The following is a 61372-nucleotide window of genomic DNA, read 5'->3' as shown; positions in this document are numbered from 1 at the left end:
AAGCCAGTTAATAAAGTGAAGAGTAAGCAGAAGCAGGTGGATTTCTGAGTTCGAGGTCAGCCTGGTCTACAGAGTGAGTCCCAAGACAGCCAGGGCTACACAGAGAAACCCTGTCTTGAAAGAACCAAAATAAATAAATAAATAAATAAATAAATAAATAAATAAATAAATAAAGTGAAAAGTAATCAAAGAAGATATCTAGTGTCAAGCTTTGGTTTCTACATGCAAGGCCCAGACACATGGAAATGTTCTCAATCATGCCCACATACATGAGCCTATACATACATATACCATACCATACCCATACAGAAGAACAAAAGGAGTGTCAGAATCACTGCAAGGACATGAGCAGCAATTAGCATTATCTAGAGTTGATTACATTGTGTCCAATGTTTCAAATGTCTATACAAGTCATGATTGCACATTGTTACTCCACATACAAGCTGAGTCTTCCTGTAAGTATTCCAACTATTAGACTTTTGGTCAGAAAATCCAACAATTGCAGATTGTTCAATGTTTGCCAGGAAATCCTTACTTAATGAAAGGGCACTTCTGCATTTACCTGGTTTTTACTAAACGCAGAAATCTATTCTGTTAAACTGGGTTGCAGACACAAAGGAAAACCATTTCCAACTCCTCCAGTCAGGTGAAAAAAGCCACTGGCCCTTTGTCTAGGGGTCTACAGCAAGGGTTCTGGAGCCAGAGCCTCACACAATGCTCCCGCTTGCCTCGCTGCTGGAAGCTAGAGTCTCTCAATGGAAGTAATCATTTTTAATAATGCAGATCATCACAAGAGCTCGTGGGAAATCACTCTAATATTACCCTTGGACTTTTTTGTAGAAATATAGTGAGGGGAAATTGTCCCGATGATGCTCAAGGGTTAGAAAAATATGGAAAAACCAACTCAGTTCAAATAATTTATTGTCTCTGCCATGCTTTCTGCATAGCATAGCTTAAACTGTCATTTCTTGAAAGGCTATTTATACAGTCTGAAGTTCCAAAGGATTCCTGGATTTGCGTTCTTCTACTCTTTCTAAATGATGCATAATAAGGTACTCTACAGAGGTCTTTTGTAATGAATGTGGGACTGTTTAGTTTGGGCCCTTTCAAAGGGATGGAAGAACAGTAACCGGCTGTTTGAAATTTCATCTTATAGAAACTATACCCTGCCACTACCTGAATTTGTTAGCATCTTTAAAACAAACCCTTTCCCAGACAAAACCAAATCAATCTTTGTATTCTTGACATTCATTATAAAGGGCAATGAAGTGTATAAATAGAAACCTCAAGAAACAGAGAGCAGTTTCTCTACAGGGGCATCCTGGAGGAGATATGCTGACTGATGCTGGTGGTGTTTTTCTCTTAAAAGTGGCCAAGTTTTTCTTGGCATCTTTGGCATGATGATAATGTGTACTTTCTAGTGGGGGCATGGCAGTGTGGAGATTCGAGTTGCAGTTATCCAGACTTAGGTCACATTGGGTGTTCTGACAAAGCCAAGCTCTACATTCTCTAAGATCCCACCAATGTCATCCTGACAGGAAGTACAGGTGAGACGGCCATTTCTTCATTGTTTGCAGAAGCATCTACAATGGAATGTAGGCATAGAGTGTGAGAGACACATAAGGTGAGAAAGAGTACATATTTACCAGACATTAAAACACAGCTTTATCAAAAATCAGGGAATTGCTTCCATGTTAACTTTTTACTGATTTGTAATTTTTTCCTTTTATTGAAACTAGATACTTTTGTCATACAATATATCCTGATTATATTTCCCCTCCATCTTTTCCTCACAGTCACTCCAACCTCCACAACCTATCTGAATTCACTCCTGTTTTGTCCCTCGTTAGAAAAGAACAGGCTTCTTAATTATAACAGACAAACATAACAAAATAAAATATAATAAGATAAAGTAAAAATCATCACATTGCAAATGGACAAGGCAACCCAGCAGGAGGAAAAGAGCCCCTAGAGCAGGCATGAGAATCAGAGATCCACTCATTCACACATTCAGGAGTCCCATAAAAATATTAAGCTGAAAGCTATGATACACAGAGGATCTGTGCAAACCCATGTAGGCCCTGTGCTTGCTGCTACAGTTTCTGTGAGCTCATATGACCCATGCTTAGTGATTTAGAAGGCTAGGTTTTCCTGTATTCTCCTTCCCCTCTGGCTCTTACTCTCTCTTTGCCTCTTCTTCCACATGGTTCTCTGAGCTCTCAGGGGAGGAAGTTGATGAAAACATCCTATTTAAAGCTATATGTTCCAAGGTCTCTCTCTCTCTTTCTCTCTCTCTCTCTCTCTCTCTCTCTCTCTCTCTCTCTCTCTCTCTCTCTCTCTCTCTCTCTCTCTCTCTCTCTCTCTCTCTCATGTCTGGTTGTGGGTCTCTATATTAGTTCCCATCTTCGGCAAAAGGAGTTTCTCTGTTGACGACTGAAAAGGTCCTGATCTGTGAATATAGCAGAATATTTTAGACCAGCAGTGTTTTCTTTTACTCTAAGTGTCAGGGATGTCTAGTCTCTGGTTCTTAGTCACCCAAGCAGTGTAGGGTAAAGGCTCCAACTCACAGAGTGGGTGGGCCTTTAATCAAATCAGATGTTGGTTGGATACCCTTACAAGGTCTACGCCACTCTTGCAATAGCATATCTTGGTGGGAGGACAGATTTTAGGTCAAAGGTTTAATGGCTGGGTTGGTGTTTACAGTTCTCCTGTGGTAGCCTAAAGAGTAATTTTCTGTACTAAGGACACGAAACTGTAGGGGTGAAGGCTCCATGTAGGCTCTACTTCTCCATGTTCAGAGAGTTGCATGGGTGTTGTTCTTGACAAATGAGCCCTGTTGTTAGTTTGTAGAGAGCAAGCCTTTGTCTTAACAACAGTCTGAGTTGTTTAGGGATTTCCATGGGACCCCCTTGGCTGACAACTCAACTAAATGTAAGCCAGGCCAACTACCAAAAGCCTTATTTGGTGACAGAGGTGGCTAGTTGAGACTCCATGTCACTCATTGTTCATTAGAATTGCCTTCACATATTTTAGGGAGTTTCCACTAGGTTTCCATATCTTCCCTCAAATACCCTCTATGTCAACTGTCTCTCTCCACTTTCCCTTCCTTAACAAGATCACTCCTCCTCTGCACCTGATGATCCTCCTCCTCTGCGTCCACCTGAAAAACTACTTTGTTTCTGCCTCCAAGAAGGATCCCCACTAATCCCTTCCTCTATGTCTGATCTCTCTGGTTCTCCAGATTATAATTTGCTTATGATTTATTTAATGACTAATATCAACATATAACTAAGTACATAGTATATTTATCCTTCTGATTTTGTGTTAGCATACTCGAGATGATATTTTTTCTAGGACCTTCTATTTGACTAAAATCTATGATGTCATTTTTATACTTCATTGTGTAAATATGCCACATTTTCTTTATCCATTCTTCAGTTGGGAATTCTAAGTTATTTCTAGTTTCTGGTTATTATGAATAGAAGTGCAATGAACACAGTTGAGCAAGTGTTTTTGTGGTAGGATAGAGCATCTTTTGGGTATATGCCCAAGAGTGGTATAGCTGGATCTTGAAATTGATTGGTAGTTTTCTGAAAAACTGCTGCACTGATTAACATAGCAGCTATAAGTTCACACTCCCACCAGCAATGGAGGTGTGTTCCTCTTAATTCACTTCCTTTCTATTTATAGCTGTCACTTTTGTAATTGATCTTAGCCATTCTGACAGGTGTAAGATACTGTAAGAAGAGTATAAGTAATTTTGATTTTCAAATACAGCAAAGGATGCCAAACATTAAGTGTTTCTTGCCCATGTGAGTTTCCTCTATTGAGAATTCTCTCTTTATATCAGTATACCATTTGTAATGGCTATTTCTGGTTATCAACTTGACTACATTCTGGAATGAACTACAGTGGAGAAATGGAAGGCACGTCAGATCTTGAGGCTGGAAGGCACAAGCTTCTGACCAGGATCTTGACTTGGAATGACTCACACTTTTGATCAAGATCTTGAGGCATAGTGGCCATGAAAAGCTTAGGCCCATGCAAGGTAGTATAAACCTTTAATCCCAGGATATAGAGGCAAACAGATTCCAGAGTTCAAGGCCAGCCAGGTACAGAGCAAGTTCTAAATCCAGGCATGATAGTACACACCTTTAATCTGGGCCATACTTTTTGCTGGAGGCCTACATAAGAACAATGGAGGAAGGAAGGAAGGTTCACCCTTCTTCACCTGCTTGTACTTGCCAGTACATCTGTTGGAACCTACCTTTTCAGGATTCCAGCTTATACAGAAGGCCAGCTGAAACATGTAAGCTCGTGGGACTGAGAAACTTCTAGACTCTTGGACTTCCCATCCACAGCTGCACATTGTTGGGTTAGTTGGAGTGCAGACTGTAACTCATTCTAATAAATTCCCTTAATATCTAGAGACAATCCATAAGTTCTGTGACTCTAGAGAACCCTGGCTAATACACCATTCTATTTTGATTTTTAAAAATGTTTATTGTTTTCTCACATATTCCATCCTGACTACAGTCTCTCTCCTCTACCTCACCTCTCCCACAGATCCACTTCTCCTCCCATATCCCCTCAGAAAAGAGCAGGTTCCCAGGGACATCAACCCCACATGCAGGTATCTGTACTATTGGAGTTCTGTTCCATGACCCTGGGATGTCTTTTCATCTCCTGATATTTCTTCTTCAATTTCTTTCTTCAAAACTTGGTATTTTTATTACCCAAGTCTTTCATTTGCTTGTTTAGAGTTACCTGAGATATTTTTATATTATTTGAGGCTATTGTGAAAGATGTTGTTTCCCTGGTTTCTCTCTTAGTCAATTTGTCATTTTTATATAAGAAGGCTACTAATTTTTTTTTGTAGTTAATTTCCAAATGCTTTGCCGAAAGTTTCTGTCAACTGTAGGAGTTCATTGGTAAAATTTTAGGGTCGTTTATGTATACTATCATTTATACTATCTATCATCAGCAAATAGCCATACTTTGGTTTCATCTTTTTCTAACCCTTTACCTATAGTTAATATCCATCTTTGATGTTGAGGTATGCAATAGAAAGATGTGTCCTATTTTCACATTCATTCTGTTATTCTGTAGTCTTTTATTTGGTAAATGTGACTATTTGGTAAATGTGACTATATTAGGAGATATTAATGATGAATGATTGATAATTCCTTTTATTTTGTTGTTGTTGGTGGTGGTGGTGGTGGTGGCAGTGGTGCTGGTTCTGGTGGGTGTTTTGTCTTCCTTTCCTTTGATTTTGCTGGTCTGAGATTATTATTCCCTGTAATTTCATGGATTTAGTTAACCTCCTTATGTTAGAGTTTTCCTACTAGCACCTTCAGCAAGGCTGAACTTGTAGATATATATTGTTTTGACTTGGCTTTATCATGGAATATCTTATTTCTTCATCTATGGTGACTGAGATTTTTGCTGGATATAGTAGTTTGAGTAGCATCTGTTGTTTCTTAGACTCTACAGCACATCTGTCCAAGTCCTTCTGGCTTTAGGATCTGCCTTTATATGTTACCTGTTCTTTTTCACTTACAGCTTTAAATATTGTTTCTTTCCTCTGTATGTTCAGTGTTTTGACTATTATGTGCAAAAGGGACTTTCTTTCTGCTCCAATCTATTTGGTTCTATATGCTTCTTGTACCTTTACAGGCACCTACTTCTTTGAAGGTTTGAGCAGGTAAACTGAAAACAGATTTGTTCATTAATTATGAAGTATAATTCTAGGCTCTTGATTCCAACTGTTCGTGCTTGCATGTGCATGCACCAAGCATGTGACAAGATGACAAAGTAAGTGTTCTTTCGCTGTTAACTTTGCCTGGCACACTCAGTGTGTTTCTTCACTTTGTTTTGTTTTATTCTGTTTTGTTTCCTATGAGATTTTATCACTGAGAATTTTATTCTTGTCTCTGAAATGCAGAATTATTTTACTATAATTATTTGCAATTTACTATATGTCCTAGATTTCTCAAGGGGTGCTGAAGATTAATGCAGCCTCTATTTGTGGGCTCTGCAATATGATTAATGACCTAGCTGGCAATTAATTGCCTTGAATGTTAATGTCTACTGGTTAGTGTGATCTTCAAAGCCAGCTGAAGACCTCAAAGATGACAAGAGACAGTGAGGAACAGTTAGACTCTTTCTATTAATGTTTGTGTGCATGGTTTGTTAAAAACAGATGAAGTTGCAGATGAGTCCTCTGGACAGGAGCCTCAATGTTCCCACCAACTGATGGCAGCAGAAAGGCATCTTGGTGTTAGTCGTGTTTAACTCATCCATTGATGAAAGCATGATGTCTGTTCTATTCTCACTTGGGTTGCAAGTTTGGTCTTCATATCTCTAATTGTTGGGCCTGGGTAGTCCCAAAGCTCCATGGCTCGACTGTTCCCACAGTGCAGCCAAATCACCCAGGATGTCCTGGTTACGATCACGTTACCATAAATGAATGCACTGGGAAACTCTCAAACTAGATGTCTGGGAACAAAGGCAAGGTTTCACACAGACGAAAACTGGTAGAAAATATATGCCAGCATAATATGTATACACAGCAGCTGACCTGTGTTGTGTACTCAATGCTTCATCCGAGTGTACTGAGGGCATGCCTTATGCTGGACCCTGAAGGAGACACAGGGAAGACCCACTGTACCATGGCTGTACTGCCTCATGGAGTCTACAGGATGATCAGGAGACAAATAAAAATATAACACTCTACTGTGCCAGATGAAAGGGGGAGGGGTCAGCAAAGGTCTCTACAAAGAAGTGACATTTAATGAAAACCTGAATGGCGGGCTGAAGGTGGGGGAGGGGGTTAAGAGAGCAATCGGCAGGAAAGTCACACCAGACAAGATGGTAAACACAAACAGGCAGCTAGGGCCAAACTTAGAGTGCATGTCTGTGTTTTCCAGATCATTGAAAGCAGAACCCGAAAGACATTTTGTCCAGACAAGGGTAGGAGTTGTGATTTTAGAAACTTGAGTGAAGTTTTCACCAGTTTTGTGAGAATTGGGGATGATGGCCAGAACCCAATTCACCCTCTAGAAGACACAGGTGTGGAAGAAGGGAGGCAATATGTTGGGTTGAAAGGCACCAGTCTGTCTGTCCTCCTGCAGGGGAGATGAACTCCTGATTCCCTGTGACTATCCTTATCGTAAATAAAGATGCATTATATACCTAATATAATAAAAACCCATTGTTTTCTATTAAAAAAACAGATGAAGTTAGGATGAAGGTCAACCTTACAAAAAAGTAAACCAAGTTTAAGAAAGTTATCTCCTCCCAGAATATAGCATCCTGCCTCCCTACCCTCTGCTCTCCTCCCTTTCCTCGGGCATGGTTGCTCTCCTCTCCTTCTCCTGGCATGGCAGATATCCCTCTCGCTCTTTCTCTCTGTCCCACTGGGGAATCCTAAAAGTCCCACCTCTGTCTTCATTGCTCACCCATTGGCTGTCTTTATTGGCATCTTTATTTACCAATTGAGAACGCTTTCTCCTCTATAACTTCCTAAACAACCACTTACTTAAAGGGAATGTGTGAGCATACAAAGGCTTTGGTTTTGAAGATCGATGGTTTGGACTCACTGTAGACTCAGGAGTTAAATGCTTAGCTAGTAATTGTTGGTAGGTGCAAAAATATTTTTCAAGTATATAACATAGTTTTCATATAAAGACCTGACTCAATCATAGAAAGAATGCAGAATAAAAAACTGTTTCTCTAGTTCTAGTGAATGTTTAGTGTTTTCTTGTATCAGATGCTTTGGTTTTCTATCTTCATTTTATATGAGAGGATATATTTATTCCACAGAAAGCATGATCTGTAATCAATTACACTTAATAAGTTAACTCAATTGTGAATGATATGGTACAAATGAAGATTAAAGCTAATTTAGGGCAGCATTTTTACTACTGTATAAATTAGCATTGGAAGCTCTAGAAGGAGCTGTGTTTTTGATTAAGATTTGGATTAGACTGTAGAGTTTCAGTAAGATCAATTTTATTAAACTGAATCATAGCTATAACGGCTGAAAGATAAGAGAATGCATTAAAGCAAGATAGAATATGAAAAATAATGTCCTTTAATCAGAAGTCCCTCCTCTCTTTTGTGTGTATGTGGGGGGGGGGGGTCCTCTGCTTTCACGGCTGTGCCATTTTACTCTACTGGTATTTTGGGTCAAATACCCCTGCTTTCCTCAATAAATGATTATTTTGGATGGATGGTGGAGAAAAATACATTGGTATTCATCTTCATTTCTTCCTGGTCCAAAGAAAGAGGAGCTGCTTGATTCTCTGGGGACAGAATTAAAAAAAAAAAAAAAAAAAAAAAAAAAAAAAAAAAAAAAGCATGCTGTGGCTTAATGGAAAGCTTTCAGAACAGGGTGAGTAGGTTCAACTATGTTTTCAGGACACATTAGCTATTGGCTAGTATGAGTGATTTAGCTGTCTCTGCAGCATGGGAACTACCTCTGTTTGTCTGATATATGAATCTGCAGGAACTAGCAAAAACACTTTCTGCTGTAAGAGGAAGAAACTCCAGAGGAAATAGCTGGGAAATGGGTTTATTAAAACTGAGTCAAGTCAAACTTTCAAGGGCTGAAAGACATGTGTCTATGTCATGCTATAGTTTTGTGTCTGAATTATGTGTTTAAAAAGTATTAATTGAGCACAGGATCCCTAATGGAGGAGTTAAAGAAAAGACTAAAGGAACTAAAGAAGTTTGCAACTCCATAGAATGAACAATAACAACCAGCCAGACCCTTAGAGCTCCCAGGGACTAAACCACCAGCCAAAGAGTACACTTGGAGGGACCCACAACTCCAGCTGCGTATGAAGCAGAGGATGGCGTTATCTGGCATCAATGAGAAGAGAGGCCCTTGGTCCTGTGAAGGCTCGAGGCCCCAGTGAGCACCCTCATAGAAGCAGGAGGAGGGAGGATGGGATACAGGGTTTCCAGAGAGGAAAAAGGAGAAAGGGGATAACATTTGAAATGTAAATAAATACAATATCCAATAAAAGAAAAAAGTATTCATTGACACAGTTGAAGAAAATGGATTTATGTGTATAAACATACATACCACTTGTTCCTATGACAACTCTGCTGACTTTCTTTTAGTAAATAGTTTTGAATGTGATCTTCCAATTACCCAAATATCATAAATCAGCCATAATGTGATTTTTAAGTTCAGTTTTCTGTGAAATTCCTTAAAATGACTTTCAGGCCCTTTCTTACAGGGAAGGGAAATAGAAATATATTTGATAATTAAAATGTAAATATTTTATTTTCAGAAATATCAATATCAATTTTATATTATATTTATTCAAGATAAAAAAACCTATAAATATGCTATCTGGCTAGACATAGTCTGATAAAGTATGTCAAGAAGCAGTTTGCAGAGCAGATAGGAAAAATATGCTCTCCTTCTTAAAAAAAAAATAGTACTTGAAAACATCTTAATTAAATATTAGTCAAATGTCATGAAATCACAGTACCATAAACAAGACTAAGACAGCAACCAAAAGCTATATCAAGCTTTAAATCATCTCATTCCTTATTGAGATAACTTATGCAATTGTCCTGCCCTTTAGGTTACACTTGAGAGGCACGATAAAGAGTATTTGCAGAGAACATGTGGACTAAACCATATTGGAGAACTTTCTGAATGCTGGGTTGTAGCCAAGGACAAAGCAAGAATGAATCACTGAAGCAAATTTTTTTCCCTTAAGATGATAGCATTTGTAGTTTCTATGTTTGTTTGCATTGTTAACATAATTCATAATATGATTTAGAACAAGGAGCCAGCACAGACCATTCTTCTCCACCTATAAGTAAGAGAATGAGTATTCCAAGCCATGACTAACTGGTAAACTACATGTCCTCCTTTATCCCTCTCATACTTTCAAGTTGAAGGTATCTAATAAGATCCCCATTCTCTAAGGAAGGCGAGGGCAGAATGTGTGCATACGGAAGCTAGCACAGAGGGCAGGAACAGAGACATCCAAGGAACAATAAATCTGCTCAGGGTTTTAGAAACATTTTTTTTGGGGGGGGGTCTTTTATTCCCTGTCAGAATTAGCTTTACATTTTATTGTTAATTTTGAAATAAACACAAAATGCTTGCAAGTATTTTCCCTATTTTTGAAAGAAACTTGCCAATCTGATATTTAACTTATACATTCTGTGGCTATTTTCCTTTAAGACTTGCTAAAAATAAGTTGAGTACCTAAGTTAATTGAAACACAAGAATTAGGATAAGGATTAGGTACATTGTAAATTATTAAAGATTAGAAAACTAACTTACACTAAACTAAAAATTTATCATATGTGCTTATAAGATACTAAATGCTTTCCCCTTAAGACCTAGAGCAAGACAAAGATGGAGTCACTACTCATCCTGCCTGGAGTTATTCAAGCACTCACAGATATTATGAAATGAAAAGGACAGGAAGTAAAATAGATGCAAGTGTGTGCACATACTTGGTGTGCATTTAGGGAGTGCATAACTATGCTACGTTTATTTACACAATTTTGATTGTAATTTATTTTTGTTGGTAAAATGAATGTCTACATTAGTACAAATATGAATACCTTACATGTTTAAAATATGGAGGCAACTTCAGCCAGGAAACAGATAGGCTAATGGCAGATTTTCACCTCGCCCTGCTTTCTTCCAAATCCGACCCCTCGTTTCATCCAGACGTCTGTAGCAGACCTGCTGCTGCAGCCTCTCCTCCCTCTTTGTACCCATTCCCAACAGATTACATAGGTCTTCCCCTTTCTAGTCACACCCCCACAAATCATCCTGTTATACAAGTCTCCAACACCAGCAGGTATTCTCTGGGACTCTGTCAGCCACACTGGCCAGTTAAGCAGGTAAGTAAACTGTAAATCTTCACCTTATCCTTGAACCCTCCAAATCTAATCCTCCAGTTTCATCCTCAGCTCCATAGTTGAACACCTTCAGTGGCCTCTCCTTGCATACTGTCCCCATTTCCAGTGGATCACACAGATTGTCCCCACCTACCTTCTGTCCCCAACTATTCCAGTCCCCAACTCCAGCAGGTATTTCCTGGGAACCAGCCATCCAAGTCTGCCAGAGAGAAAAGTAGTCCAGAGAAGCACTTAGGTATGTGAGTGTCAAATATTCACTCCCCACCACACCCCCATATCCTATCACTGAGTCTCAACCTGAGCTCTGTAACACACTACCTGTTGTGGCCTCTCCTCATACTCAGCTCCTATTTTCAGGAGACTAAGCAGATCCTTGTATAACATCCTACATTCTTCCTTCCTGTGGACCCCCTCAAATCCCTATACTGCCAATCCCCTTTCCTAAGACTCAGCTCTCAATAGCTAGACATGCATTTTACTCAGAGCACCCAGTGGCCACCAGGCAGGATACCATAAGAATTTCCTACAAGCTAATAATACACAGTCACCAACTCTCTTAAAATCCAGAGAGTGAAATGGAAACCAAGGAACAAAATGCTCAGGAAATAAAGACAAGACAAGGTACCAGCACCTAAAATTACAGAATCCAAAACACAGTTGCCTAGATACCAGTGTAAAGACATAATCAGTCACCTCCAGGACAATATGTCTCTGTTAAAACCCAGCTACCTTACCACAGTAGTCCCTGAGAATTGTAACATACCTAAAGCATAAGACAAAGACATAAATAACCTTTATGAATATGATAGAGGTCCTTAAAGAGGAAAAAACCCCCCTAAAGAAGTCCAATAAAGCAAACAAACTGTAGAAGAAAATGAATAAAACAGAGCAGGACCTGAAAGTATAATACAATCAATAAAGAAAACCAAAACTGAGGAAACCAAAAAATAAAAAGTTTAGGAACTCAAACAAGAACCACTGAGGCAAGCCTCACAAACATAAAAGAGATGGAAGAGAGACTTGCAGACACTGAAGACATGATAGAAGAAAGAAACACATCCGTCCAAGAAAATGCTAAATCTAAAATTATTCTAAAATAAAACTTCTAGAAAATCTGAGATAGTAAGAAAAATCAAAAAATCTAAAAATAATAGGAATAAAGGAAGGAGAAGAAACCCATTTTTCAGAAGCACTAAACAGAATTCTCTTAGCCTAAAGAAGGAGATGGCTATCAGGTACAAAAAAAAAGCATACAGTACACTAAATAGACTGAATCAAAAATGAAAATTTCTCAGCATACAATAACCAAAACATTCAGCATAAAAAAAAAAAAAAAAAAAAAAAAAAAACAAAGAAAGCAACTAAAGGCAGGAAGGGGAAAAGTCCAATTAAAATATAAAGGCAGATGTAGAAAAACACTTGACTTCTCAATGGAGACACTTAAAAACAGAAGGTCCTGAATGGATGTGTTACAGATTCTAAGAGAACACCAATTTCAGGACAGACTACTATACCAAGCAAAACTATCAATCACAATAGATGGAGAAAATAAGGCATTCTATAATAAAACCAAATTTAACCAATATCTATGTACAAATTCACCCCTAAAAAATGTGCTTGCAGAGAAACATCAACCTGAAGAGCTTAATCATATCCAAGAAAACATGAGGAATCCCGAACCAGAAAATCAAATAAAAGAAACACACACATACCACTAATAATAAGAATCAACAAACACTGTGCATTGATAGCTCTCAACATCAATGGTCTCAATCACTCAATAAAAAGTTATTGACGAAATGGATGTGACAGTAGGATTCATCCTACGGTGTCAAGAAAGATAACTTAATATCAAGAATAGACATTAGCTCAGGGGAAAAGGATGACAAAACAGATATTTCAGGCAAATGGACATAAGACATGAGCAGATGAATAATATTCTGCTATACTCATTGATAAGTGCCTTATGCAGTCATCATCTGTGACTGCATGAGAACAGATACAAGGACCAGCAACCAGACATTATTCAGAGAAACAGTCTTAATTGGAGAACTCCATCAAATTCCTTCCCTTAGGGCTCATAAATAAAAGGCAGAAATATTTTAAGGGTCAGAGAGTATTTTGGACAGCAGGAAAACAAAGTCCTCTGAATTAATTAACTAAGCTATGTACATTTAAACTTGAAGACAGGAGCAGCAAGCACAGAACCTAAACCTAGGTCTACATCAGATCCTCTGTATATATGTTATAGCTATTAGCTTAGTGTTTTTAATGGGACTCTGGACTATAAAATGAGTAGGACTCTGATATTTTAACCTGCTCTTGGGAATCCTGTTGGATTGCCATGCCCAAGTTTGTTATGAAAGATTTGTTTCATCTTATATTTTCTTTTGTAACATTTTGTTGTTATCTCTTAGAAGCCTGTTCTTTCCTACTGAGAGACAGAAAGGGAATGAATCCTGAGGTGAGGGAGGTGAGGTGAGGAGGCATGGAGAATAGGGAAATGTTAATCAGGATATATTAGATGCCAAGATAACCTATTTCAATTTAAAAGATAAACTCAACAGAGAAGTAAGATTGTGGAGTCATTTTAATACCTGACAAAACAGACTTCAAAATAAAAGCAATCAGAAGTGATAAGGAAGGAAACAACATGCAAGGGAAAAATACACCAAGAGAACATTGCATTTCCTTTCTTTTTTTAAAGATATTTTCTTTATTTACATTTCAAATAATATCTCTTTTCCCAGTTTACCCTCCAGAAAAAAAAATACCTGTTCCCTCTCCCATTTCCTGGCCCTGGCATTCCCCTACACTGGGGCACAGAACCTTCACAGGACCAAGGGCCTCTCCTCCCATTGATGACTGACTAGGCCATCCTCTGCTACATATGCAGCTGGAGTCACAAGTCCCTCCATGTGTACTCTTTGGTTGGTGGTTTAGTCCCTGGGAGCTCTGAGGGTGCTAGTTAGTTCATATTGTTCATGCTAAGGGGCTGCAAAACTTTCAACTCCTTGGGTCCTTTCTCTAGCTCCTACATTGGAAGGACCCTGTTCTCAGTCCAATGGATGGCTATGAGCCTCTACTTCTGTATTAGTCGGGTACTGTCAGAGCCTCTCAAGAGACTGCTATATCAGGCTCCTGTCAGCCAGCACTTGCTGACATCCACAATAGTGTCTGGGTTTGATCATTGAATATGGGAAGGATTCCCAGGTGGAACAGTCTCTGGATTGTCCTTCCTTCAGTCTCTGCTCCATAGTTTGTCTCTGCAACTCCTTCCATGGGTATTTTGTTCCCCCTTTTAAGAAGGAACGAAGTATCCACACTTTGATCTTCCTTCTTCTTGAGTTTCTTGTGGTTTGTGGATTGTATTTTGTGTATTCCGATCTTCTGGGATAATATCCACTTATCAGGGAGTGCATACCATGTGTGTTCTTTTGTGGTTGGGTTACCTCACTCGGGATTTCATAACATCTATGCATCAAATGCAAGGGAGCCCAAATTTGTAAAAGAAATACTATAGCCTAAATCACTTATTGTCCCTCACACACTGATAGAGACTTCAATACTCCACTTTTGCCAAAATACAGGTTTCCTGACAAAAACTAAACACAGAAAGTCTGTGGTTAATTGATGTTATACACCAAATGGACCTAACAGATATTTACCCACTTAACACAAAAGCAAAAGAATATACCTTCTTCTCAGCACTTCATAGAACTTTCTCTAAAATTAAGCACATAGTCAGACACAAAGAAAGTTTTAAGAGTTACAAGAAAATTTCCCTGTGCCCTATCAGGCCACCATGGATTAAAGTAGGATATCAACAATGGCAGAAACAGGACAAAGCTTACAAACACTATAGCTAAAACTTTAAGGACTACATTGAACAGAAAAGGAGTGGGCAACCTTGTCTTGTTTCTGATTTTAGTAAGATCATTTATAGTTTCTCTTCATTTAATTTGATGTGGGCTATAGACTTGCTATATGTTGTCTTTTTCTGTATTGACGTATGCCCCTTATATCCCTAATTCCACAAATCCAGCGCTACAAAGGAGAAGACATGGAAAGTACCAACACAAGGAGGGAAACTACACCTTAGAAAAAAGTCAAGAAAGTAATCTTCTTTCAGCAAACCTAAAAGATAGCCATACAAACATAAAAATAATGTCTCCAGAACTTCTATTATAAAGCAGTATTGGAGTTTGTCAAAGTCCTTTTCTGCATCTAATGAAATGATCATATAGTTTGTGTGGTTTTATTTGTTTGTTTGTCCATGAATATGGTAGGTTACAGAGGACAAGTCCTCTGGGTTTTAGAAACTTCATTAAGAAGTTAAGTATGATTCTCATAGGTCTGCCCTTATGTGTTACTTGGTCTTTTTCCCTTGAAGGTTATATTTATTTTTCTTTCTTTGTTCTGTATGCTTGCCATTTTGATTACTATATAATGAGGTGACTTTCTTTTCTGGTCCAATCTACTTGGTGTTCTGTAAGCTTCTTGTTCTTTCTAGCCTTTTTTAATTTTATTTTAGGTTAGGATTTTGTTGAACATATTTTCTGAGCCTTTGAGCTGGGATTCTTCTCTTTCTTCTATTCCTATTTTCATTTTTTTTTTTATCTTTTCATACTGTCCCAGATTTCCTGGATGTTTTGTGTTGAGAAGATTTTAAGATAACATTTTCTTTAACTGGTGCATCCATTTGTTTTATCAACATCTTCAATGTTCAAGATTCTCTCTTCCCCACTTTCTTTTCTGTTAGTTTCAGTGTTATCTGGTTTTATGTGGAGGTCCTTGATCCACTTGGACTTGAGCATTGTACAAGGAGATAAGAATGGATCAATTTTCATTCTTCTACATGCTAACCGCCAGTTGAACCAGAACCATTTGTTGAAAATGGTGTCTTTTTTTCCCATTGGATGGTTTTAGCTCCTTTGTCAAAGATCAAGTGACCATAGGTGTGTGGGTTCATTTCTAGGTCTTCAATCCTATTCCATTGATCTACCTGTCTATCACTGTACCAATACAATGCAGTTTTTAATCACAATTGCTATGTAGTACAGCTTTAGATCAGGAATGGTGATTCTCCCAGAAGTTCTTTTATTGTTGAGAATAGTTTTGGCTATCTTGGGTTTTTTGTTCTTCCAGGTGAATTTACAAATTGCTCTTTCTTACTCTATGAAGAATTGAGTTTGAATTTTGATGGGGATTGCATTGAATCTGTAGATTGCTTTCAGCAAGATGGCCATTATTACTATATTAATCTTGCCAATCCATGAGCATGGGATTTCTTTCCATTTTCTGAGATCTTCTTTGGTTTCTTTCTTCAGAGACTTGAAATTCTTGTCACACAGATTTTTGCTTGGTTAGAGCCACATCAAGATATTTTATATAATTTGTGACTATTGAGAAGGGTGTTGTTTCCCTTATTTCTTTCTCAGCCTGTTTATCCTTTGAGTAGAGAAAGGCTATTGATTTGTTTAAGTTAGTTTTTCTTGCATATTTTATTTATTTATATTTCAAATGTTATCTACTTTCCCGACTCCCCCCAAGAAATCCCCTATCCCATCCCTCCTCCCCCTGCTTCTTTGAGGGTCTACCACACACACACACTCCCACCTCCCTACCATTTCTTTCCCCTACACTGGGGTATCAAGCCTTCAAAGGACCAAGAGCCTCTTCTCCCATTGATGTCCGACTAAGCCATTCTCTGCTACATATAAAGCTGAATCAATGGGTCCCTCCATGTGTGCTCCTTGGTTGGGGGCTCAGATCCTGGGAGCTCTGTTTTGTTGATATTGTTGTTCTTCCTATGGGATTGCAAATCCCTTCAGCTCCTTCAGTCCTTTATCTAACTCCCCAGTTGGGGACCCCATGATCAGTTAAATGGCTGGCTGTGAGCATCCACCTATGTATATGTCAGGCTCTGGATGTATATGTATATTTATGTCTCCTCTCAGGAGACAGCTATATCAGGCTCCTGTCAGCAAGCACTGCTTGGCATCCACAACAGTGTCTGCATTTGGTGACTATATATAGAATGGATTCCTAGGTGGGACAGGCTCTGGATGGCCTTTCCTTCAGTCTCTGCTCCATATTTATGTCCATATTTGCTCCTGTGAGTATTTTGTTACCCCTTCAAGAAGGAACGAAGCACCCACACTTTGGTCCTCCTTCTTCTTGAGCTTCATGTGGTCTGTGTCTTGGGTATTCCAAGCTTTTGGGCTAATATCCACTTATCAGTGAGTGCATACCATGTGTGTTCTTTTGTGACTGGGTTACCCCACTCAGGATGATATTTTCTAGTTCCATCTATTTGCGTAAGAATTTCATTAATTCATTGTTTTTAATAGCTAAGTAGTAATTCATTGTGTAAATGTACCACATTTTCTGTATCCATTCCTCTGTTGAAGGACATCTTAGTTCTTTCCAGCTTCTGACTATTATAAATATGGCTGCTATGAACATAGTGTAACATGTGTCCTTGTTATACGTTGGAGCATCTTTTAGGTATATGCCCAGGAACGGTATAGCTGAGTCCTCAGGTAATATTATATCCAATTTTCTGAGGAACCACCAGACTGATTTCCAGAGTGGTTGTACCAGCTTGCAATCCCACCAGCAATGGAAGAGTGTTCCTCTTTCTCCACATCCTTGCCAGCATCTGCTGTATCCAGCCACTTTGCTGAAGTTGTTTATCAGTTGTAGGAGTTCTCTGGTAGAATTTTTGGGCTCGCATAAGTATCATAACATATCATCTGCAAATAAGGATACTTTGACTCCTTCCTTCCCAATTTGTATCCCTTTGATCTCATTTTGTTGTCTAATTGCTCTGGCTAGAACTTTGAGTACTATATTGAGTAGATAGGGAGAGAGTGGGTAGCCTTGTCTAGTCCCTGATTTTAGTGCGATGGCTTCAAGTTTCTCTCCATTTAGTTTGATATTGGCTACTGGTTTGCTGTATATTGCTTTTACTATGTTTAAGTGTGGGCCTTGGATTCCTGATCTTTCTAAGACTTTTATCATGAAAGGATGTTAGATTTTGTCAAATGCTTTCTCAGCATCTAATGAGATTATTATATTTTTTTTCTTTGAGTCTGTTTTTATAGTGGATCACATTGATGAATTTCCATTGTACTATCCCTGCATCCCTGGATCATGATGGATGATCATTTTGATACGTTCTTGGATTTGGCTTAGAAGAATTTTATTGAGTATTTTTGCATCGATATTCATAAGGGAAATTGGTCTGAAGTTTTCATTCTTTGTTAGGTCTTTATGTGGTTTAGGTATAAGCATAAAACAGTAACCAAAAGATTGGGGAAAGATTTTTACCAATCCTGCATCCAATAGAGGCTTAATATTCAATACATACAAAGAACTCAAGAAGTTAGAGTTCAGACAATCAAATAACCCTATTAAAAAATGGGGTACATAGCTAAACAAAGAATTCTCAACTGAGGAATATTGAATGGCTGAGAAGCACCTAAAGAAACATTCAAAATTTTTAGTCATCAGGGAAATGCAAATCAAAATGGCCCTGAGATTCTACCTCATACCAGTCAGAATATCTAATATTAAAAACTCAGGTAACAGTAGATGCTGGCGAGTATGTGGAGAAAAGAACACTCCTCCATTGTTGGAGGACTGCAAGTTGGTACAACCACTCTGGAAATCCATCTGATGGTTTCTCAGAAAATTGTACATAGTACTACCTGAGGACCTAGCTGTACCATTCCTGGGCATATACCCAGAAGATTCTGCAACATGTAACAAGGACACATGTTTCACTATGTTCATACAGCCTTATTTATAATAACCAGAAGCTGGAAAGAACCCAGATGTCCCTCAACAGACACAGAAAATGTGGTATATTTACACAGTGGAGTACTACTCAGCTATTATAAACAATGATTTGATTACATTCTTAGGCAAATAGATAGAACTAGAAAATATCATCCTGAGTTAGTCACAAAAGAACACACATGGTATGTACTCACTGATAAGTGCATAGTAGGCAAAAATCTCGGAATACCCATGATACAACTTACAGACTATATGAAGCTCCAAAAGAGGAAGACCAAAGTGTGGATACTTCAGTCCTTCTTAGAAGGGAGAACAAGGTACTCAAGGGAGGTAGAGAGTGTGAACGACTTGGGAAGAAGAGGGGAAGGAGAGGGGAAAGGAGGGAAGGATCAGGTATGAGAGGAGACAGGGATTATATATACAGAGGGTCAGGGAATTGAACAGAGGTCTGTAGCAATGGGGGATAGGGAACTGGGTGGGTAGCCACTAGAAAGTCCCAGATAATCAGGAAAGCAAGAGGCTCCCAGCACCCAAAGGGGGTGAGATTACCTGAAATACTCAAGAATGGGGATATAGAACCTGTAGAATCCATATCCAGAGCTTAGGCAAGGCCCCCAATTGAAGGATGGGGCCACCTACTCTTCTCCAAATTTTTAACCCAGAATTGTTCCTGTCAAAAGGAAATACAGGGACAAAGTGCAGAGCAGAGACTGAAGGAAAGGCCATCCAGAGACTGCCTCACCTGGGGATCCATTCCATATACAAACACCAAATGAGACACTATTGTTGATGCCAAGAAGTGCTTGCTGGCAGAAGCCTGTTATAGCTATCTCTGGAAGGCTCTGCCAGAGCCTGACGAATACAGATGTGGATACTCACAGCCAACCATTGCACTGAGCATGGGGATTCCAATGGAAGAGCTATGGAAATGACTGAAGGAGCTGAAGGGATTTGTTACCTCATAGGAAGAACAACAATATCAACCAACCAGTACTCCTAGAGTTCCCAGGGACTAAACCACCAACCAAAGAGTATACATGGAGGAACCCATGCCTCCACCTGAATATGTAGCAGAGGATGGCCTTATCTGGCATCAATGGGAGGGGAGGCCCTGGGTCCTGTGAAGATTTGATACCCCAGTGTAGAGGAATGCCAGGGCAATGGAATGGGAGTGGGTGGGGGGGAGCACCTTATAGAAGCTGAGAGGGGGATAAGATATAGGGTTTTTGGAGGGAAAACCAGGAGAGAGAATAACATTTGAAATTTAAATAAATAAAATATCCAATAAAAATAAAATAAAACATTATTACAATAAAAGAAACTAGATACCGGCAAACCAAATAATCTGATTTTTAAAATAGGATACAGATGTGAATAGAATTAACAGTAGAAGAATCTCAAATAGCCAAGTACCACTTAAAGAAATGTTCAACATCTTTAGCCACCAGAAAAATGCAAATCAAAACTACTTTGAGACTCCATCTTACACCTGTCAGAATGGCTAAGATCAGTTAATACAAGTGACAGCTTATGTTGGCAAGGATGAACACTCTTCCATTGTTGATAGGAGTGCACACTTTTACACTCACTATGGAAATCAATATGGTGGTTCCTTGGAAAACTGGGAATAGATCTACCTCAAGATCCAGATACACTACTCTTGGACATACACCCATAGGATGCTCCATCCTACCACAAAGACATTTGTTCAACAATGTTTATAGCAGCCTTATTCATAATAGACAAAAAGCTGAAATAACCTAGATGTCCCTCAACTGAAGAATGAACAAAGAAAATGTGGTACATTTACATAATGGAGTATTATTCAGCTGTTAAAAACAATCATGAAATTTGCGGGCAAATGAATGGAACTAGGAAAAAAAATCATGAGTAAGGTAACCCAGATCTGGAAATACAAACATGGTATGTTCTCACTTGTAAAAAGACTTTAGCTGTTAAGTAAATGATAATCATCATACAATCCATAGACGCAAAGAAGCTAAGTAATAAGGCTTTTTTTCCCTAATACATCACATTTTCTGGAAACCAGTGTTAAAAGTAAAAAATAATAGCAGTGACAGACTCCATGGGAACAGATCAGAATAATGATCAAAGCAGAAATGCCATTCCTGAATAAGATGAGAAATGTAACTACTACAGCAATTTCATCAGTAAGGATCAGTAAGGTACCACATTGCTGTTGGTACCAACACTGTGGCCAGTACTATTTAAAATTATGTGTTTAAGTTCAATTGTGCAAGCTCTTTATGCATGTGAGGGGTGTGTGTGTGTGTGTGTGTGTGTGTGTGTGTGTGTGTGTGTGTACAATTTTCTTTGCAAACTGCTTGATAATCAGAGTAGGGTAAGGGCTTTGTGTATCAAGGATTCAGCATTAACCACTTTGTTGAAAGTGTATTCTATCCATTTCTTGCCCCTGCCCAACATTTATTATTTTTGCTTTGGCTTTAGCTTGACAATTTTTCCACAGACCCTCTCAATATACCCAAGAAGCTGAAAATAGTAATCCTGGAACTAAAACTGGATAGAGAAGTTTAGAAGTGAAGCCCTGGAGGTGCTGTGAATTATTATTCCTCAATACATCTTGTAGATAGACAGTCAGGAGTCATCTCTGAAACCATACACTGAACTTGTGTTGGGAACCATGGGCACTGTGGCCTTTGCTAACTAACAGCATCCCATATATGACTTCACTGCAGCACTTCACAAAGTTAGATTTGCAGTTCTGATTTTATTCTCCTTAGAATAAACTTTAACTACCCCCTGCTGATTTGCATGTCTGGCTTCAATTGCAGGTGCCTCTAATTAAACCCTTTCTTTTCACTGCACCTTAGCTTCAAGGGTCTGAGAGGGCAGGTATCAGACCTATACAGTGGGGGTGAAATAACAAATACTCACTGCTTTGTCAAGGGTCACATTAGAGCATGGCTAGCTACACTAAACGCATCATTCCATATGGCTTATGACCAATTCAGCATACAATAAATACAGCCAGCTGCCTTCATATGGCTAGGATGCAGAATTACATGAAAACATGTGCCAGAATTCTATTAGCATGCCTCATATACACATCAAAAAGTTGGCTCATAATTGAGCTTGTAGTTAACCCTAAAATGGGACCACCTTTTAACTCTATTGGACCATGTGTTCTCCCTGCTGTATTTGTATATTCGTGGTTCAATTTGTCTAACCCAAACATAGAACTTTATATTTAGCTCTGTTACATTTCATTTTGTTAGTTTTGGCCCACCTTTCAAACTGTTAGAACCTCCGTGAGTTCCATTTCTGTCACCCACTCTAGTCCTTCTTGGCTCCACAGCTCCGTATCGCAAATAGGATAAACATGCCTTTATTTCTACTCAAGTCTCTGATAAAAATGCTGAAAAGAATGGCAAAAATATAAACCATTTGTAGAATACCACAATGTATTTTCATCCAGGGTGGCATGTAACCATTAATTATTATGTTAAACCACACTCACTAAGCACATTCATCTAGACTTATGTGAAACACTTGCCCACTGCTTTCATTTTGCCTTATCATGATAATGATGATGAAAAGAAATAGATTAAAAGTAGCTAACGGGAAACCATTCTTTACAGTATGAGCATAATATAATCAGGAAGTGGAGTGTTATTAATAATCAAAGATAACATATCCTTCAATGTAGAAACAACATTGTTTTAAAAAAAACAATAAGAATATAGAACATTATCAACAGTATATTCAAAATCAGTCTTAATGTTATATTACTGTAATATTAGAGTGTGTGAGACTAGAAGCCTATCAACATTTTCCATGAAGAACCAGTTAGTAGTTATTTGAGATTGGGTTGGCCATATGGTCTTTGTTGCAATTACTCAACTGTTCCCCTGTAGAGAAAAATAAACCATAGACAGTACATTAGTGAGTTGGCAGGAATGCGTTCCCACAAAACATTGCTTGTAAAAACCTAAGCTGGTCAGACTCCACTCTACTTTGTCCAACCCTTTGAAATACATCTTTTTCCAAGGACAGCAAAGTGGGGATGTGGATGTAGATATAGATGACAGCATTGCACTAGTCTCAGTAATAAGGTGCATCTAATATTTTAGAAATGTATTATACCAGCTTTTCAAGAGTGAGAAGTGCCCTCTTCTACTATGAACTTCAATACCCAACAATGATTCTCATTCTTTGTTTGTCTGATTCTAAAAAGTTGTTCCTTATCCATATTAAGAACAAAAACCTGGGACTGTAGCGATGGCTATACAGTTGACCTTTTGCAGAGGACCAAGATTGGATTCCCACTGCTTATGTGGCCATTTACAACCATCCTTAATTACAGTCCAAGGGGATCCAATACCCTGAAGGCTCAGCATGTATAGGGTGCATGAAAATATATACAAGAAAAACACCCACATAAGTGAACATAAATAAAGTTCTAAAAGTAAACAATGAAAACTGTTAAGGATCTTTCCAATCTCAGATTCACTGTTCTGAGGGCCAACTGCACAGTATTCACACAGACCTGAATGTGACATTCTGGAAATATTGAGCATTCTTGGATGAAGAGCCCATTGCTACCAACAGTGTGAATGTCGCTGGTCACCAACTTCTGCTTTCTAAAAACACAACCTGCAATAGCGAGGCCGATATATTTTACAGTTTGAATGTGTTCATTTTGAAATCCAGACGTTGCTGGATTGAAAGTGTGAATAAGAAAGGGAGACTTACGTTGACACAGTCTCTTCCCCACATAAAGGAAAATTTGATTTTTACAAAAGCAGAAAAATTTTCCTCCTACCTTCTGTTTGTGAAAGCTCAGTGCCCTAGCTACAGAGAAGAAATATACAATGCCCTTGAAAGCAAGCAGTTCTCCTCAGATAGAAACCAGCAATATTTCAGCTCTGTCTTGCTACCCTCCAGAACTACCAATAAAAGATGAATTATACTCTTTTATAAACTATCAGGACAACACATGACCGACTGAAACAATGACTCTGCCCTGTGTGTACCACAGGTCACCCATGATGCCTGGAAAGGCAGGTGACTGATTTTGTACACAGACCAGCTGTGTAACTACTTCTAAGTGTCACTCTCTTATTAAAGTGCACATGGACGCTTTTTGTTTTCTCAAAACAAGAAGGTTCACTAACTGTAGCTGTTTACATGTCTAAGGAATTTCACAACACTCAGTAGGTTCTATCTATTTGCTGCTGCTGGGGGCCTCTAAAACCTCCTCGCCAACCATGGAAATGCTTAAATGTGACCAGAAGTGTTGGATGATAAATACATTTTCAGTGAGTTTTCTACTTTAGAAAAGAATCCTGTGGAATTCTGGGGACTACCCATGTCAGTATGTGATCACACAAGTCAGTATGTGATCACACCCCTGTTCTATGTAAGTTTAAGACTCAACTCAGAGATCAGGGCAAATGATCTTTTTGGTATCTTGACTGTTATGAATAGTGCCACAATAAATGTAGAGGGTGAAGCATTTCTTTGAGAGCAGGGTCTGGTTTTGTTTGATTTTGTCTAGCTAGAGACTGCTGGCTGATAGGGACATAGCTATACTTTCAATGTTTTAAGGAATATTTACAATATTTTCTTTTCTTTTCTTTTTTTATTAGATATTTTCCTTATTTACATTTCAAATGTTCTCCCTTTTCCTGGCTTCTGCTCCAAAAAACCCCCTATTCCCTCCTCCCTCCCCCTGCTCACCTGCTCACCAACTCACCCTCTCCGGCTTCCTGGCCCTGGCATTCCCCTACACTGGGGCATAGAACCTTCACAGGACCAAGGACCTCTCCTTGCATTTGATGATCCTCTGCTACATATGCAGCTGGAGCCAAGAGTCCCACCATGTGTATTCTTTTACAATATTTTCTATAGCATTACATTATGCTATCACAAAGAATAGACTGTTTTCCATCTTTCATGTTGTTTAAGTCTTGCTGGTGGTTCTTTAAATTAAGAACCACCCTACTAGGTGCCAGAACCTGATTCACTGTGATTTTTGATTTGAGCTCTCCTGGTGTACATGCTAAACACTAAAGATCTCTTCCTACATCATCAATCACTGCATGCATCCTTTTGAGAAAGGTCTTTATAGCTCTTTTGCCCATCCTTAAAATGAAGTTATATTTTTCTCATTTATAAGAGTTCTTTACATATATTTTTGTATTTTTTATGTGACATGTATGGATTGTGTACATGCATGCACGTGTGCGTACCAGGGTGAGTGGAAGCAGGAAATTGATATTAGATGTCACCCCAATGACTTTTCATCTTATTTTTAAAGATAAGATCTCTCAATGAAATCTGGAGCTCAAGAATTGACTAGATTATTCAGCTTTAAGCCCTAGAGACCATCTGGTTCCCCTCTGCCCACCATAGTTTTGTTTATAAGAGAATTCTAGCTTTTGTCTGAGTGCTAGGTATTGACCCCACATCCCCAAGCTTGTGAAGTGAGCATTTACCAAGTAAGCTACCTCCAGAGACTCTCTTACACTTACTTAACTGCTTGGCAAATATATGTCATGCCATATATTCCCATTCTGTAGGCTGTTCTGCCCTGGTTTGTTGATGTTCTCTTCATAGTGCAGAGGCCTTTTAGCTTATAATCCTAACTCTTCACTTATATTTTTTAAACTCTATTCCTTGGACTTTAGTGTCATATTTAACAAATCATTCTCGAGATCAATATCCAACTTCTTTTCATCCAGGAACTTTGCAATTTCAACACTTTCAAGTCTTTCACAGGTTTAGGGCTGAATTTTTGCTTTAAGATTAGCTTCCAATTCCCTATACAAATGACCATACTCTGATTGTGTGTTCCTGTCATCCCATCTCTTAGTATTTACCCAGAAGAATTGAAATTGGAAGTTACTATTAAATATGCACACAAAGGTTTTCAATAGCTTTAATCCTAATCACCAAGGCTCAGAAGCAATAATATATTTTAGTTGGTAAATGGGCAGATAAACTGTGGTACATCCGATAAATAAAATAGTATTCTCTGTGTAAATGCTGTGAGCTATCAAGCAATAAAAACACATGAAGGAATCCTAACTATGTAAAAGAAAGTTGAAAAAGGTTGGATATACTGTTTGAAACCAGCTGCATAGTATTTTGGACAGTAAAACATTTGAAAGAATTAGAACAATGGTTATCATGGGCACAGGGGACAGAATTAAATAAATGAATCACAGGATTTCTTTCTTCGTTTTATTTTTTATTTATTTTTTTGCCATATGAATTCTTTATTTTAGTACATGATATTTTTTAGAGAAAAAGATTTAAAAAATTAATTCATCAATGATATGTAAAAGTACTACTATCTTACATAAATACAGTGCTTCAAAATACTAAATGAAAGATCTACTAGAATTACAAAGAAAAATTTCAAATAATAATAGAGAAGACAATCAACATTCATGTCTGTAATAAGTTATACTGAAAAGTTCAGAAACATTTTAAGAATATTCAAAATGGAGAAACACAATAAAATTTTTCAAATCACACATTTGAAAACTACTCAGATTAAAATTGTTGCTATGTCAATTATGTCTAAATCAAATTGTGAAGTTACATAAATATTAATTATACTGTAAAATAAAATATATAGCTTAAGTAATTTTTAATGGTGAAAATAAAAATGAAAATATTGAAACAAATAAAGCCTCAGTTATTATTTTACGCCAATTTCTATTTTAAGCAAGATGAATTTCATGTTTTTTCTAAAAATGAAACATAAAAACATACATATAAAATAATGACTTTCTTTGGATAGTTCTTTTTGTTTCTACTTGGTTGATTTCAGTGCTGAGTTTGATTATTTCCTGCCATCACTCCTCTTGGGTGCATTTGCTTCATTTTGTTCAAGAGCTTTCAGGTGTGCTGTTAAGCTGCTAGTGTACGCTCTCTCCAGTTACCTTTTGGAGGCACTCAGAGCTATGAATTTCCTCTTAGCACCGCTTTCCTTAGTCTCATAAGTTTGGGTATGTTGTGCCTTCATTTTTATTAAATTCTAAGGTCTTTAATTTCTTTATTTCCTCCTTGACCAAGTTATCATTGAGTAGGGTATTGTTCAGCTTCCATGTGTATATAAGATTTCTGTTGTTTTCATTGCTATTGAAGACCAGCCTTAGTCCGAAGTGATCTAATAGGATGCATGGGATTATTTCAATCTTCTTGTATTTGTTGAGGCCTGTGTTGTCACAATTTTATGGTCAGTTTTGGAGAAGGTACCATGAGGTGCTGAGAAGAAGGTATATTCTTTTGTTTTAGGATGAAATGTTCTATACATATCTGTTAAATCCATTTGGTCAAAACTTGTTAGTTTCAATGTGTCTCTGTTTAGTTTGTGTTTCCATGATATGTCCATTGATGAGAGTGGAGTGTTGAAGTCTCCCACTATTATTGTTTGGGGTTCAATGTATGCTTTGAGATTTAGTAAAGTTTCTTTTATGAATGTTGGTGCCCTTGCATTTGGAACATAGATGTTCATAATTGAGAGTTTATCTTGGTAGATTTTTCCTTTGAGTATGAAGTGTTCTTCTTTATCCTTTTTGATAATTTTTGGTGGAAAGTCAATTTTATCCAATATTAGAATGGCTACTCTAACTTGTTTTGGGGGCCATTTGTTTGGAAAATTGTTTTCCAGCCCTTTACTCTGAGGAAGTGACTGTCTTGACACCGAGGTGCATTTCTGTATGCAACAGCATGCTGGATCCTCCTGTTTATGTATCCAGTCTGTTAGTCTGTGTCTTTTTATTGAGGAATTGAGTCCATTGATGTTAAGAGATATTAAGGAATAGTGATTGTTGCCTCCTGTTATTTTTTTATGTTATTTTTATATTTATATAGCTATCCTCTTTGGGGGTTGTTGAAAGATTACTTTTGTGATTTTTCTAGGGTGTAGTTTCCCTCCTTGTGTTGGCGTTTTCCATCTATTATCCTTTGTACAGCTGGATTTGTGGAAAAATATTTATTTAAATTTGGTTTTGTCATAGAATATATTGGGCTCTTCATATATAGTAATTGAGAGTTTTGCTGGATATACTAGCCCGGGCTGGCATTTGTGTTTTCATAAGGCCATCTGTATGACATCTGCTGAGCATCTTATAGCTTTCATAGTCTCAGGTGAGAAGTCTAGTGTAATTCTGATAGGTCTGCCTTGATATGTTACTTGACCTTTTTCCTTTACTGCTTTTAACAATCTTTCTTTGTTTTGTGCATTTAATGTTTTGACTATTATGTGACAGGAGGGATTTCTTTTCTGGTCCAATCTATTTGGAGTTCTGCAGGCTTCTTGTATATTCACTGGCATTTCTTTCTTTAGGTTAGGGAAGTTTTCGTCTATAATTTTGTTGAAGATACTTACTGGCCCTTTAAGTTGAGAGTCTTCACTCTCTTCTATACCTATTATCCTTAGATTTGGTCTTCTCATTGTGTCCTGGATTTCCTAGTTGTTTTAGGTTAGGAGCTTTTTGCTTTTTGCATTTTCTTTGACTACTGTGTCAATGTTTGCTATGGTATCTTCTGCCCCTGAGATTCTCTCTTCTATCTCTTGTATTCTGGTGGTATGCTTGCATCTATGACTCCTGATCTCTTTCCTAGGTTTTCTGTCTCCAGGGTTGTCTCCATTTGTGATTTCTTTATTGTTTCTATTTCCATTTTTAGATCCTGGATGGTTTTGTACAATTCCTTCATCTGTTTGTTTATGTTTTCCTGTAATTCTTTAAGGGATTTTTGTGTTTCCTCTTTGAGGTCTTCTACCTGTTTACCCGTGTTCTCCTGTATTTTTTTAAGGGAGTTATTTATGTCCTTCTAAAAGCCCTCTATCATCATCATGAGATGTGATTTTTAAATCAGAGTCTTGCTTTTCTGGTGTGTTGGGGTATCCAGGGCTCGCTGTGGTCAGAGAACTGGGTTCTAAGGATGCCAAGTAGCCTTGGTATCTGTTGCTTATGTTCTTGCCCTTGCCTCTCACCATCTGGTTATCTCTGGTGTTAGCTGGTCTTGCTGTCTCTCACTGTGGCTTGTCCCTCCTGTAAGCCTGTGTGTCAGTACTCCTAGGAGACTCGTTCTCTCCAGGAGGAATTTGGATATGGAGAGCTGTGGTACAGGGTTAGCTCCTGGGTGCAGACAGAAACTGGAAAGATCCTATCCCCAGCTGTTCCTTGGCTCCTGTGTCCTGATGACTCTGGGCAGGTCCCTCTTGGGCCAGGTATTTGAGCAAAAGTTATGGTCTTACCTGTACTCACAGGTGTGTCAGCACTCCTGGAGATCATCTCTCTCCCAGTGATATTTGGGTATGGAGCACTGTGGCACAGCAATCACAGGATTTCTAAGGCAATAAATATATTCTAAACAATGTGCTACAGTGGACACGTTATATATTTTCAATGAATGTATTATAGCAAGATTCAATCCAAATATGAGCTATAACCAGGAGTTTATGATATATCAGTCATAAATAATACATCTTTCTCTGAAGGGACAGTGTTGATAATAAACCAGTTTTCAGATCCTGTTGTAAGGGCTCCGTGTTGAACCTTTGTACCTCCCTTAACTTTACCCTACATCTAAAATTGTTCTTTATAAGGGTTTTAAGTTTAGGCAAAACAAATCTATGGTGATATGTACTATTTATATGGTGCCACAATGTAGGCTAACTCCCAACAACAGCACTCTATTGTCTTATGCAATGTAAGAGGATGACAAATCTGGAAGAACTGAATTTCTCAGAGTGTCTTCAAATGTGAGGCCAATCTGTCAATCTATCTCTGAAGCCTTCTTGATGGATGAAAGGTTTCTCCAAGTTCATTCAACTGTGTACTGTGTTTCTCATTCAGTTGCCTCATTCTTTTTTTTTTGTTTGTTTGTTTTTTGTTTTGTTTTTTTTCGAGACAGGGTTTCTCTGTATAGCCTTGGGCTGTCCTGGAACTCATTCTGTAGACCAGGCTGGCCTCAAACTCAGAAATTAACCTGCCTCTGCCTACCAAGTGCTGGGATTAAAGGCGTGCGCCACCACCGCCCGGCTAATTCTTATGGTTGTTTGTGAAATGGCTTCCTACTGAGCAAGTAAACTATATTTATGTATGAAAATAAAACCCAACACAGAGTCAATGTTTTCCTTTTTTCCAATTTTGCAAGCTGTAATTTTACTGGATTGTATTAATTATACAAATATATATAGTAAATATAATATATATAATAAATATATAATAAAATTATATAATGTTATATTAAATTAAATTATATTGTTATATTAAATATAATAAAATCTATAAAATGAATATAATAAATGAAAATACAAATATATTGATTATATACTAGATTTCATTATAATATTCTATACATGTACATAATCAACTATGAAAGAATTTCTTTTGTGATGGCTTCATTAACCCTTTGAGAATTTGATATAATGTACTTTGATCATGTTTGCCCTCCCCTCAACTCCTCCAAGATGGACTCCTACCTCTTTACCCATGCAACTTTGTGTTCTCTCTGTCTCTCTCTGGGTTTCTTGGTCTCTGTTTTTCTTTCTCTCTCAAAATCCATTGAGTTAATCTGTATTGAGTTGAGTATGTGCCTGCCCTTGAATGTGGTTGATATCCAGAGATCACACCATTAAAGAAAATTGATTCTATCTTTCCCAGAAACTATCAAGTGCCAATAGCTTCCCAGCTAGGGCTGGGGTTATGTGCCCACATACCCTCAACCCCAGTGTAGGGATTTTGATTTGCTTGATCTTTTGAAAATTGTATGCGTACTATCACAATCATTGTGACTTAACTTATACATCTGTCTTGTTGTGTCTAGAAAACACTGTTTCCTGGAGGGTTTACACAAGTTTTAACTTCTAAAAGTTTTTGCCCTTTCTAGGAAGATCATTGATCCTTGAAGGGAGGGTTAGATACAGACATTTTACTCAAGGCTGAGAACATTGAAGTCTCTTATTCTCTGCATGTTAACTAGTTGTAGGCACTGTGTTAACCACTATTTACTGCAAGAAATATCTTCTCTGGTGAGGGTTGGGAGATCCTCTGACCTGTGAGTATAGAAATTAGTCTTTAGGGTCAATTTTAATGCTATGTGCATTTAGCAAAGTAATGGACCCAGGACTTATGACCTACACAGTCACAGATTATTGGCTTCATTAATAGTACCAAGTACCAATTTCATCTAGTAGAACAAGACTTAAATTCTGTCAAATTATTTGAGAATTACATAGATGAATGCAATATATTTTGATTACTATCCTCAAGTCTTTCCAGAGACACATCTCTCCCCTCCCCTATTTTGTATACTTACTTCCTTTTATTAAAACACACACATATACACACACAATCTGGTTTATGCTAGAACGTGGATGACCTACTGGGTCTAGATCCTTAAAGATAACAAAGTCCCCCTCCCTCAGAAGCCATCAACTGTCAATTCATGCTCATCTAGGTGTGGGGCTGCACTGGGAGCTCCTTTCACCTCCATGCTGATTGGCTTGATCTTGTACAGGTCTTATTCAGGCAACATAGCTTCTGTGAGTTTCTGAGAGCAGTAGTCCTCTCTTATGTAGATGACAGTGTTTCACCCTGGTCCTCCATGACCTCTAGCTGTTAGAATCTTTCTGCCCATTTCCCACAATGGTCTTTACACGCTGAAGAAAGAATGCGATGTCTCATTTGTGTTTGAGCACCGGACACTTATTCACTTAATGTGCAGACTTTAATTGATTTTGATTTTTTACGTCATCTATTTTCAACAACACAAGGAAATTTCTTTAATGTGTTCTAAATATCAAAATTGATATGTTGTCGATTATGCTATATATAATAGATTGCACCAAGCAGCTCTAATACATTACAGGAGAGTACCAGAGACCACTATGAGTACTGTGAAGCAGGGGTGGATGGGAGTCATCTACATGACACAAATTGAAATACTGTTTACCTCTGAAACTTTGTCAATAGCAGGATGGAAATATTAGAGATAGCTGTGATATGCCAATAGTCTGTCTGTATATATAAATTGTGGTTTTATAATGTACTCATTCATAAATGTACATAAGATATCTGTACTTTTCTAGTGCATGCCTCACAGAAAATAAACATTAAAAATATATTAAAGTATAGTTTGATCTTCCCATGGCTTTAACCACCTCAAAATTGCAATAATCACACACACACACACATACACACATACACACACACACACACACACACACACACACACACGTGTCTTCTGTTGCTTGTTCTTTTGATAGCTTGCTCTTGTCTTTGCTTTTCACCATGTTACTATGAACTTCATAAAGACAGCAGGATGAATCCCTGCAAGGGTGCTATTTTCATTCCGGGAAAGAGTGTTCTCCATTTGGGGCATCTCCTGCATTGAGCAATAGTCATTCCCGGCCTGAGTTTAAGTTATTCAGCAGGTGGTCAGGCAGAAAGTTGGTCTGAGGGTTAATCTCAGAGAGTGCATCCTCTAAAGCAGGAGGCAGCAAAGCTTCCTGGGAAGCAGCAATAAAATTTGGATACCATGTGATGTATGCCATGACTCTTTAACTTTGCTTTTGCAAGCAAGGAAGTAGCCATGAACGATATGTAAATAAAAGTGTTCTGATAACAGTTTTCTCACAAAAATAAGCAAACAGGTCAGTTGTGTTTGCCTATGAAGCACAGCATGCCAACATTATTGTCCATAGATCAGTACACTTAATTCTTCATCTGGTATTACAAACCTTTGAGGTCTTTTAAAATCTTTGGCTTAGACCAGCAGTATTTTCATACATTCTTTAAGTCTGAAGTCCTATTTCATTACTTTATTTTAAATTTCAATAATGTTGTTTTACTGATGTCTGAAGGCATAATGTATATAATCAAGTGAGCATAAGAGAAAATAATTTTAGAAAGAAACGTATCATGCCAAATAAAATTGTCACTTCCAAGTCATTGCAAATGTTATCTACAGTATTAAAAAGAAAAAAACAACAATGGTGCACATTTTGGCTTTGATAGACTTTATGTTGATAAACATCATCCCTGGAGTCCTAGCTCCTCTGTCTGTAGTATGCATGTGGATCATGAACAGAATTACCTAGAGAAATTCAAATAAGTAGGAGACCTTGGGTCATGGCAATGGTGCATCTCCTTGCCCCAAGAGAAGGCAAGCATTGACTTTATGTTCAGCTTGGCCAAGTGAGAATTTATTCCAGCTTTTCTGTTTCTGTGATCATTTGGCAGCAAGTTTTAACAATGTAATGACTTTATCCCAGGAGTTGAAAAATATAAGTCCCTTGGGTTAATTATAAGCAGAGTTGTCCTTGGTAAAAATGTCTTTTATATCAATTACAAAAAATAACAAAAGAGGTGGAATAATGTAATAAAGGTCTCTGGAGCAACAAGTGATGACCTGGTGCTTTTCCCTGTAACCCCAAGAGAAAGCGTGACTCTGCTGGAATGCAGGTCTGGAGATTAAGAAAGCTGCTTCCCTTCCCACACCTTACCCTCACTCCTTAGGGCATTCCTGTAAAATGACTTCACCCTTTCTCTGTTTAGGCCAGCAGTGTTTCAAGGCTGCTTTCTTTTACTCTGAGATTTCAAGAGGCAATCCTTACTGGGGCTTTCTATGTTTGTTTTTACTGTTGTAATCATGTGTAACTGGATGTCTACAAGTGGATGTATGCATGTGGGTGATGGTATCTTTGGAGGTCGGAAGAGTTGGATCCCCAAGAACTGGACTTACAGGTAGTCATGTGCTGTGTGACATGTGTTTTAGGACCTGAATTTAGATACTCTGGAAGATCAGCAAGCATTTTTAACTAACAAGGTCCTTGGTTTTTTGTTTGTATGTTTATCTGTTTGTTTGGGGGGATATGGGAGTGTTTTTTGTTTGTTGTTATTTTTTCCAAGGAATATTTTGTAATTTTTTCAAGGCATATCTTTAAAACATACTAATATAATTGTCATTTTTCTTAAGATTGAGAGGGAGTATATAATTTTTATTCCATTCAATCCTTATTCTGTGATACAAATAGAAACATAGATAACTCAATAATAGTCAATTTTAAAAAACAAATATGTTTTCCTTTGCTTACAAATAATTGTTTTCATGGGTTCATGGTTTCTGGAAAAAGATTTTGAGGTCTTTTTTTTTTTTGAACTGTTTATTTGGTTTTGATAGATACGTGTATAAAGTGTTAGTCTCCTCCATTTGAGGTTGAAAACAGGAAAACTAGAAAATGAGATGTGGAATTTGGGGCTGTCATGCTTAGAGCATATATCAGGTCTATATCTCTCAGTTCTTCAGGTATCTGAGCTATTAGAGGCAACTTTGAACCTCAATCCAAGACTATCATGGTTAATCTTCTCCTTCTAACTGAATCAGAGTGCCAAGAGTTGTTTTTATAAATGGAAACTTCTTCATCAACATGTTAATAATGTGCTGACCCATGCTACTCTTGTTGATGTGTTAAAGGATAACACATACTAAGCATTTCTCATTCACTTCTGTTAGCTTTGTAGATTCCACTTTAAATGAGACACAAGTACTTGGAAATAAAGCAGGAACTAGAAGATAAATGCTTGAGCATCCTAAGGACAGGAGCTACATCTGTGTGCAGCATTGGCTTTTCTGATGGAATCATTTCTTCATTGAATCCCAATTCAATTAGCTGTAAAATACTAAGTTGGCAGCCAGGCATTGGTGGCACATGCCTTTAATCCCAGCACTTGGGAGGCAGAGGCAGCCGGATTTCTGAGTTTGAAGCCAGCCTGGTCTACAGAGTGAGTTCCAGGACAGCCAGAGCTACACAGAGAAACCCTGTCTGGGAAAACAAAACAAAACAACAAAACAAAAAAGAAACCCTAAGTTGGCATACTTTTGAGATGAAGAATACTGCATTGATTTAAATGAGATAATCTAATATCAGCAAAAAATAGTGTGTATCATAGTATTTTTAACCATTGTCTTAAAGGTACTTCTTTTTATTTTATGTATATGGTGTTTTGTTTACATGTCTGTCTGTGTACCACATGTGTACAGAGGCCATCAAGGCCAGAAGAGGGCATTGGATTCTCCGGAACTAGAAGTACAGATAGTTTTTAAGCCCTGTGTGGGTGTTAGGAACCAAACCAGGATGCTCTGCAAGAGCAGCACGAGCTTTTAAAAACTGAGTCACCTCTTCAGCTCTTGACCATTATGTTTGAGGTGAGATGATTTGCTTGCAAAGCAATTAATTATTGTTGTCTATTCACTTATATTTCTCCTAGATTCTAAAACTAATTCTCAAACATTCTGTCAAATATGATCATCTCAGAGTTAAAAATAAAAAACAAAAAACAAAAAACAAAAAAGCAGTATAAAGCAAAAGATACCATTCATCCGATTCATTAAATAAAAAGACCTGGAACCAATCTACATTCTATAGTCTTTGTTGTTGTCACTGTTACTGCTAGAAAGCATATGGGTTCTTTAACTCCTTGTGGACCCTGTACTCAGTTCTATGGTGGCTGTGAGCCTCTACATCTGTATTAGTCGGGTACTGTTAGAGCCTCTCAGGAGATAGCTATATCATGCTGGAGTGCCCTTCCTTCAGTCTCTGCTCCATAGTTAGTCTCTGCAACTCCTTCCATGGGTATTTTGTTCCCCCTTTTAAGAAGGAATGAAGTGTCCAAATTGTGGTCTTCCTTCTTCTTGAGTTTCTTGTGGCTTGTGGCTTGTACTTCAAGTATTCCGAACTTCTGGGCTAATAACCACTGCCAGGGCCAGTAAGCGGGAGAGGGTGGGGTGGCGAGCAGGGGGAGGGGAGAGGGAACAGGGGTTTGTTCTTGTTGTTGTTTTTTTGGATTTTGTTTTTGGAGGGGAAACTGGGAAAGGAGAAATCATATGACACGTAAATAAAGAAAATATCTAATTAAAAAAAGGAAGCATATGATTCAAGAGGGTATAAAGAATAAAGTTATTCTGACTCAGCAACACTTATTTGTTTGCCACATAGTAAACACTTTTTGTGTTTGGCCAATGTGTGATAATCTTTCTCTGTTTAAAAGTTTTGACTATTGTCTGAGGACAAGGGAATATCTAAATTACCTTTTTCTGCAAGTAATATTTTAAAAAGGTAATTTCTAAGTCTAATTTGCCCAAGACCTTGATTCTGAGTAATTCATTATAATGAAATAGTTCTTTAGAAATATGTATCTAAGTAAATTGACTTTGATGAAATTAGTGCTCAGGAAAGGGCACTTCTATTCCCATAATTCTGTGTGGCATAGGATGGAAAGGGAAGACAAGGTAGGGAGGAAACCAGAGAAAGAAAATAAGGAATAATATGGAAGCTCACATTCCACATAGGAGAGGTTCCCTGACTCCCTTGTCTGACGTGACATTTTGTTTCTCTTTGTCTAACATGGTAGACTCAAGGATGACTAACATGATGTAACATTGCTTTTCAAAATGTTTCAAGTTTTTGTGTGAGTTATATATTTTCATTGCGTTCAATGTATGACAAAATCCTCATCCTTGGAAGCAGGTTGTCTGAAGTTTAAAATGAGAATCTGGTAAATTTAAATTAACTAAAATATACAGCTATATATACTCATATTAGCAGCACAAGATTTATCATCTAGTTGTGATTGAGAGTAAACAGCCTGTTTTTTTTAAATATGTCAGGACAATGTTCAAAATATAGGAAAAGACAAATGAAATTTATTTTTTCCTACTTATATAACTGAATTTAAAAAAAAATACATGCAGATGTCAAGCTAATCTATGGCACAATAAAAATCTATTTGCTATTACTAGCCTAGCTTTCTAAATTGAAAAAGTTGATAAATTCCCTAAAATTAGAAGTTAATACTAACAATGACATGTATACTTAAACCATACGGAAATCTCCCTCTACATGTTGTATATGTGTTTATTATGCAGGTTTGTTTATGTGTGTATGTGTGGGGACATACATGTATGCAAGTACATGTGTACATATGGACATGTGAAAGTTTGAAGTTGCTACCAGTTGCTTCCTCAATAACTCTTCCACCGAATTCTTTGAGGCAGGTACCCCCAGTCAAAATCAGAGCCCACTGAAATGGCTAATCTCACTATCCAGCTTGTTCCTTAGGAATCCCCGTCTCTACCTTCCTAGGCTAGAATTACTCTAACGTTCTTAAACCCACTTAGCATTTATGGGCATCTGGGGGATCTAAACCCCAGTCCTCTCGATCATACCACAAACACTTTAACTACTGAGCTTTCTTCCCAGCCCTGCTGTGAATGTTTTAAGTAATATGTTTTACATAATTCAAGATCATTTCTAACAATTAATATAATGGTGGCTGTTGGGGCTGAGTAAATGGGTAGAAATGGATGTAACCATTCTCATCTTCCCTCCGTTGTGACATCTGAACCTAAAGTACGCATCACAGACAACCTCTTCCACTGGCAAGTTGGTCCCTTCACTGAGCACTCCAGCCTCCATTTATCGATGGACTCTTACCATTTCCTGATTTCTTACACATGTACAGCAAGTAACATGGACTTGCTTTGTATAGATATTGCCAGATAAACCTCATTATTTACATTTCCATTTTCAAACTTGTCAAGAATATTTTGACATAAAGAAAATGTTTTTCCTCTGGATTAAACTATAAATTTGTCTTGAGTTTAAGTATACATTAAGAGACCAGATTTGTTCATATTGGTCATTTTGCATGTTTATACATTAGAATTCAAGATCTGTCATGCATATTTAATTATTGTTTCTTCACAGACAACCCAAGATTTTTACTGCATCAGCAAAAATTAAAGTTCTCCTCTGTTTACATAGTATCCTAGCATCTGTTTATGAAACATTTGATTTTATGAAGACATTTCCACCAATAACTTCTAAAGCTTTGAAGCATTTCATATCTCAGAATACTCAACAGCCATAAGGAATCACCAGACTTTAAAACAACCTAAGAAAGTTGAACCATTCCATTACTAATGGTACAATTTTTCTTGAAAATTATTCACTTCAGTGTACTCTTTGTCAGATATTTATGCCATTTTATAGGTTTATTTTTAAAATGTTACCTAAGAGTATCTTGTTTACCACATTTGAAGAAGTAAGATGAGAAATAATACAAAGTTGACTTATACACATTGGGTGAGAATAGTAGATGATAGAATCCCATCATAGGGAAACCAGAAACTGGATTTTCACATTAAGATATTCCTTCAGGAGGATTTATTATTTAGCCTGTTATGGTTTCATCTTTATAGAGGCAGCTGTACTTGTTATCACACCCTGCCACATCATCTGTCATCTAGCTACTGCAGAGAATTCCCTCCAGCAGCCCTGGACATTCAAGAGTTTATATTATTGCCATAAATTTTGAAGCTGTAAGTTTTATACAAATAATTCCATGTCTCTTGTATATATTGCCCCAATTGGTTAATCACATGATCTCTGTCAGGAGACTTCTGGAATGTTTCTATCTTTTAAAACAGTGTTCTGGAATACATTTTTACATGTTACAAGTCTTTTAAATGTAGTTGCTCAATCTGAGGACATCTATATGATGAGAATATAGGATTTTCTATAATGTCACAATTCAGCAGAGTAAGTTATTTCTGTAATTGAGTGATACAAAAATGAATCCTTACAGAAAGGATATAGTAAGACTTGCCATGTATAATTTCTTTAAGAGAGAGGCAGTCTGTGGCATGAGTATAATTAGTTCCTGGCCATGAAACTAATTTCCCAGTTCTTCATCTGCTTTGGCGGGGTTAAATAATCCCTATAAACCAGGACCAAATCCCCAAGGGTTCAGCCACTAGGTAGGTGCCTATTGGTACAATTCTCTCACAACAGAATAAAATTATTCACTGCTTCACCAACTAGTCTTTTCTTAAGTAAATTAGCATAATCTACCTTCACCCCCGTTGAGATGAAAATCTCTCTGTGAAATGGCTTCCTAGAGTGAGAGACCAGAAAAGGAATATTTGCAGAACACTCATTTGCTAAAGAATCTTTGCTTCAAGAATCCATAAAAATCTCAACAGTAACTAAGTAATAGTACTTAAGAAACCATGATTAAGTAATAGTACTTAATGGGAACAAAATACCCAGCACAAAATTTATCTAAAAAAATACACCATATTATATAAAATCATGGACCATTTTTTTGACACCTCACTAAAGAAGAGAGGCAGGTGGCACGTATGCATTTAAAAAGATACTTTGCCTCATGTGTCATTAACTAATACAAATTAAAGCAAAAACAGGGAGCCACTGCACATCTGTGAGTGTAAAATCAGGGTTGCCAATGACACCAAATGCTAGAGAGGATGTGGAGCAATAGAAAGGATTATGTACACAGGATTTAAAATATGCAAGGTGATGTGGCTACTTTAGTGTGCAAACTGCATGACTCTGGAGACTCTTACAAAGCTAAATGAAAGTTTGCTATGTGCTGAGTCTCAGTTCCTGGCCACTATAGGCAAATACAACCAACGCTTGTGTTACACCTAGTTTGAAAAAAAATCCAACTTCTATGGAATATTCTTTGCCTGTTTTTCCTGCATTAATAATTCAAACTTAAACATATGTAAGCAAAATAAATTTTTCACAGGTAAATTTGGGGGCTGAATGGGAGTGCCAAGCAGGGAGGAAAAAACATCCAATTCTACTCTTATTTCTACCTCTATATTTTGAAATCTTGTATTAACTATATAATCTTTTGGAGCCTTGAGATGTGCTGTAAGCAATATTTTTAACAACAACAACAAAACCCTACATGCGATTTTATTATCCCTAGCCCCAATATCAAATATCTTGACATTCTGTAACCTGACATGTATGCAGACACACCACTGCCATTGCTGAGTTCTTCCTTTTACAGATTCATGAGTTTCTACTTTATTTTAATCTTCTGAATGAATATGACCAAATAATACTACAATCATTTTCCCAATTACAGGTGTCATCCCAGGCATGCCTGCATTAACTAAATGGAAGATGCATTAATCAGTTTATCAATGTAAACTTTATCTCATGCTCCACTGCCAGAGCTTTAGACATATGTGTTCCATGTTACCAGATGTGTGCTTATTTGGGTGAGAATTTTCATTGAATATCAGAGTAAGAAACATACAGTTTTAAGACCTAAAAAGGGAGAACCTGGGAAAGAGGCCACTCATACTGTCTAAATCTAAATGCATATTGGTTATATAATCATGTTAAGGAAAAAATATCAAGACCTCTAATATATATTCTTCTTGATCCTTCTCTAAATGCAAAACCTATACAATTGCTCGTGAATCTCTACATGTTCAGGAAAATTAAGAGGCTATGTGATAGTCATCAGATAATTCAATGAAGTTCTTTGATGATGTCAGAGAAGATAACCCAGCATGCATTCATAGCCTGGAGGTGGATAAATAAGGACTTACTATGCGTTAAAGAAATCAATTTTTTATTAATTCATATACTCTGTAATTCATTTTACATATGTTTATTCATCATTATAGGCACAACTTTTGCCTCATGCAAAACCAACTCAATAATAAAAGGCTTGGACCACAGGTCTACATGAACATAGAGTATCCAGCTGATACATACACATAAGGCAAATGCCAGACTGTTAGATGCAGTTAGGCTACACTTTCTCAACTTTGCTGTAATAGTTGCATGCCTTTAATGCCATGTTTCTCTAAATGTGATTTTTTAATTATATATATATACATATATACATACATACATATACATATATATGCTCATATATTCATTCATTCCATTTTACCTAGCTTCACATGAGCATAGGGTTTAGTATAATTTGCTGAAATTTGTGGGAAAGTTTTAGTATTTAGTCATTAAGTGTAATATTTACTATGAGGTATTGGCAGAATTCCAATCATAGTAAAATGTTTTTTGTCCCTACTTGACTATAAATTTTTGTCATAACTGGATATCTATTTCTGTCCAGTATGTATTCTCCAGTCAATAATATATTCTTTCTCCTCCATCTCAGAGGTGCAATGTTGAGTTTTGTTGACATATTTGGATGTTACTTTGACTGTGCATTCATGTATTAAACCTAACTTCATCATGGCTTCTTACTGTGTTCTTTGTATGTTCTCGGATTCTCTCTGTTAAAATCTTATTTTCCATCTATACTCAGAGTGGCAATACTTTTGTATGCCCCCAGTAACTTTGTTTAAGTATTTAATCATATGAGAGAGTATCTATTATAGTTCTATTTCTGTATGAATGGTGCTATTTTTCAACAATTCTTGGGACTTAATTAATAATCTTACTATCATTGTTTTTTTTTAAGTTCCTAATTTAGCAGTTTAACTTCACTAATAAACATAGGATCTTTTCAGACTTCACTCTCTGGTTTGTTTGTTTGTTTGTTTGTTTGGTTGGTTGGTTGGTTGGTTGGTTGGTTGGTTGGTTTTGGTTTTTGGTTTTTTGAGACAGGGTTTCTCTGTGTAGTCCTGGCTGTCCTGGAACTCACTCTGTAGACCAGGCTGGCCTTGAACTCAGAAATCCACCTGCCTCTGCCTCCCAAGTTCTGGGATTAAAGACATGTGCCACCACTGCCCGGCCCACTCTCTGTTATCTATCTTAGTTTTCACATTCATCCTGAGGAAGCTGTGTGCAAAATCTTCCATTCCTCTTTTCCATGGGCTTGCATCCCACAATGATGTCTCCATCACTGTTTTTATCCTGACAGTAATATTTTTTCTCAGTTTTGCAAAAGTTAGTCAATTTTGTTGGTCTTTTAAAGAAGCAGGGTTTGCCTCTTCTTTCTCCCTGTTATATAATTTTATAGATTCTAATAGTTGAGATTTGGCAATAAACAGCAATATAAACATGAAATTCAGTTCACATATATCATTTTCCTATTCATGTAAAATTATCATAAAAGAATGAGACTGATATAAAAAGAAATTAAAAAATAATGTGTATCTTTCTGTAGCATATTGTGTACCCAAGTATATTCTTATAAAAAAGACATTTTAATTAAGTATTTGTTACTTTCATAATAGAAGACACATTCTTGACAGTTCGTACTGAGTAACATCTCTTTGCAAAAGCATCTTGGGCTGGTGAATTGTATAAATTTGTTTCTCAGGAAATATCAAAGCTGGGTCTGTACAATATTTTCCTTCTTCTCTTTCTCTTTCTTTCTTTCTTCTTTCATTTTTTTCCTTCTTTCCTTCCTTTGTTTCTTTGTTTCTTTTTCCATCCTTAATTTATTTTCCTTTATTTTGAATGGTCCCATTTTATAACCTAAGCTGTTCTGGAGTTCTAAATCACTAACACAGGCCTGAAATATTATCCTCCTGCGTCTGCCTTCTGAATACTAAAATAACAGGTATGCGCCAGTGCACTTAGCTTCGTGCCATTCTCTTCCTCAGCAGCTAGACCAGCGCTGCCACCAACCCACAATATACAGATGGTGTTTGTACAGACAGAACCTGGCTCTGCTATGTCCTCTCTCAGAAGATAGGCCTAGCAAAGGTAGCCACTGTGTGAACTTCTGATGTCCTTCTGCTAAAGTGTTCTCATCAACTCAGTTACATTTTATAAGGAGAAGCATAATAAATGGAGCTTGTCCCAACACCAATAATTGATCTTCTAAATATAATATCTAAAATGCTGTGTCCTTTAAAAAATAGTTCCACTGCATATCATCAAAAACAAAAATCCTTAAAACTAAAAGAGAAATGAATAGAACAACAATTGAAGTGGAAAACTATAACTGGGTAAATATTGAACAATATGACTCAGTCTTTTCCAAACACTGCCTCCAAAAATATTTTTAAACTGTGCTTTAAACTTAGCAAGCTATATTTTTGTTAAACATCTAGCAATTGTTAACCAAGGACTGAAATAATGCAAATGTAATCAAACTAAGACAGACAAAAGATAGTAATTACCAAAATATTTGGAAATTTAAGAATATACTTTCTAATTTAAACTGGAATGCATTAGAATATCCTATAGCATCAACTATATAAATCAATCTGTACAGCTTAATGAATCAAGCACTTCTTAAAAATGAACACATCTGTAACCCACATCTAAATCAAATAAGAATTTTCAGCAAGTTTGCCGTGCTTTAGCAATACAGTTCGGCATCTTGAAAAGTAGATCAAGGTCTGAATTAAATATAAAAGGGGAATACATGATAAGTTGTAGGATGTAGATAAAACTAAACAGAGAAAAATTTTGTCTTAAATTTATTTTAATGGAAAACTGTATGGAGGGATAAGTGTCTTCTAAAGAAACTATTCCAAGAGGATAGGAGGAGGAAAAAAATGGAAGACAGAGAAGCAAATCTCTCAAAGAAATGTGAAGCCGTATTAGCGAAATGAAGAAAATATGTGAATTTGAAGTGGAACAAGCAAAATTTTGAGCTACTTTAAAACCTTTTTTTTTAAAAAAAAAAAAAGTTATTTTAAAGGAGCAATTTGAAACCAATATTTGACTACCATACTCTCATTAACATATGTTATAATTCTCAGAAGTTTCTCTTTTTTTTTTTTTACTGCTTTAAAACTTTTTAATGTGTACTAAAGTCAGAGAAATGCTGTTTTTCAGTGGGGTCCAAAGCAGGCAAGGAGAGAGCCAAAAACACATTGTCCAGCCTTTTGCTCAGCACAGTACCCACCTCTCTGGGAAATCTCAAGCTGCCCGCATTTGTATGCCGCTGTTCTGGCAGTGGGGAGTCTGGCAGTGGGGAGGATGCAGGGAGAGTGTATATGGCTAAGGAATCAAAGTGACATAAGGAACAGACAGAAGTGGGTCCCTGTAGAGACTAAGACTGTGAGCAAAGAGTAAGGGAACCCCTAGGTCTTTATTTCCATAAAGCTTCTGCAGAAATGCCTAGGGAAGCAACTTTCCATGCTTGGGGTTTCTGTCTTGGCCAGTCTACGGCCTGCTTCCCCCCAACACAGAGGTGCTTTCAGTCACTGTTGATTGCCAAACCAAATGAGATTTATATTTACAACTTCAGAGGTGAGCCTGGCTGTTTCATCAAGTGTGTCAAACCAGAATTTTTTTCTTTTAGCATTGTCTGGGCTATTTAGTTTGAAAAGTATGTTCACAATGGCATGTGTTTTTAAATTGTTTTATTTATTTATTTATTTATTTATTTATTTATTTATACTCCAAACTTGCCCCCCCTTCCTAGCTCCCCTAAGAGTTCTTCACCCCATGCCCCATCCCCTTTGCCTCTGAGAGGGTGCTCCTCCACCCTCTCATACACACACACACACACACACACACACACACACCAAATGATTTAATTGGTGAGAAATGTGCTCTGAATCTTGTGCTATTTCAAATTCAGAATAATTTTCCATCATCAACAGAAATTTTAGCATGCATCTTTAGCTCCTTTCATGACACATTAATTTCATCCCACTGAGCAACCCAAGTTCCATTCTATATTAGTTATTCGCCTAGCTTCTTAGTACAAGAGTTCTTAAAACATATAAGGCAGATTTTGTTTTAATCTCAGGTACAGCTAAGTACACAGAGACACATTGTATCTAAAGAAGAGTAACTTATTCCTTAGTCTAGAGAAAAATGAGAGTAAAATAGCCTTTAGAAATGTTCTGCAACATGCCCAGGATTCCATATTCAAATTTACTTTATCACTTTCTTTGTTCCCTGCTCAAGCAGGGCCACTAATTCTACAGCTGAGTCAGAGAAGGCAGTCCCTAGGAGCCTGTTATCATGAGTTCATGTGTGCTTGCTGAAGCTACTACTCACATAGATAGAAAGCAGGGGAGCATTAATACAATAGCACCAGGAAAGTAAGGCAGGGATCCTTCACCTTTCTCCATCTCTGCCTCTCTGCCGTATCACAGAGAAACAGCATGTTGGCAGGCATGTTTAGAGATGGGGGAATAAAAGTTTAAAACCTTACAAAGTCAGAAAGCCAGGGGCAGATCTCAGTGTGGCAGACACTACTCCATCCTTAAATCTCAGGACATAAGGCTTCCTCATCTCCTTATTAGAGGTCATCAGCTTAAGCTCTCTCCCATTTTATAAAACTTTGTGGACTAGGTTTAACAGTAGCAGGATCTCCCTGGCCCATGTCTGATAATGAATGCTGATTTCAAATCTCTCCCTAAAGACTTAAGAAGAAACTAAAGTGTTTCCAGACAGCGACTGTGGGTTTTGAGGGGCAACTCTGAATAGGCATTCAGAGAAAATGCCTAGTAGGCATTAGGAAAAGAACGTGAAGAAACGCTTGTTGTCTCATACTGCATTTTATGGATATGAATAGTCAGGGAGCAAGCATCTGAAGAAGCTAAGGAAATAGGAACACTTGAAAGCCAGTATCACAGTTGCAGCAGGACTAGGCACTACTAATACAGGACTACTCACCTGTGCCCCACCTCTCTCTCTCTCTTCTCTCTTTCTCTCTCTCTCTCTCTCCCTCCCTCTCCCCCCACACACACATCTATCTCTTCTGTGTATGTACACACATGTGTAGGATGTGCATATGTGTGTATATATGTGCTGCATATATGGTGTTTGTGGTGTGTGCATGTATGTGAGGGGATGGGTATGTATACATGTGTTTGCATATATGCTGTGTGATGTGTACATGTGTGTGGTATGGTATGCACATATGTGTGCATGTGTATATGTGGTATGTGTTTGTGGTGCATGTGTATGGCATAGGAATGTGTGTGTGGTGTGTGTGTAGTGTGAATGTATGGCATATGCATATGTATGTGTTTGTGTGTGTGGTGTGCCCATATGTGTGAATGTGTATGTATATATGGTGTGTATGTGTCTATGAGGTGGGGTGTATATGTGTCTGGTGTATGTGACTGTGTATAAACACATGTGTTTAGTGTGTCTTCACATATGTGTGTGGTGTGTATGGTGTGTGTGTGTGTGTGATGTGTGTGTAGTGTGTGTGTGAGAGAGATGGGGGAGAGGAAGAAGAGTTTTAAGTCCCTTCACAAGTCATTAATCTTCATGCTATATTACTTAAAGCATTATATACCTGTGGTATCTTCCCTTTTATAAATTAAGAAATTTAATCCAGTTTTGTGCTTTTGCATAAACTAACTTATCTTTACAGCAGGCAACAGACAGGTATAAGAAGTAACAACTGGGCATTTGGCTCAGTGGTAGAGCACTTTCCTAGAGTCTTCAATGCCTTGGATTTGGTCCCCACCCATAGGAGAACGAGATGAAATTAAAAGGGGAAGCTCAATAAGACCCACTAAGCAGTCTAGACTTCTGTAGCTATTGCTTTCTGGAGGCAGAAATGAAGCCCAGGCCTCTGAAGTCTAACAGTCCTCAGCATGTCCAGCAGACTATATCAAAACAAAAGCCCTAGTCAACACTGTCGGATCCCAGAAAATAACAGTCCTGCAATCTAATGCTACTGTGTTTGAAAACTGACCAATTTTCCTGCTCCTGCTTCATGGACACTTGAAGAAGACATGGAACTCCTGACTCAGAGACAAAGAATTCCCTTTCAGAAAACCAACTAACACAAGCACCTGAACCTGACTGAGCGCTTACAGTCATATCTTTTACATACATGGTCAGTTACCACAGACATAGAGCTCAAAGCCTCACTTCCTCTTTCTCTCACCATTCCAAAGATTCCACCGACCTAATGCTGAGACCCTTTAATACAGTTCCTCGTGCTGTGGTGACCTGCAACCATAAAACCATTTTGTTGTTACTTTCCAACTGTACTTTTGCCACTGTTATGAATTTTAATGCAAATATCTGATCTGCAGAATACCTGGTATGTAACCCCCAAAGGGGTCACAACCCACAGGTTGAGAACTCTGCTAGAGATGAAAAGCACAGCTGTACTGGCTCAAAATCTGTATTTGTCAGAACATGGTCAAAACCCGGGTGTGAGTGGGTCAGGCTCTGGGGGAAAGTTACCAGTATGCATATTCAGAAAACTGTTGGTAGAATGAAATGGCAACCATGTGGCTTTAGGACTGCGATCCCTGATTTCTTGAAGACTGCTGTTTTCTGTTTTTTGATGTCTTCCGTGAATCATGGAAGCCTCCATTTCTAAATCCACTATTAGCAAGGCAAATATCCAGCTTTAGCTATCTTTGCCTATTCTTCTCTATCTCACTGAGTTCTTATTGTAAGTGCTGATACAAATACCCTGAGCTAGAGTTTGTATCTCCTAGTAACATCAGAAGCTACACCTATGAATCCTCACCAGCCTGACCCTCCAAATGTGAGTGGAACAAGGATGAACATGTCAGTGTAGACGCAGGAAATCCCCACTAGGTGTCAACAATACACAAAAAACTATAGGTAACTGAGCAAAAATTGGAGCAAGAGGGGTGGTCTTCCCCAGGAAAGAGCACCACTAGTTGTTCAGTGCCAGATGGTCAGCCCAGAGTACATACACACACCTTACATTATCCAGACTGAGCAGGTTGAACTTAGGAATGTATACGAACCTACAAATATACATGCAATAACAATTAATGATATTTTTTAAGACCATGAACTTGAAAGAAAATGAGGAGAGGTATATGAGAGAGTCTGGAGGAAGGAAAATGGGTAGAGAAATATTGTAATTATAATCTCAAAATTTTTTTAAAAATCTAAAAATCAGCCAGGCAGATGTGACGCATGCCTTTAATCCCAGCACTTGGGAGGCAGAGGCAGATTTCTGAGTTCGAGGCCAGCCTGGTCTACAGAGTGAGTTCCAGGACAGCCAGGGCTATAAAGAGAAACTCTGTCTCAAAAAAAAAAACCCAAAAAACCAAAAAAATCTAAAAATCAGAATCCATCTATTTTAAAGTAACGTCTTTAGCACCTTTAATCAACCTTTAGCTTTCTTTTGTGCAAGGCACCATGTTCCCAACATGGCATCAGAATACACCTTGGATTGGCCATAGGATCTACTTAGAACTGGGATTTTGCCAGCCACGGTGCTTCCTGACTCTTGGCTCTCTGGAGAAAATAGGATAGAGTCCTCATGTGTGGTCACATCCAGTTGTTTTGCATCTCAGTTGAGAAACTCCAGATTGAGGGATTTGGAGATTCTATCGCTTTTCAAGAAAGCATTAAGCAAAGTGGTTAGTGGACGGGAGATAAAGAATTCATCCCTCAGGGGTACAAACTGCTCAAAGACACCGTCAGGGTTCTGGTAGAGAACAGTCAGAACCTTACATTTTTACAACAGCAGCAAGATCTTAAAGGGCAGGTGTCACTCTGCCCCAGAACTGTGGCCCCTACGAGACTCAAAGGCCTCCAGTAACTCCAGTGACAATTCAGACATCAAGCTTCACATGGGACGGTCATTCTCTGCCACCTGCAAAGTCCTCTTGTAGATGAAAATTAAGGCAAAGGGTGCCCAAAGCTGACTAATTGGTCACAGGCTGGCAATCTCTGTCACTCATATAAGATAGTGACTGAAAGTACTAATCATACCAAAGTTCTCACAGGTTAGGATGGCAGGTTACCAAAGGAATATAATAGAAATGCACTCCAACTATTATTGTGCCTTTGTGTATGAGAGAGTGTGTGCACATGCGCCTGTGCCATGGTGCACATGCAAAGGTGTCATGATGTGCATGTGAATATCTGGATATAGTTTATGGAGTAAGCTCTCTCCACTTTTGGTGGATTCTGGGTGCTGGGGACAAGTCTTCAGATCACCAGATTCACAGAGCATTCACAGCTGACCCATCTGGCTGATCCCTCTCTCGATGTCTTAATTTAGGTGAATTACTTAGTCTCTAAGAGGTGTTGTTTGGTCTTTTGGATGCAATAATAGATTATAGATTTCCTGGGAGAATTACATGAGCTAATTTCTATGATACTCCTACCACTGTTTATTATACACATCTAAATCCATATGTTAAATATTACACACATGTCTCGCAAATGTTTCTCTGCCATTTTCTCTTCTTCTGAACTCACAATACATCCAAAGAGGAAGTGAGGAGACGCTAGGCATTCCCCGCCCCCACCCCCATCCTACTGTGCAGTACACCAGAGAGAATGCTGATTCAGGAGAAACTACAGTTCCTTTGGGGGTTCTTAGTCTCATTATTAGAAGAATTTAGGAATGAACTCAAACAGAAACTCAGAGACAATGTTATTAGAGTTTGAAGAAAAACAAAACCCTGGACAAGCAAGCTATGAACTTCAGCAAAGACTGGGGTGGGGGGAATACCCATGCCTTGTAAGTTGGCATGGGAGGTGGACACATAGTAGACAAGCAGCTACACGGCAGGGCTACAGGCTAAAAGCAAGAATAACAAAGACCAACACATTGGAGGGATAAATCCAAAGGAAAGCATGCTTATAATAGACATAGAACATAATGAGAAATTACACAGCCCTATGGCCCTGCAAGCTACTGTACGAAGGGCAAAGATTCTTAAAGGGAACTGCAGTATCTCCATAAAGAAGTAATTATTCCACCCAACTATTTAGCAGGCTCAAGATGAGGCCTCTTCCTAGACAGTCCCTTGACCAGACACAGAACCTGCACAAACTGGAATGTTAGATCATCACCCAGGTGGACATATTATTTTCTTGACGAGGAGTTTTTCTACTCTCACAAAACAACAAAAGGCAGGAGACCTGCACTAGGATAACTGTTTATCTGGAAGCGGCCTGAGAAAGCTGCTTGCTTCACTGGGAACTTGGCATGATTTTCCAAAGCAGTTAGGAAGGGCAGAAATCCCTGAAGGCTACCTGCCCAAGTATATTCCTTTCTGTTGTCTCTGGTGTAGTAACTTTGCTGTGGTTGCATTTTTTAAAGGTTCATCTAAGAGCTTCCCAGTGCAGGCTTGAAATCTTCAGTATAAAATACATTTATAAAACTATGTGGTTGCGCGTGTCGGCCTTGCATGTTGGGTTCTCCCCAGGACCACAGGAACACCTACCTCCATGGGTTCCAGTCATCCAACAGCCACATCGTGGAAGCCAGTGGGCTTGCTTCGTTGGGTTCCTACCCGCAGTTCTTTGAGATGCATAGAATAATGTAGAAGCTGTAGGTTCCCGTAACCCTGACCTGAGGTTGAATTTAAAAAAAAAAAAAAACTACTTTCTTTTTGCTATAAATAAAATGTACCTTTACTACATGTTAGTGTTCTGGCTGACGTTGGCAATATGCAGCATAAAAAATAATAAAAAATATTGCCAATTTAACATCAAGCAGAGGTAAATTTTAAAATAACTGAGCATTCTGAGAAAGCTCGCTTTTTGTTTTTCTAACCCGGACATGGAAGTCTGCAGCGAGGGCACCACACCCTCAGAGGCAGCCTTGGGTTTACAGACGGCCCAGTGTGTGGTCAAGACCTCTAGACTCGCAGTTGAAAGTTCATACCAGGGATGGGACTCAGGACACCAGTGGCTCCTTGGGATTAAGCTGAAGCCCTCCTCTGGCTTGCGTTCCAAGCTGTCATTCTCTGGAACGTGCACTGGGCTAGGGACGCGTAATCGCCACACATTTTTCCAGTCTCGAGGATTCTGAGTTTTAAACAAATATTAATGCTTCGATTTCTTTGCTATGGAAAGACTTGGGAGACGCTTTCGGATCCTTGCCCACAAATTTCATGGTGAGAGAGAAGTAACTACCTGACCAGCAGACGGAGAGGACCAAAGGCATACTAAACCACACAGTAAAGGCTCAGTTTGCCAGAGCTGTGGCTGAGTTGAAGTGGATTTGGCCCTAAGTATATTAATTCCAGACAGCCGGTGGTCTGAAACAGAAAAGGAAAAAGTAAGCAAACCAATTGGTAAAGGGATAAGCTTTTTTCCTTCCCCGTCCTATTTCGTAGGGGTTTCCCTCACATGTGCCTCTCATTTTCCCACACAACAGTCAGAAGAAAAGAAAGGGCATTGCAGGTGGAGTCACCAAGGTCCTGCTGCTCTGGCCAAAGACATCATATGCCTGGCAGAGCTCTGCAACGTTTCGTGGGTTCTCTGGTCACATGAGAGCCCGTGTTCTTCTAAGCGATCTGATTCCCTTCCAGTTTCCATTTTACTAAGCAAACCTATGTGCTCCCCATAGCAAGGCAGTCAAGTCCCAGAAACTGCCCTGCAGGTTTTAGAGAGTCAGGCAGAGGTACTGGCCACATCCATACTTGGCTCTTTTCTTTTGGAAATGTTAAATTTAACTTGGTTTGATCTTTATCTGTTCCACTAGGGCAAGGGAATTAAAGCAAAATAATAACCAACCCTTTAAGTCAAGCATGCACATTCACGATGTACTCATGGTATCTTCCTATTTTAGAAGAAAAGTGGGGAGATAAAAAACACTGATTTTAAGTTTTGTGGAGTTTTGTAAAGCATATAGATTTTTCTTTATAAAGGAAGGCATGGAATGCAGGAGCGCTCCCTCTAGCTGTCTTATTTGGTAATGAACATCATGATAAACAAAATCCCGTTTCTCCAGTGAAGGCTAATGTTTATACAACCTTGGAAGAGTGCTTTAAATATTAGCAATAAGATTTATGCAGTGTTACTGAACATCTATTGTTTGGATAGGGGTTTTTAATTTTTTTTTAGGCCAATGTAGAGGAAGACAGAACAGAGAGAGATAATGGTGGTGTCCGCAGATAATTCCCGGTGGTAGTGGGAACTGTCATTTAAAGCACTAAACTAAAAGTTTATCTAATGATTTGGGATGAAACTCTATCATCTTTAACAGTACTGGGGAAACCAAGACCCAAAAAATGCATTTCACACTTAATTCATATTAATTGTTGAGAGTTCATCCAAAAAGGCAAAGCTAAAAAGTAGTGGGCAGCCTGAGGTCTGTAGCTTTTTCCCTTGAACACACATGGTGAAGGAGAGCACAGATATATGAAAGTTGCCCTACGACTTAGACATACACACTAAGCCAAATATATATTGATCACACTTCTCTGGAACTGACATATACTACTAATTTACACAGGAATATACTTTTTCTCATATAGTACATTCACGCATTTATGTTTTCTACATGTAAAATATTACAGGCTTTTCACTTTTTTTTTCCTTTTTTTCCCCTGTTACTGTGCTAAAATAACTGGGCAAACACAATTTAAGTGAGAAAAGGTTTGGCTCACCACTTCAGGTTATAATCCATCAAGGCAGGCACATCACAGTAGCAAGAAGCTTGAGGGAAGAGCGAGGAATCAGTGCCTGATTGCTGGTGCTCAGCCCAGCTTCTCCATTCTTAGATGGTCCAGGATCCCTGGGCAACGGATCAAAACCCCAACAATGGCTCGAGTCTTCCTTCTAATGGAAATGATCCCCCACAAATCTCACATGCTGTTCGATCTACACAATCTCTCATTGAGCCTCTGCTCTGGTAACTTTAGATTAAGTCAAAATGACAATATTTGCCACCCATTGATTCATGTTAAAAGAAAATAGAAGCATTGATATAAATAAGTCTAAATGATTTCAAAAAGAATCAAATGTGGTAGTCTGATAGTGTTTTTAAATCCCCTGTGAAGTGAGACCCTCACAATGGTGTGATGGGCGAATCTTTGCTACTTCTTTTTTTAAAAAAATAAAATTCATGTAAACTTTTGTAAGGTCCAGATTTTATCCCCCTCCCAGTCCACTCTCTGACTGTTTCTCATCCCATACCTGCCCCCTGTCTCCACAACGATGTCCCCACTCCCCACCCCACTAGACCTCCCCACTCCCTAGGGCCTCCAGTCCTTTGAGGATTAGGTACATCTTCTCTGACTGAGTCCAGACCCATCAGACCTCTGCTGTATGTGTGTTGGGGGGCTCATCTCAGCTGGTGTATGCTGCCTGATTGGTGCTCCAGTGTCTGAGAGATCTCAGGGGTCCAGGTTCATTGAGACTGCTGGTCCTCCTACAGGGTCGCCCTCCTCCTCAGCTTCTTCCAACTTTTCCCTAATTCAATCCACCCAACTTTTAAGTTTTCTCAATAAACGAACAACAAAAAATATAACAACAAGCCCCCCAAAAGAAAAAAAGACAAAATAAGACCACCTCCACCAAAAATATCCCAAAACTGTAAGTAAATACAAGCACACAACAAGGTATGGAGTTTCTTATAAGATGGTCAACAATGCCTGGACAAGAGGCCTGTCTGGGAGCGGTTGGTCTACCCAGGGTCAATCTATTAGAGAAACTGATTGTCTCCCAGCAGGTATAAATAACTGTTCAGCTGTTAAGCTTTACCCTAGTAGCTTTCATTCAATTCTTCATTCATTCACTTTAAAAATGTAACAAAAAAAAAGTAATGAGATAAAATAAAAACTATAGTATTGAAGTTGGACAAGCCAAATCAACTTCAGAAAAAGAGCTCAAGGAAAAAAACGCAAGAACCAGAGACCTGCTTGTTTGCATACTTGGGAATACCATAAAAACACAAAACTGGAAGTCGTAACATAAGCACCAAGGACCTACTACAGATTTGTGCAGACCCTGTGCACACTGCTCCAGTCACTGTGAGTTCATATGAGCTTCGTTCATGTTGACTTAGAGGGTCATGTATGTTTTCTTGGTGTCTTCCATCTCTTTACCCTACCTCCTCTTCCACAGGGTTCTCTGACCTCTGAGGGAGAAATTTTATGGAGACAATCTATAATTAGGTGTCATTTATCACTATGGTTTTTTTGTTTTTGTTTTTTTTTTTTGTTTTTTGTTTTTTGGTTTTTGTTTGTTTGTTTGTTTGTTTGTTTTTGTTTTTTTTTTTAGACCAGAATGATTTGGTTTTGATTGGCTCAGCTGTTAAAGGCTAGGCTCACAACCAAAACTAAAATGTCCCTCAGAAAGTCTTGATTTAATGCTTGGTGCCCGGGTGATGGTGCTGCTGGAGGGAACAGGTTGCAGAAGGGAGGGCTGCCATCAGACCTATATGCTCCTGATGATGTCTACTACACCCTGCTTTCTAGCAAGCCATAAAGTGAGTAGCTGTCACCCTGCACATGTTGAGTGGTCCCTGACCTTACCAGACTTTCCCTGCTATGACGGGCCAAACCCCTCTCTTCATGTGCTTTTGCCAAGTGTTTGGTTACAGAGACATGATCATTAGTACAGGGATAAAAGTTCATTTTTAAAGGGATTTAAAGAAGAAAATGAATTGTCACAAAATAATAGGTGTATCACAGAGCATTGGCACGAAACATCAATGAGAGTCTTAATGGAGTAAATTCTGTTACACGATTTTTGAGGAGTTATTGTGCACAGCTCAATCTTTTAATTGTTCTGAGAGTTAAGAACCATTCATTAACTCAAGGTTCTCAGCTCTCCTGCTGGAAACACCTAGAACTTGACACCCCTACTCTCAGCAATCTAACACTCCTTCATTTTACTTTATTTTATTTTATTTTATTTCATTTCATTTTATGCATCACTTCCTGCACGTGGAGTGACTGGTGGCACCCCATGTTGTTAGTGGCTTTTTAATAAGTATGTAGTAACTTATTATTTATTACTGTTTTCTCTCAGCCAAGCTAGCTAGCAAATAAGTTAGCCTGGGCATTATATTTATTTAACATGCTCTAAAGGCACAACAACTGAGCAGTATTACTCTATTTTAATCCTCTAATCCAGCTACCTTCCAGTCATTTCATGGCTTTCCCTGCTCCAACTGTTTTCCCATAGTGTCTCCTGGATACTCTCCCTGTGGCTAAACCACATTTCCTTTCTATTCTGACCCCTCCCCTGGCTGGGAGGAAGGCCTGCCTATTCTCTCCCCTAGTCTGCCCTAGTCTTTGCCCTATTCTCAATAGCTGGTTGATCAGCTTTTATTGAAAAATCAAAAAAGAATTGGGGAGCAATGTTTACCTTACCTTGAAACAGGAGATAATTTAGAATAAGGATTGAAATATTTAGAATATTTAGATATTTAGATATTTAGAATAATATTTGGGGACCCAGAAATCAGCAATTGAATTACACAGTGCATAGTAAGCATCTACACCCTGAAGCGTAGGGTCTTGAGATAATATTTGTTTCCTCCTTCTATCTGCCCACAAAAAGATTAAAATTTCAATGTAAGTTCTTTATGAGTGGTAACATTTTACTCTCATAATAATGTCCAACATTTCATGGATACCTTGGATCTTGAAAACCAATTGGACTATTCATTTATCTTTAACAATCCCTTGGATTTGAAACAGTTCTTCAGCTTTGCTTTGGGATTAAAATTAGACTGTAGTCTCAAGGTACCCATTTCATAGGTTGTCTACACTCATATTAACCCCTAGAAAACAAATATGTAGCATTGCCTCATTGGCCTGTAGCTGTCTAGTCTCACATATGGGATGCTGAGCCCATATGCTGGACAATGTATGTCACACATCAGTACCTTATGCTGTTGTTTATCACTAGCAGACGTAAAAGGAGGAAAAAGAGTACTGAATCTGAGAAAAACTTAATTATTCTTTTATTAACTTTCCATAAGAAATGATTTTTCCCTTTAAAAAAGTATAAAAATGTTCCCCAGTTAGGGAAGAAAATTTTGAATTATTTCCTACCAGGACATATTTAAATTTCCCTCCCTCAGTTGTTTGTTTGCATGTGGCTAGGCAGCATTCTTTAGTGTCTTTTTTGGCTGCTCTATTTATGGAATTATCTGCATCAACATTTCCAACTAAGGAATAAATTGAAATTTCATTGATGCAGAAATGGCTTATAGAATTCAGGTTACAATGTAGAAATCCTTAGAGCAGAAAGAGATTTCCCATTTTGTGTTAGACTCTGTAATCTTCCCTTCTGATGTCACTGCTCAGTAAGATCTAAATTGTATATGTAATAACAATAGGGTCCTTATTTTGGGATCTGATATACCACACTGCCTTGCTGAGTGGGGTTTTAATTTTAGTGTTCGAAATTATTAAAACTATAGAAATAACCATATATTTTTCATAGTGACAGATAGCAATTGTGGGGGGTTGCTTAGAACATGTGGATGGCAAGGTGCTAATGGGCCCAATCCTAGTCTGGATGCTTTGAGAAAGGCTCCCAAAGAAAGTGACTTTTGGACCATCCCTATCAGTTTCTAATCAGACAGTCAATTGTTTCATTATTCATGACTTACTCTCACACTGTGAGATCCATTGTTCAGGAAACATTTTAACTTGGCTAGTCCCTAGTAGTAGTTGCATAAAATTATCAAAATTTTCTGATCCACTGTGAGAAAGACAACAAATTACTGTTTGGTTTCTATGCATCTGAAACCAGAAGAAGTCCAATGCTTTTAAACTCACAGCCTCTAAGAACCAAACATGACCCTTTGGCCCAAAGGGTCCTGTGTCTGGTCAAGAGCCACAGGACTAATTTCCTAACCAGCACAGTGACCAACTAATAAACCTGTCATTTTAATAAAAACATGATTCCTAATCTCCTGAGATGACTCCTTGTGAATTCTGAGAAGGTACACACTCCTAACTCAGTTTACAATACCAAACCAAATGGAAAACCACGCCTCCTGCTTCAAGAGGTGAGGCCACACTTAGACCAAGACACCAGGATTCTCCAGGGTTCTTCAGGTTAGCCAGGGCAGGAGTTTTTGTGGTGCAGCTAAGTTCTGATAGCCAGCATCTTAGAACACGTTGCCCTTGATTCTAACTTGATATTTGACATGGAATCACTATATTTGATATTTGAATTTTTGATATTTTATGATGACTGTACTATAAAATAACAGTAACTTTTATTCAGTCTCTAATTTTGGGGTTCTTTCTGAGTTTTTTTCCAGTCAAGTCTACCATAATAGTATTTTAAATATGGCACAATACCATTCAAATGGGGCAGGGTTTTCATTTATAAAAATTTATTATTCATCAGACTGATTATTCTGGCCATGCATATCAAAGTAAGCCGACATGCAGGTATATCCCTGGGCCTTGGGGAAATTTAAATAAACATTAAAATGTTGGCCTGCAGCAAGGAAAAGTAGAGAAACTATTTTTCAATTATTTAAACCCTCTTTTAAATTCAAGTCTCTGTTTTCTGTACTCAATTGATCAATAGATATGAAAGGAATGTTTCACTACTGATTTGAAGATTACTTTCTGTGTCTCCTTAATCCCACCACACATGTCTAAAATGCATCATTTAATTAAGTTAAGCTACATTTTTTTCATAGATATTTTCTGGAAATGTTTTGAAGCTCCACCCCAGCTCAGATGTCCAAATCAGTGTTTAGAAGCTTTGTTCTTCTCCTGATTATCTACAAGCAGCAGGATTGGCCAGTATGGAAAATTGCATCAACTGTAAAATCTCTTAGCTCTAAACTCAGAAACCCTACTATTTTGCCTAAATAAAATACATAGAAATATGTAATTTATGAATAAAAATATTATAAATATAAAATATAAAAATCATTGGAAAGATGTAATTTTATAAGAATGATATGGGAGGGTAGGTATGGGTAGAGATGCCAGTGTAAGGAGAAAAGGCAGGAAGGTTATTTGCTAGAGAAAACATATGACAAACAACTCAGATACCTGAACAATGGAAGGAAATGTATATACATATAAAATTGCATATCAACACACAAGTGCAAAGTATTGGGTTTACCTTACAATACTTATTTTTTATTTTAATTATTATTTTTTAAAATGAGCAGTGTTGTGTAGCCCTAGCTAGCCTGGAACTCACTCTGAAAAGCAGGCTTAGTTTTAAATTTGTACCAATCATCCTGCCTGTGCTTGGACAACTGGATTTCACCATCATGCCTAACCTTTAACACATTTTAAAGAAATGGAGCTTAGCAGGTGTTTTGAACAGTTAAACTTTATTTGTGACAAAGTGCAGCAAATGCTTCAACAAGAAGCCTTCTACATGAGAGAACAGATATTCTCTAGCCAAGCGCTGACTAGCTTCACATCCTATCTCCTCCTTCCACCCCTCTCTGTCTTTATTATTAGACTAGTCAGTCAATGATATGTCTTGGTTTATTTCTCCCACCCTTAGAGGAAACAAAGGGAGATAGTACTACAGAATCTAATTCATTCATGTAGTAAGAAAGGGGTGCTACAGCCAGTAACATCTTTAGATACTATATAAGAAAGGGTAAAATTAATCACACATATTTTGCATGTAATGAAATCTCATCAGGAAAATCATAACTGAATAAACCAATGAGGTTTATTCTGTGACTAGAAACACAGTGGGCAATTGAATATTAACTTCAAGTTACCCACATAATGTCACTGAACACAAATCATGAAAGATGATGAACAAGCAATACTCTATCACATAAAGACATGTGTACTCTACATATAACAGACGCAACAGACATAATCTCAAGTATGTATAATAGCCTTATGTAGTAAAAATGGTTGGAAGAGACTGATTATGTATTGATTTGTAAACATGTATGTATAATCACATATACAATCTAATGTAATTGACTATTTAAGAATAACTACGTCATCTTAGTTACTGTTCCATTGCTGTGATGAGACAACCTAACCAAGGCAACACTAAAAGAAGGAATTTAACTGGGGGATGGTTTACAGTTTCAGAGGGTGAGTTCATAATCACCTGCCCAGTGGCAGGCAGGCAGGTAGGCATGGTGCTGCAACAGTAGCTGAGAGGTTAAATCTCATCTTGGAGAGGGGGAGAGAGGGAGAGAGGGAGAGAAAGAGAGAGCAGAGAGCGAGAAAGGGAGAAAGGGAGAGAGGGAACAAGACTGAGCCTGGTGTAGGCTTTTGAAATCTCAAAGTCCAGCCCTCCTCCAAGAGGCCACACTTCCTCAAAGAGGCCACACCTCCCCCAACAATCTTTCTCAAAAAGTCCTAACAACTGTAGAATAAGCATCCAAATATATAAGCCTATGGGGACCATTCTCATTTAAACCACCACATTAGTTAGGTAAGAAAACTACTGAACTATAGAAATGAGCTCTTGAGTCAACATGAGACACTTCTGGCAGATCACTAGATTTAGACCCTTCTCAAATATCAAATTATCCACTGTCCCTTTCAATAACTTAATGGAAATTAAATCTCAGAAAGGACATGAATAAAGTTGAACATACTAATTAGTCAAAAAGCTTAAAGAGTCAACTAGGCCAGCAGTTTTGAAATTCTCATGTGTTCTAGGCTTTAGTGAAATATATAAATATACCTATACAAACAGGAAAGTGATTTTCTCAGTTTTGAAGTTACAAATATTAAAATGAGGAAACTAATGTATTTCCATATTAGATTAGTATCTAACTATTCTAGTTAATGCTATAGGAAGTGAAATCATTTTCCTAATTTACTTTTCTTGTAATATTTTATCAACACATGGGAACAAATTACTTTTGTGTGTTGTTTTCAATTCTATGATTTGATTGAAACTTGCTATTTCTAACAGATTTTAGGATATTTCTTCATGTCAGAGCATGTTATCTATAAAAGCATATATCGCCTTAATTTTTTATTTATCATTTCACTCTTGTGTACAATATGTTGTGTTTGTGCTCACCCACTATTACCCTCTCTTGCTCCCTCTTGTAGTGTTCAAAAGGTCCACATGCTCACAAATGAGCAACAGAGGGACAGAATTGTTCTTTTTAAAATTGGTTGTTCTTTTTATTTACATTTCAAATGTTATCCTCCTTCCTGGTTTCCCCTCCATACACCCCCTATCCCATCCTCCCATCCCCCTTGTTTCTATGAGGGCACTCCCCCACCCAACCATCCACTCCCACCTCACTGCCCTAGCATTCCCCTACACTGGGGTATCAAACCTTCATAGGACCAAGGGGCTCCCCTGCCATTGATGCCAGATAAGGCCATCCTCTGCTACATATGCAGCTGGAGTCATGGGTCTCTCCATGTGTACTCTTTGGTTGGCAGTTTAGTCCTTGGAAACTCTGGGGAGAGGGGGTCTGGTTGGTTGATATTGTTGTTCTTCCTATGGGGTTGCAAACCCCTTCAGCTCCTTCAGTCCTTCCCCTAACTCCATTGGGAGAGGCAGGAGTGTTAAACACACAGGCTTATCTCTTCAATGGGAGGAACCCCTGAACGGCTGAAGTAGATGTTGCTTAATAACTTGGTGGGATTTTTTTTTTTTTTTTTGCTATTCTGTAAAGCTAGACCTCAGCAGAATCTTTTACACACACACACACACACACACACACACACACACACACACACACACACATATATATATATATATATATATATATATATATATTGAGCACTGTTTCTCAGTCAATAAAACCCATTCTAATGAAAGAGGTTCCATGTACTTTACAAAATAATTTGCTATTATGCTTATTACAAACCCTTCCTCCCTTATCCTGAACACTTTCTCACTCAATAGAATCCATTCTTGTAGCAGAGGTCCCAGGTGCTTGGAAACATACTCTTTGCAAAACAGTTTCAATGTAGTCATGCCTTAAGCTTTGTTATAATAATTGTCACAAGGAAACTTTTCTGGAGGCTTTACAATGTTTAAATATGTTAAAAAAATAAGCCTCTGGGGTCAGATTCCAGAAGTTTGAACTTGCCGGGCTAACTATGTTGTTCTAAGCTGGGTTTCCTTCTTGCCCCTCAAAGTTCCTTCGCACCACTTCCCAAGCTGTGACATCTGCAGAAAGCCACACCCCTCCCAGCCCCTTCTTCATACTAAAGACTTTCATGTCGAATTTTTATGCATGAGGCTTGTGCACGTGGCCATAGCTATGGTGTGTGTTCATGACTGTAATTCTCTGGCTGCCAGACTGGTAGAGTACTATGCAATTCCAGACTGATTTCTGTGTACCCTGTATTCAGATGTGCGGTGTCTTCACAATAGGACCTAGAAGTCTCTTATTTCATTTCTTGTCTGATTTGATTAGAACTTTTAGTTCTGTGTTAAATTTTTATGACAGAGGTATGCGTGTTGCCTTATTCTTGGTCTCAGAGGAAAAGCTTTTAGCTTTTCATTACTGAGTATGATGTTAGTAATAAGTGCATTACACATGTCAATACCTGTATAGAGGTACTTCCTTATATAACTAAATGGATAAGTGTTTACATTCTGAAAGGTTGTTAATTTGTGGTCAAATGTTAGCATAGGAAATAAAAAAAAGGGGGGCTAGTCAAAAGATATAAAAATATCAGCTATTGGGATAGAGATAGGTATGATGAATTTGTTAATTTGATTATTATCATCACTCTTCCTCCCTACTCCCACATATAAATATATATTGTATGTATAATCATATATAGTACAAAATATATATAATCCCACTGTTTACTTTGAACATACAATCTTTGTCAAATGTGCCAAACTTAAAATAACAGAAAAAATAAAAAAAGTAAAAGGAGCTCCTAAAAGCCATCATATAATTCCATAATTCCATATAGTGCAAATAAAAAATTAGAATTTCATATAAAATGTTTAATAAAATAACACTGTTTATCTTAAAAATTGGCCATAGGAAATGCTACTGGGATGTGGAGCGATGACATTATTCACACACACACACACACACACACACACACACACACACACATACACACACACACACACACACACACACACACACACACAAACTTACAAGAATGCCATCTGAGAGGCAGGCATTTGAGGCATACATATAGTATGATTCCACCCATACAAGAGGTTTAAAGTATAAAGCCATGTAATCTATCCATGCTGCATGTATAACGTGATTAGAACTGGACACACAAGGGCATTAGACTCCTGAGAACATGTCTG

The 61372-nt window shown here is 38.0% G+C and overlaps 1 long non-coding RNA gene across 1 annotated transcript; it reads right to left on the bottom strand.

Moving 5' to 3' along the window:
• Positions 1-904: 904 nt before the first annotated feature.
• LOC116080267 lies at positions 905-4393 on the bottom strand. The gene is made up of 2 exons (XR_004114372.1): positions 4268-4393; positions 905-1583 (listed from the first exon to the last, which is right to left on the bottom strand). It is a non-coding gene; the product is annotated as an uncharacterized LOC116080267 (long non-coding RNA).
• Positions 4394-61372: the final 56979 nt, after the last annotated feature.

The sequence above is a fragment of the Mastomys coucha genome, unplaced genomic scaffold (assembly GCF_008632895.1).
Source record: "Mastomys coucha isolate ucsf_1 unplaced genomic scaffold, UCSF_Mcou_1 pScaffold6, whole genome shotgun sequence".
Lineage (NCBI taxonomy): Eukaryota > Metazoa > Chordata > Mammalia > Rodentia > Muridae > Mastomys > Mastomys coucha.
The sequence above is the reverse complement of the archived record's forward strand: the minus strand, read 5'-3'. Positions and strand labels throughout refer to the sequence as shown.